The sequence below is a fragment of the Lactuca virosa genome, chromosome 1 (assembly GCF_052849685.1).
Source record: "Lactuca virosa cultivar CGN04683 chromosome 1, Lactuca_virosa_CGN04683_v6, whole genome shotgun sequence".
Lineage (NCBI taxonomy): Eukaryota > Viridiplantae > Streptophyta > Magnoliopsida > Asterales > Asteraceae > Lactuca > Lactuca virosa.
Genome location: NC_136426.1, coordinates 9,124,296 through 9,196,384, shown reverse-complemented (window position 1 = coordinate 9,196,384; position 72,089 = coordinate 9,124,296).

The window sequence follows — 72,089 nt, the reverse complement described above, 5'->3', positions numbered from 1 at the left end:
AAACCACAACGCTTCATCGGGCGTCGCAAATGTGTTTAGAAAGTTATGCATGCTTCGACTTGCCGTCAGGTTGTAGCTAGCAACCACAGGTGGGAGTTCCAATCCCGTATAGATCTATACATATATCTCCCACTCACTTAAGATTTAATGATTATAGGTCGGGAACTAGGTGAAAATCTATCAGCGTGTTGATGAATTGTGTCTCATCTAACTCTTGTTGTGGGGGCCTCCCCTAGTTAGTCGTGTTGTTATTTGCGTTGTATTTATACGGGTTTACTTATTATATATTATTTATCTGATATATATATATATATATATATATATATATATATATATAATTAGTGTGTTTTTGCGTAGATGAGTATTTGGGAAGAGTAACACTAACTACTACGTTTATCCAAATGGTAGCTATAATAATGAGTTTTAACGTTTCCTAGCAACTGACCAGCGTGACAACTAGGTATGATCTTATCTATCATTGGGGTTCAGTATAACAACTAGGCATAATATTAGCTAAAAAGTTTGGGCAGAGTATTTATCGGGTATAATATCATCCTAATGTTATGAGCATAATTATCTAACTACAGTTAGTAATAACTATGTAAAGTTGCATATTAAACATGTATTCCAGTCCCCCCCCCCCCCCCCCCCGAAAATATTTGGAAAATGGGGCCGTGTACTCACCTGTAGTTCATGAAACCATTGTTGTAGGGTAGAAAAACCACAAGTCCGGAACTAGAGAGGCGCTTGGGAGTAATTGGCATGAATTTTAAGAGGGAGAGAGAGATGTATGTTGAGGTGTGAGAAAAAAATCAGTTGAGACTTGATATTTATAGAGGGTTTGCGTTGCATGTCGCGCAATATGCACATGAGCCACCTTGATGCTAACACGCGTCCTCTACCTTATGGAGCCACGTCATCCGAATCCTGGAGGATCGGGGTGTCAGAAAGCACGCCGCGCATGGCACGCGAGTGCACATGAAGATGTTTTCCTATCTTTAAAAATCCATAACTCTCACGTACAAATTCTAATTTCCATGACTCTTGTATATCCATGTAGATCTCTTTGTTCTCTACAACTTTCCTTTTGGTCGTTTTTGCTGGTATTGACTTCCGTTTTTCGACTAGTTTTTGTTACTATTATGATTTTATAAAAATCATAACTTTCTCATATGACTTCCGTTTTGTTTGTTCTTTGATCCATAATTCTTACATTAAGTAGTACTACGATTGTCTAGTTGGCGACTTTTTCCAAAAGTTAACGATTCTCTTTTTAGTGGTCGTCGTTGTAACTTTTCAAGTACAGTAGAATTTTATTTATTGCGATAGTTGTATTTCTCTCATATTGAGTTTGGTTGTTGCGAAACTTATATTTCCAGGGTTGCGGTAGCGTGTAGAATCTAAGGATGTTAACCTGCTTGCAAAGTGACACGGCTTTTTGCGCACTTATTTTTTAGCCTATAGTTTAACGTCAATAATGGTGATAGTCAAATATATTAGGCGTTTACAGGATTGTATTATCATATTTTGCCGTTGGCTATTTGTGGTGACTAAGGACATATTTTTTTGGGTTGTCACATCCTCCCCCTGTTTAAAAAAATTTCGTCCCCGAAATTCGACTGGTAGTGCCTGGCATGTAGACACTTGGTTGATACCATCTTAATGGAACTATACCTAAAACATAGTTTTATAGAAGTATTTTCTCTTCTTAAGGTTTGTTTTTGCAATGAGATTTGGAACTATTTTGAGTTCTGTCGTGAGGCTGATGGTAACGTCCATAAGTGTTTTAATGAGTTTTACTTTTGTTGGGTATTTTGTTGACTAGTGATGGGTTGCTTCGTGAGGTAGTTGGATGTATATTCCTACTTCCAGTTTCTTTTCATTCCCCAAATGTTTATATGCTTAGGGTCTTATTTCTTTTACACTAAGAGGAAACCTAAAGATCCTATTGATTAGTCGTGCTAAGATTCTATTGAACCTCTACTTTTTCGTTCAGTGATCTCATCGTTTCTATTTTAGGAGTGCTCATGTGTTTACTTCGAGTTGTGGTTTCATGTCTCTTTTCTAAATCGTTTCGTGCTAGATGTGGTGATCCGTCTTATTAGGTCATCTTATGTTTGGATACTTTACCTATTTTAGTTGGCTTCTATGGAGTTTCCTTAGCGTTCTACTTCTAACTAAATGGTGGGAGGTATTTGAAATGTTGTGGATTTACTTAACCTAGCGGTTTATCGTGAATTTCATAGTTTGCTTTGTTTGAATGACTATCCTAATACACTTCCTGACTAAGTATATGGGTAGTTTCTTGCATTAGTATCAGTTATTATGAGGGCCAAATCTCTATGATTCCTAGTTGTTTGGCCCTTTTTGTCATAGACATTTGTGTTCTTTTCTCTTTTGTCGAGCACTCACGCAGTCTGGCATCTTGACTGAACTCGCGTCTTAATGGGAATTCCCAACCTGATTCCCTAACACCAGTTATCAAACACCAAGAAGACACGAACGCAATGTTTGGGAAGTTTCCCAAACTCCCAAATCACACACTCCTCGACCCAAACAACCACTTGGGCCGTCTTCCTCCCCAACAGAAATGCGAACTCATCCTAATTTCGCATCTACTTTTGTTCCTGGATACCTGAACGATTCTCCCCCACTTTGATTCAACTAATATCTTACAGCACACAAGACTGGAAGGATTCCCAATCCTTCTTACCATCCAATGATCAAACTGTTGGAAACCAACGCTTACCACTGTTAGTGTTCTAAAACTAACCAACACTAAAGCAGTACAACCCTTGAAGACTAACAGAACACTTCCCGAGTTCCAATCATACTTGCCACAGCTACCGCAACCTGAGAACCCTCTATATAAGGAGACGACCTTACACTACTATTCTAAGATTCATGGTATGCAGATGACATATAACCTGAACATAAGCAGAAAATGTAACTCCAAGATACACTTACTCATACCGATGCAAGACAATAGCAATAAAATCATAAATAAAAACTGATAAGAAGGTAAAAGGTACTCACCCGCAACATCGGAAACCGCTCGCGCCTCTTCTATAGTCAACTGGAAAGTCCTGCTCCTCGCCGTAGGCGCCTCTGCTCCGCCATGACGGCCGTCGGTGATCCTCAATGTCGCAGGGGCAGGTGTCATCACCTTTCCCACTGCAACCAAACTCGGACATTGGGCCTTCTTGTGGCCCCGCTGATTGCAATGAAAGCAGATCAACTCTGATCCCTGGGTGGTGGTAGCAGTACCATCCCGGCTATAATGACCGATCCGACCGCACTTGAAGCAACCAGAATCACCACCACTGCCACTCCTACACGCACCCTCGTGTCATCATGTGTCCTGCCGCACTTTCCACAGCGGCTACGGTCCCGATGACCCCTCAATCTAGAATCCGATACCTTGGGCCTCTTGCCTGATCCTGCGGATGTCTGAACCTCGTCTGGCTTCCTCTTCCTCTCTGCCTCTAAGTCGATCTCCCTCTCCCTGGCTCGAGCGATCATATCTTCGAACGTCTTGCAGCTGGACCAGCTCACAAACTGCCTAATGTCGCTCCTCAGCATCTTGTGATATCGGGCCTTCTTCATATCCTCGTCCGCTACATACTGTGGAACAAGAAGGGCCCTCTCCCTGAACTTGGCGGTGATCTCCGCCACCGTCTCCGTAGTGTGCCGGAGCTCCTGGAACTCCCGTGCTAGCTCCTGTACCTCAATCACTGGTGCAATCTCGTCCTTGAACCTGGCCGACAAGTCACTACATGTCATTGCATCAATAGCGGCATCGTCTCCAATAGCATGTCCAACCTCCTCCCACGAATCACGTGCTTTGTCCTTCAGAAGACAGGAGGCGAGTCGGACCTTGTCCCCCTCGGGACACCGGCTAGTACGAAAAGCATTGGCGACATCTGCCAACCACCGACTGCTAGCAATGGGATCCCTAGCCCCATGATAGTCTGGAGCTCCACAAGCTTGGAGCTCCCTGAACGTCAATGTGCGCCCCCCATCATGGCCGCCATCTCAGTGCGGAACGCACTCAACCTCTCATCAAGAATCTCCAATATACCCTCCTTGACCGTACCGAAGATCACAGGAGTCTGGTCAATGATACTGCGCGTAATCTCAGCTGAAATGAACTCTCTCATCTGGTCATCAAGCTGCCCGGCTCCAGAGTCCGAGCCTGATCCCTTTCCGGTGCCAGAACTGCCAACTGGTCTAGTACGTAGCGTCACCATTCTGCAACATATCATAACAACCATCAGAATACTCATCACTATCGAGGGATCACATACACACTACAAGTTTCCTGGTTTTATCTCAACCCTCATTGATTTGAGGACGAATCCTCTGCTTTCAGTAGTACGGGCCCATACTACCTTCCACGTCTATCCGTACTTTCCTCAAGAATTTCCTCGACTCCACCAAGTCCCTTTCACTACTACTTCTTTCCGCGCTAATCTCATCCTAGGCTTGCTCTAGGGTAATCTCCGACCCACTCTCCGCCATCAGTTGCATAAGAAGTCCCTGATACCTTTCCCTAACTAGCTCGTGAATATCATTACATATTATTAAGACCAGATAATTCTTCGAATGAGAGGTCCTACCCTACAACAGTTAGACTCAGACAAGAGCTGCGAAATAAGGCTAGACGTAAACTTCTGAAATTATTTATTCCTCGTAATATGTAACTTAACGTATTCATTTACTAGTTAATTAAAGATAACTAGGACTCCTAAAAGCACAAAGCAAGCAGCATTCGAGCATTGAGTAACCAAAACCAATCATATCCTAATCATGCTATCATATCACTGACTAATCCGTACTAGCATGCAGTTCAATAAGCACATACAATAGGCATACAAGGCATCCTTCCTAGATCCTTAGCCCTAATCTAGCATGCAGTTCTCATAATCATATCATATCATAACAAACATGTATGGATAAATGGGAGAACTTACTTGAGCTCGGCTGATTGCATGCACCACACCCTTTTTCTCCTTTTAAAATCCTTTTTATGAAAATGTTTTTCTTTTGAAAATTTTCATATCAAGTCCTCAGTTTGAGTTCAGACACACCCGAGAGTGTGCCCGAATCCCTCAAACCAAGACTCTGATACCAATTTGTAACATCCCAAAATTCATGACCGAAAATTTCATTTTAAACCATTAAATAAAACCATAGTTATCAAACCATTCCATCAAAACATGAGTCAAATTATTTCAAAACATTATTATCACAGTTTCCAATCAAAACATCAGAGTAAACATCCCAGGCTAAACATTATGGTGTGTGCAATGCAGTCATCCCGAGCCCTTCTCTTTGCAACTGGAAGTACCTAAAACCAAAACTGAAAACTGTAAGCACGAAGCTTAGTGAGTCTCCCCAAACTACCACATACCATACACATAATCACATATACTGGGCCCCCGCCCGACATCGGACAGTGTCTGGCATAAGGCCCCGCCTGGCATTGAGCCCTGCTCGGTATACAAATCTGTTTCTCCCAGGCCCCTCCTGTCACTGGGCCCCGCCCGCTATACACATACAAACAATATCATATAATCATGCTAGCACATAAAGAATCATACACAGTACTACATATTCCAGTCCTAAGCCCTCGCCTATCATGAGCCCCACCCCTACTCTGCAAATGATGAGATATGGAACCCCGTCCACACTCAGCTAGTGATGAGATACGGGACCCCGCCCACACTCACCTCCCTACCAGGCACATACAAGTATCACAAAGACAACTAGTATAACTAAACATGCACACATTCTTTAGGTACCACCCGGCATCGAACCGTAGTCCGGAACTATACATATAATCATTCCTCGGGTCCCGCCCGACAATGGACCGTAATTCGGAAAACATACAGACATTCCTCGGGCATCTCTCGACATCGGACCGTAATCTAGAAATATACAATACAGACACATGCAAGAATCACGAATACATCAAGCATACCAACATTCCTCGAGCACCGCCCGACATCAGATCATTATCCGGAAACACATAAACATAAATATGGGCCGACATTGGTGCCTTCGACCCGTTCAAACAGGAGGAAACTCATCTCGCAAAGCTGAATCTCACGGATAATCCTCTGGCTGCTAGCTGGCAGATCCCCGAACTGCTGATCTCTCGGCTCCCCGAGCTACCATTACCAAAATAACACTTAGTCTAGAAACCAATAATCCTCTTTAGGGTAGAATGACCATTTTACCCCTGATCTAATTTGGTCCATGCCTAAGGCCCACAACCATAATATGAAAGGCCCAATACTAGGTAGACTTCCCAAGCCCACTAGTGGCCCACTAATGGCCTAATTTTCTAAATTGGGCCCAACCCCTCTAATGGGCCTTACCCTAAAGCCCAAACACATTCTTAGCCCAAAATATCTGACTTCTGATGGCCCACAAAGGCCTAAAGCTAAGGAGTCCAATGAATGGCCCAAACAACACAAAGCCCAAACCTGTTAAGTACGCGGGGCGTACTCCTCTGTACGCTAAGCGTACAAGTTGTATGGCTTGTACGCTGTGCGTACATGCATGTACGCCCAACGTACTGCTCTGTTAAGCCACGTCTACCATTAAGCACTTAATACTTTATTCCAAAGGCTAAAATCACAAATCCAAGTCCTCTTCAATGTTTTAATCCATAAAGTCACTGACTTTGTGACTTTATATGACCCACATGAACCCAAACTCAAAGTATAGCAATCTACTTCCATGAAAATGGCCATAACTCTTGCATGAACCCATTAAGACCTTCAAGATGGCAACTTTCTGCCTTAGGGACTCATATAACACCAAGGATGGCAACCCTAAGCCTAGAAACGGATTTGAAACCATAAAGTTCCATTCTTGGGACCAAAAAGGTCCAAAAACTCATCATAAAAGATTTAATGCACTCAAGGATCAAGTTCAAGACTTTATACCTTGAAAAGGTCTGAAATGAAGCAACAATCCCAGATCTACAACTTCTCCTTTGAACCACCACCTTGCTTTGCTCTTTACTTCCTTGGAGAATGGATCCACAACACCAAAATGCTCTCAAAAGGCTTTCTAAGGTCCAAGATCACTCAAGTATGGATTAGGGTTTTGTAGTAGCTTCTTTAGGGTGAAAGGGAGGCTGACCATTGAGGCATAATGTTCCTTATATAGTGCCAAACCCTAAAATTAGGGTTTTGGTCTGAATAGAGTACGCCCCGCGTACCTCTTAGTACGCCCGACGTACTCACAAACCACCCGCGACCATAAAACTTTATATGCTGGGCGTAATCCAGCTTATGCTGGGCGTTACCAGCCGGACACGTGCATGCATCCCTTGCATGTATGGGACTTATCTGCCAAACATTTCCATTAGGAGCTAAATCTGCCAAAACCTTCAAAGTGCTATAACGTCTTCGTTCTAAGTCCGTTTCCGACGAAATTTATATCCATGGAAAGGTGACGAGAAGCCCTACGCTTCTAACAACTCCTCATTACCTAAAAACGTTCCGAACAAGAACCCAAAATCCCTAGAAGACCGAGATGTCAAATTACAATTATACCCTTGGCCTCCGAAGACACAATCAACACTTGGATCACGAATACCCTAATACCCACATCCGAAACGGGCCAATCCTTCCTTTCCCAAGGCCCTAACCCTTATGATAACTAATGATTGGGCCGCAACCCCTAGCAACAAAGCACTTTTAAACCAGGTGTTACAGTTGATCATTATGATTTCCGACGCCCACGATTGGTTCCTTGGTTCCTTGTTAATTATGGCTCTCTATTGAACCTCAACCTATATATATATATATATATATATATATATATATATATATATATATATATATATATATATAAGGTACGAACCAAATATGGTTCTATATGTGTTATAGTATATAGATAATATGATAATCAAGTAATCAAAGTATGATTATCAAGAAAGATAGAGGAAATGATAATATCTATTATATAGATAATATGATTACATGATAATAAATAATCTAAGTATGATTAGTAAGAAAGATAGAAGAAATAATAATACCTAGTACTCTATGTTAATATTAGAATATGATTACCTAAAATATGAGTCATAAGCTTGGTAGTCTTTCCTATTAGGGAAGTAGGACTTATAAAGGATGCTCAGTGTTTGATAATGGGTAGTCTCATTTAGAGAATGTGCCTAAGTTAGGAATGGAGAGTAGCGTCCTGTTCCGTGACACTTTCAGGTGTCGATGTACTGTAGCTCCGTACCGGAGTACATATTAGTATTCAATCTTAGGATGACCAAAAAAATGATGGGTCCCAATCATGCAGCTATTAATAGTATGTATGGTCATCCCCCAGAGTAGGATGACAACACTTGACCATTCTAGGCGGTCTGGTGAATTACTTTGCTAGTGTAGGCTCATAACCTACAGACTTTGATGAAAGGTAATATTGTATTCATCAAAATACTCTAATGACTCATGTTCCTTTATAATTTACACTGGCCAAGGAATCCTTTGGTTGTGTAGTCAAACCCTTTAAAGTATTCATCGGGTAAGATAAAACTTTCTGATACTCGTGGACTAGGATCTGTGAGGATCAATTAGGATGGATATATAGTTCTATCGATATTTAAACCTTATTTATAATGTTTGGTAACTATTGGATTTGCAGGTCTGATAATTAAGGAATATTATCATGAAAATATTATGGGATTGAAATCCCTATATATCTCACCATGTTTCGCAACCTGACTCACTCAGTTTATATGCATCACATGTATCAAGTCTTAAGCTACTGGAACTTGATTAGGATGCTAAGTGATTAAGAGATAGTCTACAATAGAGTTCAGGACCATTAGGTCTTTACGCTGAAACCTATGTTTCTGTATCGATTATGACATCCTTAGGATTTTACTGAGACAATCACTTCTACTCAAAATGTTTCTGATGTACCACGCATTTCCGCATCAATGACAATATAATTTTAAAAACGTAAAGAAAAGTTTTAATTGGTTTTGAAAATTAGAGGATGTCACACCAGAGCATGTTCCAATAACTCATAAACTTAAAGATTATCATACCATTAAATTTCTAACAAAAAACAGGGATATATACACTAAAGTCCTAATATTTTCAACGATTTGACAAGAAAGTCCCAAACATTATTTTTTTGACAATAAAATTCTAATTCACGATTTTACAAGAAAGTCGTAAACTTGTTTTTTTTTATTATTTTTTTATTTTTTATAGTAAAGTCTTAATTACCGGCTAACCGACAAAAAATGGTGAGTGTGTCAAAAACTGCCGGTAGTTAGGATTTACAGTCAAAAAAATAAAATTTGATATTTTTTTGTCAAATCGTTTAAAATATTAGAACTTTAGTGTATATATCTCAAGTTTAATATCGATAACAATGGAGTTAACACATTGCCTTTTGCTGTCAAATACCAGGTGATTCCTGCTTTTCCAAATAACACACAAGAATGCCTTCAAAATAATGTTAAGCGTAGTTTTGGCAATCTCATTCAACATACTGTTAGAAGTACCAGACAACGACTCCTACAAAGAGGCGATAGTTATAGATGTCAACAAAAAGTGCTTGGAGACGAAGGTTCAAAAATTGGAGGATTACTTAAGAAATAAAAAACATTCGAGTATAAACTTGAGGAAGCAATGAAAAACATTGTTTTTCAAAGTTTATCTAACAAGGTTAAATCTCTTACTAAATAAATGTTCGTTCAACATGTATATTCTGTATGATTTCTAGCTATATTTTATTGTAATTAAGTTGACAGTAAAGCTGTCAACATATATATTCCTACAAATTCTGTTGGATAGGATACCTATGGCGTAGCCATAAACCATATGTCATAAGGTTTGTTTCCGTAGCCAGGTGGGTGGCGAGGCGGGGTCGCATGGTCATCCACGCTCTCAATTTGGGTAGATAAGTTGCTACCCCTTTTAAAAACTCCTCCACTACATGCTTAATATATGCCAATTTATCAACAACTATTGTACCGATTCTTCGGTACTTAATCTTAATTTCCCGCTCCAGCCAATTGGCAAGGTCCCTGTAGTACATATTCTCTACCCACAATTCAAACATCACATCAGGATCTGGATTTAGCTGTTGGGGTTCCTGTTCTTGGCCAAAGTCAACGATTACAGGATTTGCGGGAGGTGGCTGCTCAATTATCTCTATTTCTTCATCAAAGTCTTCATTTGGTTTGTAGTCGGAGGATGACATACCTGTTAACACATTTATAGTCTGTATCAAATTCTAAATGTTATAAAATGAGCGAGATTTTAATTTGTAAGAGCATTAGGTGTGGGCAACAAGGTGCAACACAAAGTTATGCCACCTCACATGCCACATAGGCAAATGGTGTTATAACACAAAATGGGGAAATGAGCAACAAGATTCAACACCAACTTTTTGAAGGTAAAAAGATAAAAAACAATTTTTTGTTTGAATATTGACGGTTGCAAACGGTAATAAGCCAACAACAGTCATTTTTTTCCCGTTTCAAGTCGTTGCGATGGCTACGAGATTTGCTCGACGAGATGCAACGAGTTGAGGGGGGGGGGCGGTGTTCCCCCCGTTAAGACGGCGTTGCGCCTTGCCACCTCAGCCTCGTCTCTTCTCGTTAAGGCCCATACCGGGTACTCTAAAGAAACGTCTATTTTGTACGACCTTGTATATCTTGACCTTATTAAATAAAATAACCTGTGGTACATGGAGAAACACATGTAAACTTTTCGGTTTGATTACATGTTTATGAATTTTGCATGGTTTTTGTTATAAAAATATCAAAACCGAACAACCACAAAGATCAACAAAAGCAATAAGATTGGAAAGAGTATTGGGAGGCACTAAGCTCATGCCAACACCGCCCCTTCTCTCTCACCAAGGTACTCACCAACCGGCCCGCAAGAAGAGAGAGGAGAGAGAAAGGGGTAAAAGTGGACTTTATTGGTGCTCTCTAATTTTTTTTCCCCAAAATTAAAGTTATTTTAATATCATCACCACCACTCCCCAACTTCTAAAAGGTCTACATGTTTTAGCAAATGCTTAGGTGGTTTCAAAAAACTAATATGTGCCAAGCTCACCATCACTCCCTTTAGACTAAAGAACACCAACGATTTAGAGTGAAAAACCCCAAATTTGGAAAAATCACTATGAAAACGACACTCTTGTTAAGGTTGCACTGCTGCTAAATCTCTAAGGATAGAGGAGGAAAAAAAAGATGTTTGAATAATTAAAACAAGACATCTAGATGACTTTATATAATAGTTTTACATAGAGTACTATCAAACTCTAAAACCTTTTATAAATAGGAAATATTCTTGAATAAATATGAGGTGTACATTATAATCAAGTAATAACTCCTACATAAAACGATTAATAAAGGGGTTTCGGCTGTTCAAAAAAAAAATAATAAAAAAAAATAATAAAATAAAGGGGTTTCAAAACATATTCAATAGTTTTAACAAATATATTTATATTAAAAGTATATAAGTATCTAATGTATCATAATTATTACAATTAAAACATGTATAAATACCTTATGAATGTTTCACTATACATAACCGGAATGTGATTCTATTTACACCATTTGCTTTCTCTAGTTGTCCCGGTTGCATAGCTGATTTCCTTTTAAGGTTTCTTTAATGTTTGCTACCTTGTTAACTTGTAGTTGCTAATTTTCCCGACACTTGTTCTATGTTTGTGTGTTTCTTTGTGAATGAGAAAAAAAAGAGTGCAAACTCTATTTTTTGCGCAGGGTAGCTGAGAAAGAGAAAGACTACAAGCTTTAAAGCTAAGATTTATATAGCTTATATATTCATCTAATTCGTGATTTGTGGCCATGTGATCTTGGACCATAGGAAAACACCTCATGTTATTCTATATTATGGTGATTCGGCGTACTTTGTTGTCATTAGGGGGATTTTTTCTCATATTAGCTAGGGTGGCATTGTTGCACTAATTGGACGCTACTTATGTCGTCAAAATTCTACTCTGATTAGTTACCAATTTGTAGCTATTATATATAAATATTTTTATTCAGTAACTATTTGATAGTTGATTAATTATGGTGATATTACCCCCGCTTTGTAGGAGTCGGAATCTATAAATTTTATATTAGATAGGGTTTTTTTTTGGTTTTTTAAATATAGACCGTTTCTATAAAAATATCTATACATGGATCTTTTCTGTAAATTACATAGAAAGTTTTTGTAATTTATTTTCTTCACAAGGACAAAACCTGCTAACATTAAAAAGTCTTAAACATATGGATCGTTCCTATAAAAAAAATCTTCATATGGACATTTTCTGTAAATTACATGGACAATTTTTCTGATTTATATTTTACGTAAAGACCAAGTCTGCCAACATACAAAAGTTTAATGGCCAAAGTCTCAAACCCAAACAATATACTATTCATTGAATCATTTCCCAATTGTAATTAGATATATATAATAATTATAAATTAGCTTAAATCGTAGTTTGTACTAAATTTAATATAACAGTGCACCAACTACTTCCAAGCCATACAATCATGCCCTTGTTTTTTTTTTTTAAGAAATGGAACTTCCATAACAAGGGTTTCCGGGCCAATTTTTGCATATATGTCCTTGTTAACCAATCAAAACTAGTATAATACCCGTTCGGTAAATGAGTCGAATGATAAATAAATTATTGTTCGGTTTTTATATAATAATGTACCTTTCTTGAGACACTTCTTCTTGTCCTCTCCCCTTCTTATGACTTGCCTCCATGGAATTAACTTGCATATAGTTGACTGATAGCTTCATAGTAAATATTAAGATACAAAACCAACTAAAGATACAAAAATGGGTTAGCATAGTTAACCAATTCATGTCCTAAAACCAACTAAAGATACAAAATAAGGAATTTTTACCCGTCAAATTAGTTGACTCAAAACTTGACCAAAATAAAAACACTTAAATGGATCAGTCAATCATGACGACCCTTGTAACTTCATTTCCTCTTCGAAATGTGACTTGGTTGTCGCGATAAACCCATGTCCCATGTTTAAAGGCATTGTCATTATAAAGCATATCATCGCCTAGTGGACAGGCTGAGGAAAATGTTGCAGTCGAATATGCATTAAACATAGATAAGTATATTGTTATTATTGGTTAAAAGGATTAAATATGTTACTATTATTGGGTTTAGTCTCTAAATTTTTTTTTTCCTTATTGATCGTTCAAATTTTCATTGTTTTCGGTTTCATCATATCAGTTTTTAGAATTTTTAGTTTTTGATTTGTTTTTTTTTAGTTTTTGTATGTTTGAATAAAAAAATTTATGTGTAATGTACATAATAATTGTAAAATATTTGATTGGGTAAGCAAGTATTGTTTCTACTATAGCAGGTATTACAATTTCATTTGTAATGTATACTTATTTGAAAATCTTGCTCTTAGAAAAATTAAATGGAAACTATAAATTGCAAATGGCATCAGACTTTCATTAATCACTAAAATGACCAAAACTGCAACATGGCAACATACTTTTAAGACCTTATTGTAAGTGTTGCACACCCACCCGTGATTTTTGTTTTTTATTCATAAATGTAATGGATTTTACTATTACTCTCAATTTAAATATTAAAAAGACTATTAATAACTATCTGAATACAAAATATAATACAATACTTACACAAACGTTTTAAAAATACAATACAAAACCATATACTTATATGTAATGTTTTCATCTACTTTTGTACTGAAATGGTTTATATATTACTCTCAATTTAAATATTAAAAAGACTATTAATAACTATCTGAATACAAAATATAATACAATACTTACACAAACATTTTAAAAATGCAATACAAAACCGTATACTTATATGTAATGTTTTCAACGCCTTAAGGATTAGAAAAGATTAGAAGTACAATGCTACAATAGAAAGAAATGAAAGTACACTGCTATGATACACAAATAAATGACATTTTGAAGCACATTCATCAAAATTAAAGATATCTTTCATTACCGAAGTGAGAATGTTACAAGAACTTACTTGGAAACAGAGCAGTCCTCAATATGCTTCAAATTCTCTTGACTTTCCATTACTTAGATTCAATTTGAGGATAAGAGCTTATTGGTTATATCTTTCAATCTTTTTCATCAATTTCTTATAACGGTTTTCAATAAAAAAAAATCATGTTGGTGGTTATATGATAATTCTGAAGGTAAAAGTGCAGTGAAAGAAGAAGCAACAATAAATCAAACTATCAAAGTTCAGTTCATGATATTACATAATACAATACATATAGTCTGCTAACAACTTACATCCAACAAAAGTAAATGGAGTCAAATGAAACCAGATAGAGCTTATATAATTGATCAAGTAAAAAAAAACTTGGCATAGAATCTTTATGTTACTTTATACAACGACAATGATAGATGAGCAACCTAAATCAAGAAATGGAAAATCAACCACCAGAACAATTGATACTTTTGGGTATAATGAAAATGATGAATATTTTTATTATAAACAACATTGACCTTACATAATTGTTTTGAGGATTGATGGGGTAAAGAGTATTGAAAGTGCTAACTATAGCTATATCCTTTAGACTAAACATTAAGCCAAAAAAATAATAAACAGTAATGCAGACAAATATGATAACATAGCTATGTTAAATACATATAATGTTCTTACTTTCTTTACTGAGATTACAAAAGTCAACTGATACCTTATTCCAACCTTACATGGTTGCTTGGAATAATAAACAAAAGCAAATGTAACATCTCTTATTTAAATGCAATAAAAATGAACCTTTGTATTCTTAAAATATATGTACTTACCATGTGAGTGGATGGAAAATTTGAACATTTTGGATAGGTGGAAGGGCTTCTGCTGTAAAAATCTGACCATACCCTTGTTTTATATACATTTTTACCTGCAATGAAAAAATAACTGTTTGTATTTTCTAAGTATTCAAATGAAAAAAGAAGCCTTAGTAAAGATATGATGAAATTAGACTTAAAAACACCCTAAATTGCTAACATGGAATAAGGATTTCCAGAAGTCAAGATCAGTCTTGTGTGCCTCGGCTACTTTTGTAGCCAATAAATTAACATGATGAGAGATATCCAACAACAAGAGATGATGTTGATGTCAACCATGGAAAAAGAAAATCATTCATCAATTAATTACGTATTCGTACCTCATGGGTTTTCCTCTCAACTAAGTGTCATTTAATCGCGACAATGTCACAGCCGCTGTCAAAACTATTCAATCAAGAAATTATCATGGGTTGCTTCTGTTCTTGGTGATTGTTTTGCTTGGCTGATGTATACTTCATCATCCTAGGGTTTTACCTCAATGTTTTATTTTATCATGTGTTTGCCTCGGCTTTTTAATGACAATTTCAACGCTTACCAAGTATGTAACTTTCAAAAAACTACTACTTGTATTTTATGACAACGCTATTGCCCACAAAATGAAAATCTTCTATTGTTTTTCATCATATATACATGCGACACTATAATGCTACTTGAAAATTGATTTGTAGATATGGAAAATATGCTGCGAAAAAAATAATTATAAATTATTTATGTACCGTCACTATTTTTTCTACAATACATTTTAAATTATTTATGTACCGTCACCTTAAAGATGATCTATATGCATGCTTCACTGGAAGTAGAGATATTGCCTTGAAGATAGAGGCCTCATTTCCAACCTCATGGAAAGATTTTGAATAATAGGGCTTATATTGTAATAAAAATATAAGATATTTTTAAAAAAATCACGATTATTATTTTTATTCATGATTTAATCTATGATTATAAGAAACCAAATTCCAATCTATCAAAATATCATTAATTACACACTCTATAAAAGTAAAATGTGAAATAAAAAAAATTAAGGTTACCTATAAGGTATATTGTAACAAGCTTGTCAAGCTTCTTGATTAAAAAAACCTTCCGATTTATTTAAAAATATTATGGCAATTAAAGAGAAGGGGGTGACAATAGCTTTAAGTATTGTAACTCATATGGGCTTAGGGGTAATTGAGTTGCTTAGTTGGTCCATGTATATAGCATATCAAGATTGTTGGAGGGGCGCAACATCCAGATGCCCCTTACTAGTTTCGCCATTGGGGAGATGAACTATAACTCAAAGCTTGTCTAAAACTGTGACATCCCCATTTTCACGGCCAGAAAATACCGATTTTGTTTATGCTTTATAAAAATCAGAGTACCTCTTTTAATAAAAATGTTGCGGAATTTGTTCCCAAAAAAACATGATAAATACGTTATCAAATCATTTCCAAAGAAATGTATTTCATTCATTTTCAAATCATTGGGATGTCATCGTCAATACAGAAACATAAGCATAAACAGAACTTACATCATTTACACTAGTGATCTACATCTCTTTTAAATCTCTCAGGGTAAAGTAGCTTCATATCGACACCTGTGATACAAATAAGCTTGAGTGGGTCAAGTTGGGAAACCTGGTGAGTACATAGGGTTTTCAACCCACAATAATATAATTATTATGTTTAATCATCAAACAATCAACCCAATTACCCATCCCCATTATCTTCTTTTACTCTTAAGGATCTACCCTAAGAATCAAATATTTCTCGTTCATTCATTCCTAAGGATCATCCTAAGGAATCGGCACGAAGTCCATCATCACCGGAGTTTAGGCACTAAGTCTGCATAGTCGCCAGGATTTATACAACAGGCACTAAGTCCGCATAGTCGCCAGGGTTCTAGGCACTAAGTCTGCATAGTCGCCAGGGTTCATACAACAGGCACTAAGTCCGCATAGTCGCCAGGGTTTTGGCACCAAGTCTGCATGATCGCCAAGGTTTAGGCATCAAGTCTGCATGATCGCCAGGGTTTAGAGTACACCGGGTGAACACATCGTTCACAACACCTACATGTTGCGAGCCTGCTAACGTTCCACTGGACTGTCTAGAATAGTCTGTGGTTGTCATCCATACTCTGCTAGATGACGTGGCCACCATTTGGGAAAGGCTTCTCACATCGTCCACCTCTCACCCTTACCTCATGGTCTATATCACCTCTCAACTCATCATCCAAATCATATTTCATCTACCCATGTTCTACCCAACATATTATGTAGATATAATTACATATACAGTTTAAATCATATAAAACTGGTATAAAATCGTTCATCCATCATAGATAGCAAGTATACAGATAATATGCACACATAACACGTAATTTATATAAAATACTTCATATCTATGTGTAAGATGAAAGTAACTATGCACTCACTTGATTAGGTGGTGACTCGGTACTTGAACAGCACTTCGTTATCTCAAAACAATTTTTCCTTGACCAAAACCTAGTATTAATACCACTAGAGTTTAGTTTTAACGTTAACCGCGACTAATTAATAGTCTAGCTATTATTATTATTATTATATAAGCGTTAAATAACACTCAATTTAACTCATAATATTAGCCCAAATAATTATTTTAAGGACCTAATAACATTACTATAATTATTTAAAAGTTATATTAAAAATTGCGTAGGCGTAGCTCACTTACAACAGATTTTAAAGAAAACCGGGCCTTGCTCGGAGCAGCGTTTCCGAACCGAAAGACCCTTTTTCTCGGGACTCCGGGAGCCTCGGGGCTTCCTTTGGGTGCTAGGGATTTTTCCTAGGGTTTAGGGGGTTAAAATGGGTAGTGAGAGAAAGTAGAGAGAGAAAGGAATGAAGAAATGAGTGAAAAATCTGGAAAGGCTCGCATGGTATTTATAGTGCTGGAACTTCGGACCTACGCTGCGCGTTCAGCAAGTTACGCGGGGCGTAAGTTCACATAGGGTTGCCAGCTTCGCACAGCTGGCTCGCACTCGCATCGGACCCGGATAAGATCAAGGTACGCTGGGCGTACCCAACCTCGGACGCGGGGCGTAGAGCGAAGGCGACGTGGCGTGATCCGAAGAGTGCTCTGCGATCAGCGATGGACGGCTGCGATGAGGCCACGTCATCCATCTCTCATCAGACTTCGTGATTTCGATTCCAAACTTCAAAAATTCGTATCTTCCTCATACGAGATCCGTTTTTGACGTTCTTTATATCCACGCATAGGAGTGAACGTACTCTACAACTTTCGTTTAGACTCCGTCGGCTAATTTTGACTTTATTTTAAAAGTTATATTTTTAACAGGCCAGGACACGATTGGTCCGTTAAAAATTCATTACTTCTTCACCCGACGTCCGTTTTCGTCTGTCTTTTTATCGTTATGCTACTATTCACGAGATCTTCGATACTCGTTTAGGTTGTCTCGGCTAAAAACCGCTCGATCTTATATTCAAATTTCGGGTTGTACACTGCTAAACCGAAACTTCGAAAAATCATAACTTCCTCATACGAAGTCAGATTTGGGCGTTCTTTTTACGGACGCTCTCGGTTTAATGTATTCTACGACTTTCATTTAGATCGCTAAGGATAAAACTTGCTCTATCGTAAATTTACTATTTACGTCTCCTGGTGCCGTGCCGGTTTTGCCGCAAAACTTCGGCGGGTCATAACTCCTTCGTTATAACTCGGATTTCGGCGTTCTTTATATGTATGGAAACCTTGAGACATATTCTAAAACTTGGTTAAGATTATTTAATCTAAATATTCTTTTGTCGAAAAGTCATTTTCGACCCCTATTATCTCTAAATTGACTAGCCCGGATCTACGGGTGTTACAATTATCTCCCCCTTAGGATGATTACGTTCCGGAATCATCAACGAAACAGGGCTCACATGATGACTCCATACGTTATCTCTTCATCCTAAGTCATAACTTTGATGTTTCTTCGAACGAGTATTTAACTCTTAGACTCCTTGACTACAGGCGGTGCTCGATCTTGCATCCGCTCTCTATCTCATGTTAGACTTCCAATCATGATCTTCATGTCACGATCTCGATCTTTATTGGAGACTACTTATTTAATAAACTTGAGATAAGTTTCTTCCTTCGATAATCATAATAGACCGATGGGTCATGTTCTAATGACCTTTCATCGTATGATGCAACGTTTAGACTCAGGTCTCTTAGAGTCAAATTCCAGAACAGACTATACCTTCCTTCATGTTCTTATGTGATTTAATCACATCGTAGTACTTCTAACTACAAGTTTCTTACATTAACAACGATCACAATCGCTTTGAATATCTTCAATCTTCTGGCTAAAGTCGGATGCTACATCAAACTTGGTTCTCTGAACCACATAACATACTCAACGTAGTCGGACTCAATTTGATATGACCACTAGGGTCGGAATAACAATCATTTTCTTAGTCATTACCGAAACGATGGTAACGACATATTTTAATAAAACGAAATGAATTACTAGCTCCTTGGAAACCTTGTGACTTTCCCTGATCCAAGCGTGAGTCCTGTGCTTCCGGTAGTATATGCATCTAATACCTTTCACACCTACTCATACTTGTCCCAAGCATTGTCTCGCAGTTTTCCAAGTCACCATACAGAAATCACATAACAGTTTAACACATCAGATAACCAAACGAAGGTTTTATTATTTCTTGAAACTATTACATAGGTGTTCAAGTTCACCCTATACTATGCCTCTAATAGGCTACATTATATGATACTATGGCTACTGCATAACTTAATCTTCATATATCAAGTCCTCATTCTTGATTCCTCGCGTTGTTTTCTGCTTCGTCGAGGAGCATGTGGAATGCCCTTGGCCTTGGTTGCGTTTCTGGCCTTGCAGCCTCGTTTCTCTTCGGACAGTCTTTAGAAACATGCCCTTCTTTGTTACATCTGTAGCACACCCTTTTGTTGGATGTACACTTGCTGGCTTAATGCCCTGTCTTTCCACATTTGTAGCAAGTCACCTCCTCGTTACATTTCCCGAAGGGTTTCTTTTTACATTTCTCGCACCACTTAGCTTCACCTCCTCCTCCTCCTTCAGATTTTGAAAATTTTCTTTCTTTGTTGGATTTTGAAGATCCTTCAAACTTCCTCTTTTCTCCCGCCTTATCCTTTTCTAGACCCTTTTCTCTTATCCGGGTCTCTACATTCTTAGCTGCTCTAACGGCTGTCTTTAAAGTAGTTGCCATTTTAACCGTCGGGCTAAAGTCTATTGGCAGCCCGTTAGCAAACCTATCTATCTTGGAGAGTTCAGTAGGAACCAAGTAGGGAAATAGCTTCATCCTCTCGGTGAATGCGGTGGCATACTCATCGACACTCATATTCCCTTTCTTCAGGTTCTGAAACTCGTTGTTTAGGTTTATCAGATCTATCTCTGAGCAGTATTGTATTTTCAGCTGCTCCATGAAATCTTCCCAAGACATCTTGCTTGCTTCTCCTTTGGGCATCGTATCTGCCAATAACTTCCACCAGCTCAATACTCCGGTCTTCAGTTGTCTGACCACAAAGACGGTCTTTTGCTTGTCGCTACAGTCACAGCTCTCAAACACCATCTCCATTTCGGAGATCCAGTCCATAATCTCAACCGGCTTCGGGCTTCCAGAAATACTTGGTGGCTTGGCACCCAAGAAATTCTTATACATTGGTCCATCCTTGTCATTCCCCCTCCCGGGGCCATTCCTTCGTTCTCCTTGAGTCCCAACTTGACTCACAGGGCGGCTATAGTTCCCTTCCTCCGATTGCTCGGGACTCAGCTCGGGTTGCTCAACGGGCACGGTAGGTTCGTCCCTATTTAACATCTGTCTCATTTCTTCCCTTTGTTCCGCTAACATAGCCCGAATCATGGCTTGTACTCCAGCCATGGTGATTGGCTCGGGTGTAACTTCTACTACAACAGGTATTTGCTGAATCATGGGGGTTGATTCCTATTCCCATTCGCATTCCCAGCTCCACTGCTGGTTCTTGCCATCTCGATCTATACACCGAATACGGTGAATTTAGATCCTTATTTAGGATAGACGTTTAAACCGTCCTTATCACTCCGAAACGTTTACATGTTAGTTCTAATATCGTAGTCGTACGTTTAAAATCCTGAACACATAAGGTTTCCAGATCCGGTCGGCAACAGACCATAGATCCGAACAAGTAACATCATATAGGGCATAAATCATTTAGCACATAAATCATATTAGGCATTTTCCTAAATAAGCTAGTGCTTGTGTCTATTCAGGTGTATTACCTAAATTTATTAGACATACTCCTCACGATCATCACTTAGCATTCTAAGTTTAAGTCTAGAAATAAATCCATATTCCTAGTTCACTTACACTAATGCTCTGATACCAAATGTGACATCCCCATTTTCACGGCCAGAAAAGACCGATTTTGTTTATGCTTTATAAAAATCAGAGTACCTTTTTTAATAAAAATGTTGCGGAATTTGTTCCCAGAAAAACATGATAAATACGTTATCAAATCATTTCCAAAGAAATGTATTTCATTCATTTTCAAATCATTGGGATGTCATCGTCAATACAGAAACATAAGCATAAACAGAACTTACATCATTTACACTAGTGATCTACATCTCTTTTAAATCTCTCAGGGTAAAGTAGCTTCATATCGACACCTGTGATACAAATAAGCTTGAGTGGGTCAGGTTGGGAAACCTGGTGAGTACATAGGGTTTTCAACCCACAATAATATAATTATTATGTTTAATCATCAAACAATCAACCCAATTACCCATCCCCATTATCTTCTTTTACTCTTAAGGATCTACCCTAAGAATCAAATATTTCTCGTTCATTCATTCCTAAGGATCATCCTAAGGAATCGGCACGAAGTCCATCATCACCGGAGTTTAGGCACTAAGTCTGCATAGTCGCCAAGATTTATACAACAGGCACTAAGTCCGCATAGTCGCCAGGTTTCTAGGCACTAAGTGTGCATAGTCGCCAGGGTTCATACAACAGGCACTAAGTCCGCATAATCGCATGGGTTTTGGCACCAAGTCTGCATGATTTCCAAGGTTTAGGCATCAAGTCTGCATGATCGCCAGGGTTTAGAGTACACCGGGTAAACAGATCGTTCACAACACCTACAGGTTGCGAGCCTGCTAATGTTCCACTGGACTGTGTAGAATAGTCCGTGGTTGTCATCCATACTCTGCTAGATGACGAGGCCATCATTTGGGAAAGGCTTCTCACATCGTCCACCTCTCACCCTTACCTCATGGTCTATATCACGTCTCAACTCATCATCCAAATCATATTTCATCTACCCATGTTCTACCCAACATATTATGTAGATATAATTACATATACAGTTTAAATCATATAAAACTTGTATAAAATCGTTCATCCATCATAGATAGCAAGTATACAGATAATATGCACACATAGCACGTAATTTATATAAAATACTTCATATCTATGTGTAAGATGAAAGTAACTATGCACTCACTTGATTAGGTGGTGACTCGGTACTTGAACAGCACTTCGTTATCTCAAAACAATTTTTCCTTGACCAAAACCTAGTATTAATACCACTAGAGTTTAGTTTTAACGTTAACCGCGACTAATTAATAGTCTAGCTATTATTATTATTATTATATAAGCGTTAAATAACACTCAATATAACGCATAATAATAGCCCAAATAATTATTTTAAGGACCTAATAACATTACTATAATTATTTAAAAGTTATATTAAAAATTGCGTAGGCGTAGCTCACTTACAACGGATTTTAAAGAAAATCGGGCTTTGCTCGGAGCAGCGTTTCCGAACCGAAAGACCCTTTTTCTCGGGACTCCGGGAGCCTCGGGGCTTCCTTTGGGTGCTAGGGATTTTTCCTAGGGTTTAGGGGGTTAAAATGGGTAGTGAGAGAAAGTAGAGAGAGAAAGGAATAAAGAAATGAGTGAAAAATCCGGAAAGGCTCGCATGGTATTTATAGTGCTGGAACTTCAGACCTACGCTGCGCGTTCAGCAAGTTACGCGGGGCGTAAGTTCGGATAGGGTTGCCAGCTTCGTACAGCTGGCTCGCACTCGCATCGGACCCGGATAAGACCAAGGTACGCTGGGCGTAAAGCGAAGGTGACGTAGCGTGATCCGAAGGGTGCTCTGCGATCAGCGATTGACGGCTGCGATGAGGCCACGTCATCCATCTCTCATCAGACTTCGTGATTTCGATTCCAAACTTCAAAAATCCGTATCTTCCTCATACGAGATCCGTTTTTGACGTTCTTTATATCCACGCGTAGGCGGGAACGTACTCTACAACTTTCGTTTAGACTCCGTCGGCTAATAGTTTTTGAGAGCTACGATTGCTGATCGGTTCCTGAAGTCATACGCAATAATAGTTTTAGACTTATCCAAGTGGGAGACTGTTGGATTATTGTCTAAGTCCATAACTATAATTGGTAAGACTTGACCCGACCCGGCATGGTCCATTTGGGTTGCATGGCATCATGCATTTGGATAGACTATAATGAGAGAAATAACACTTAAGGTTGGTTAATATATTATAAGTTCTAATATATTAATAAGGTTATTTAATTAGTATTGATCAAGAATTAATTTGGAATTAATTAAGTGATCAAAAGGACACTAATTAAATATATGGGTTGATTGTGTAAATCATTCATTCTTATATATGTGGGCTTGTGATCCAAGATTCCTTACGTTGGACTAAGTCCATGGGGTGACCCATGGATACTCCATGGAGGTTAAAATCCATGGAGCATAAGGAATGGGTAAAGTTATGAGTTACATGGTGTAACCCTAATAGCCACCATATAAAAGAATCCCATGGCTCAAGAAATCGTGCACTAATGTGTGAATATGAGGGCTAGACGATTTCAAGGAGTGTTCCATTTCTCTCAAGTCATTCCATGTGCATTTGGTGTTGTGTGAACCATTTGAGGTGTCACACTTGGGGCACTAGGCACTCAAGCTTCATGGAGACAAGCTACATCAAACAAAGGTATGTATTCTATCCATTTGATTACCCAAGTATCAAGTATTGTATGCTAGATAGGGTAATACCTTGGAAAGTTCATAATTGCATGTATAATAGAGAAAACATAGATCCAAGGTATTTAGGGTTGCATGTACAGTTAGTAGTGTTAGAATGCGCAAAACCCATAAGTGGTATTAGAGACAAGGCTTGTTTTCTTGTTATACTTGCAAAATTAGCTGAAAAATCGAATTGTATTAGTTTAAAAGTTATGCTAATTACTTGAAATTTTTTTTGATGTGAATTATCTTTGTTCATATGAGTTTATTAGATTAATAGAAAAGTTAATTTATTATGTGTTTTCAATCCATTTTAATCTAAGAGTTGATTCTAAAATGTGTTTTTGTAACTTGCCCTCAAGTTATATGAAAAGTCACATTTAAGTTTCATAAAACTCATAAAAAGTTGGCAATGGTTACAAAAATGAAGAGTCTTGTCCTCATTAAATGGTTTTATGACTCCATAACTTGTCCTCAAGTTATGGAGGTTCAAGAGTCACTTCATTAAATGATAAAATATGTAACCTTAATTAGTTCCATAAGTTACAAAAATAAAGAAAAGTTACATTCTTTTATTAGTTTAAAGTCTTCCATAACTTGTCCTCAAGTTATGGAACTTGAAGAGTTTTTTTTAATTAAAACTACTTTAAACACATAAGTTATGGAATTAATTAGTTTTGAATATTTTCAAAACTTGCCCTCAAGTTTTGGAATTTGTAAAGTTTCCCCATGAATATTTTAATTCCAAGTTAGCCCTTAGAATTTTAAAAGTTAAAATTCAACCCTTATATTTTATAGTATTATAAGTTAATAATAAATATATGTATAAGAGCAAGTCAGTCTTACCGTTAGTAGACCTCATTCACGAAGCCGGTCTATAAGGGGGGTATAAGGTTACTGCCTATAAAATGGCAGTTTAATGGGTGTCCACTCTCACCCACCGCTTCCTTGACTGGTGGAGGGTCGTTAGCCGAACGGGTAGGACAAGGACTATAATTCTCCCTTCATTAAAAGTATTAATGATAAATACTAAGTAACTAAACACTTATAAATTCCCAATCTTAGTTACTTAGGAAAATGTGAATAAGGTGCTAATCCATGAAATTACACTTTGCACTTTGTTTAAACCGTTAGTGGAGCGTGTGTGGTTAACCGGCACACTAACCTGGATTTAACAAAGTAGGCAAAGGGTAACTTAATATTTATCATAGTATCGGTGGAGCTCGTGTGGTTAACCGACACATCGATTGAGGGGTAAATATTAAGGGTACCAAGTATATTTGCATGGTTACTTCACACCTTGTTTTGTGATCCTCGGCATCCCAGTCACAAAACCTGAAGGGCACACTCGAGATTGAAACATGTCATTGAAAAGTTCAATGAATCTCAAAAGATCTAGGAGTTTCAAATCCAATTAAAAACCTAATTACATTATTTCGTTTTTCATGGTGGAAATTGGTAAATCGTCATTTACCTACCTTCAACTATTTTATAACTCGGATTACGGCATCCCTCTTCCAGTTATAAATAGGTTGTTGGATCCTAGCCTTAATATTTCATATTGGGTGTTATATTAAGGACTTTAGATCAACTATCTGTTGGATTAATGTCTAAGTCCATAACTATAATTGGTAAGACTTGACCCGACCCGACATGGTCCATTTGGGTTGCATGGCATCATGCATTTGGATAGACTATAATGAGAGAAATAACACTTAAGGTTGGTTAATATATTATAAGTTCTAATATATTAATAAGGTTATTTAATTAGTATTGATCAAGAATTAATTTGGAATTAATTAAGTGATCAAAAGGACACTAATTAAATATATGGGTTGATTGTGTAAATCATTCATTCTTATATATGTGGGCTTGTGATCCAGGATTCCTTATGTTGGACTAGGCACTCAAGCTTCATGAAGACATTCTACATCAAAGAGGTATGTATTCTATCTTGTTATATTTATTATTTTGTATGCTAGATTAGGATAATACCTTGGATGTTCATAATTGTATGTATAATAGAGAAAACATAGATCCAAGGTATTTAGGGTTGCATGTACACTTAGGAGTGTTAGAATGCTCATAACCCAACAGTGGTATCAGAGCCTAGGCTTGTTTTCTTGTTATACTTGCAAAAGTAGCTGAAAAATCGAGTTTGATGCATATATTCGATTGTTTTGGCTGGAATTGGACTAGGAACATTACCCTAAGATGTTTTTGGACTTATAAACTTGTTTTTGATGTGATAATGTTCATGCTAATCCAATTTCTAAGATAATTGTCATAATTTCAAGATTTGTATTAGTTTGTATGTTCATGCTAATTTCTTGAAGATTGATGATTTGAATTATCTTGTTCTTATGAGGTTCTTAGATTAATAGAAAAGTTGTGTGAAATAGTTGTTTTTAATCCATTTTAATCTAAGAGTTGATTCCAAAGTGTGTTTTTGTAACTTGTCCTCAAGTTATATGAAAAGTCACATTTAAGAATCATAAAACTCATAAAAGTTGGCAAAGGTTACAAAATGAAGAGTCAAGTTCTAATTAAATGGTTTTATGACTCCATAACTTGTCCTCAAGTTATGGAGGTTCAAGAGTCTCTTCATTAAATTAAAAAAAAAGTGTAACCTTAATTATTTCCATAAGTTACAATAAAAAAAAGTTATTTTTTTTATTAATTAGTTTAAAGTCTTCCATAACTTGTCCTCAAGATACGGAACTTGCAGAGTTTTTTTTTTATTTTTTTTATTTTTTATTTTTTTTATTTTAATTAAAACTACTTTAAACTCATAAGTTATGGAATTAATTAGTTTTGAATAGTTTCAAAACTTGCCCTCAAGTTTTGGAATTTGAAAAGTTTCACTTATGAATACTTTAATTCCAAGTTAGCCCTTAGAATTTTAAAAGTTAAAATTCAACCCTTATACTTTATAATATTATAAGTTAATAATATATATATATATATGTATAAGAGTAAAGTCAGTCTTACCGTTAGTAGGCCTCATTCACGAAGCCGGTCTATAAGGGGGTATAAGGTTACTGCCTATAAAATGGCAGTTTAATGGGTGTCCACTCTCACCCACCGCTTCCTTGACTGGTGGAGGGTCGTTAGCCGAACGGGTAGAACAAGGACTATAATTCTACTTTCATTAAAAGTATTAATGATAAATACTAAGTAACTAAACTCTTATTAATACCCAATCTTAGTTACTTAGGAAAATGTGAATTTGGTGCTAACCCATGAAATTACACTTTGCACTTTGCTTAAGTCGTTAGTGGAGCGTGTGTGGTTAACCGGCACACTAACCTGGACTTAACAAGGTAGGCAAAGGGTAACTTAATATTTATCATAGTATCGGTGGAGCGTGTGTGGTTAACCGGCACACTGATTAAGGGGTAAATATTAAGGGTACCAAGTATATTTGCATGGTTATTCACACCTTGTTTTGTGATCCTCGGCATCCCAGTCACAAAACCTGAAGGGCACACTCGAGATTGAAACATGCCTTTGAACAGTTCAATGAATCTCAAAGATCTAGGACTTTCAAATCCAATTAAAACCTAATAAATTATTTCGTTTTTCATGGTGGAAATTGGTGAATCGTCATTCACCTACCTTCAAATATTTTATAGCTTGGATTACGACATCCTTCTTCTAAGTTATAAAATAGTTTGTTGGGTCCTAGCCTTAATATTTCATATTGGGTGTCATATTAAGGACTTTAAATCAACTATCTTGAATATCTCCCAAAAAGATGTCTGGTCTAGACATTTATGATCTTCCCAAATCTCTTGAAACAAGCTTTCCTAAATGAAGATGATGTCCCATGGATATCATACTTCTTTCACCTCCTCCAATTATTCTCCCTAACCCACAAGTTCCTAAAAAGTTTAAGGTCACTCAAGCCCTATTGGCAAGGCAAGGTCTAGGTGTGATCACATCTTGGAGATGTAGTCACATATTGACAAGCCGGGAGAGTTGGGTGTCAAAGTCTTGAGAAAGTTGGTGGCTCAACTACTTTCTAAGTCACATAGTGAGTTCTTTTGGGAATCCTATGAAACAGACTAAGACAAGACCCTTAATGATCTTATCTATTTGCTAAGATCAACTTCCTAAAACGCTATGGACATTGACAATGATGACATTGGATATCCAGTAAAGCTCTCTCTTCCCAATGGAAAGGGATCGGCCATAGTCAACTCGGTTGACCCAATGGTAAAGAGAGAGGCGAAGTCTAACATAGTCCCATTATCAAGGGTCCATAGGTAACTATTGCCAAAGGAAGGGGCATTGGTTACGAAGCTGCCAAATTTACCTAAGGATGTTAAAGTCAATAAGTTTGGCTCTACTTCAGGTAAAGTCCATTGTCTAACTCTATTAAGTACATGCTGATTCTGATCGCGAAGATGGATTTCAATCGCATGGTTCGGTGATCAGAATTTTGGGCTATTACTTAAGAGTTATGATATTTATATTGCTTAGGAATAGATAACAACAAGGTTTTCATATGGATTGTAAGGATAAATTTTTTCAGCAAAGTTTTAAAATAAAAGAAAAAGGTTTTGATTTTATTTATTTTAAGTATCCTTACAATGGCATTTGTGAAAAGTTGTTGCTTATAAGATTCCATTGATAGCAATATTGGAAAAATGGATTTGATTCTTTCGGTTGTGGTAGTGTCTAATATTACCAAATAAGGAAAGATTCTCATCACCCAAGGTTCAATTGGACCGAAACTTGGAATCATGCAAGTTGTATAGTATGATGAATGAGAACTTTCAGCTTGGAAAATTAAGACTAATTCCTTATGTGAATAAGGAAAGGACTAAGGGATCGAGTACACATTCTTGTGCACTGGTCAAGTCCACCACAAAAGATCAAGAAGACTATTCGTCATGATTTACTTAAGTTCAGTAAATATGGTTATACTTATAAGTTTAAGTATAAGTATGTAGCATTGGAGAAGTTTCAATGTGAGACAGAACGAATAAGAAGAATTAAAGTATGGCAGAAAGATAAAAGTTTCTCAAATCTGAGAAGATGGGAGAGTACTTTAGTATCATGTTTATGATCATCTTAATGATTAAGATACCATATCACAATTGGTCCTCTAAAGTCATCTTAGTGCATTCTTATGACTAAGAAGAGGAGTCATGAATTTTTGAAATGGTTAAATCAAAAAGATGAGTCATACTTCGTTCCAAAACAATTCTTAGAGTCATACTCCAAGATTGTAACTTGAGTGACATATCTTAAAGAGGGTTTGTTAACACTAGTCAAACGTAAGAGTAAAAGGTTATATACTCTTGTACATTTGAAATTGGTAAGTTGTGATGTTTTGGATAAAACAGAGACCAACTTCGGCCAATTGTGTAAAGTGTTAGTCTTGATAAAGAATCCGCACTATCTCTTGAATATTTGACAAGGGAGTCTTATATGTCAAGAGGACAATTGGAGTCTTAAAGCTCTTGAAAGTTTCAAGACTTAATCAAGAATAAAACCTAAAGTCCTTCACTAGCACACGACTTGAGGTTTATAACCTATCGTGTTGAAATTTTTGTGCCTATTCAAGTTGGCTTTGCATAGGAGTTCTGAGAGTTCTCAATTGGTTGCACAACTACTTGGAAGCAATGGCAGGCACCTGAGCTGCCAAATGGTAAGAATTTAAGATTGCACAAGTTTAATCAATATAAGTTTGGATTTGTCACTAACCTTGTCTTGTGATTATGGTTTTGACAAATTCACATGGATAAGAACACATACACTATTAAATCTAAGTGTCATAAGGTTTCTCTCCGATTCATGAAAATGATGGTGAGGAAACACTTTCACTAAGTAGATTTTAGCTAGATAGCAATTGTGATATTTGCATTCTTAAAGTCGTTAGTGGAGCGTGTGTGGTTTACCGGCACACTAACATGGACTTGTGAGAAGTGGCAAAGGTCTAAACAATCGAGACTATGATTACGGCATCCCTTTTCATAGTTCTAAAATTGTTTAGACACACATGTGAGCTATCTAAGAGAGGTGTATGATTTTGATAAAGTTTTATCAAAACAATCTAGTATCAGAAATCTGAACTTTGGTAAGAAAGTCAGCTGATTTCTGAGTACATGTCAAAGCTAGTGGGAGCATAAGTGTTATGCTAATAATCATCATGTTAGTGGGAGCATGATAATTATGACAAAGGTTGCAAGTTAGCAATGTTAATTATAGAAAACAAAAGTTTCAATTCGTGAGGTTGCAGGGGTTGAAAAAGTTGTTTTGCTATAATTAAGGGAGAGAAAATTATACTTCATTTCAATTCTAAAAGCTTAGATTGAGATTTTAATCGTATTTAATCAAGGATATATATATATATATATATATATATATATATATATATATATGTATATATATATATATATATATATATATATATGTATATATATATATATATATATGTATATATATATATATATATATATATATATGAATTTCATGTTGGAATGGCTCAACATAAGGAAATTCTATATATGGGTCCATTATTTGCGTTCTAAAATTCGATTATGATTAGGACATCCCTTTTCATAATCTGAATTTTGAGAACTTGGCAAATTGAAATGGAAATATTATAGCAAAAGACTGGTTTAGTCTTTATGTGAGACATCATGAATCGTGTCCCATATGCTTCGGATATAGGATCGATTACATGTGCTATATTCATCCTTTCTAAAATTTTCCAAATGCCTGGGGCCTTATGAAGGGAAAAGGTCTAGAATTGGATATGACTAAAATGATTAAGCAATTGTCGAGGGCAATCTAAGGTTTACCAAATATTGGTTGCTCAAGGACAGTTGGAAGTATAATGTTAATTCTGGAAGGACCATATTGACATAATCTGTAAGGAGGCAACTCTTGTTTAGAAGTGATAGTCAAAATGGAATATGGAAATGTTTCAAAGTTAGAAATTAGTCAATCTGTGTAAGATTAGGAAACTTAATGAAAGAAGGATGTTTCCAAGGAGCTGATCTCCTTTGGAATGCTCTGTAATGATTGTTGTCAAGTCTTTCTGACTTCGTGCATAATCATTAAGAGGATCAATGCATATAAGTTTAGAATCTAACAGATTTCAGTAAATGGCATGAATTTGGAATTCTTGCATTTGCAGTAAGGATTTGGGACTGTGAAAAGAGGATCATTGGAGTGATGTTCAATTGATCTATTTTACAAAGTAAAGATCATAGACAAACATAGTATGCATACTTGGTGTATGGCATGACTAGTGTTTAGAAAACATAGTGTACATGCTTGGAGCATGGGACAACTATTGTTTTAAATTCAAGTATAAAGTTGGTAAAACCGAAACAATGAATAATGAGTAATCAGTATGGTGATAAATAAAAGTGTTTATTTATATTCATAGGGTTTGATACCATATTTGATTCATTTATTCTTGTGTTTCACTTTGCATGTTTTGACTTCCAGAATAACTAAGTCGCTCTTCCTGAATGATTAAGTTATTCAAACCATCCACAGTCGGTCATATGTTGGAAGTAGATATGAATCAAGACTATCATGGGTTGGTTTGTAGAGGTCCAAGTTGGTGGACAAAGTGGTGCTACAACACTCATGAATGCTCATAAGTTCTGAGTATTGGATTCAACCCGCGCTCATTTGAATTACTTCATGGATTTTATCACGAGTGATCATGAGACGATAATATCTTATATTCTTCAAACCTAGAGATATTAGTTGTTACTGTGAGTTGGTTATACATTGATTGCACGAAAACGCATTGGTAACTCGATGTTATAAAACGTGCCTTTGTGTATGATTCAACAAGTAGTAGAACAAGCCATATGAGTCGAAGTTTATCCATTCCTTTTACCTTCGGGATAAAAGCGATATCTGTGGGCCCCTCGATGATTTAAAGATGATACATGTGTGTGCTTGGCCAAGCCAGGACTGATTTGATTTGTTCAATCAGTCGGTCATCATGAATCAGAAATCGGGAAACAACAAATGGACAGAGAGAATGATTGATAATCCATGTCTCAGTCCATATGATATCTAGAATGGAGGAATATATGATCCCTTATCTAATGGACAAGTCATTGACAAAGGTCAGAGTTCATCGACAAGATCAGAGTTCGACAGAAGCTTTTGAGAGCTACGATTGCTGATCGGTTCCTGAAGTCATACGCAATAATTGTTTTAGACTTATCCAAGTGGGAGACTGTTGGATTAATGTCTAAGTCCATAACTATAATTGGTAAGACTTGACCCGACCCGGCATGGTCCATTTGGGTTGCATGGCATCATGCATTTGGATAGACTATAATGAGAGAAATAACACTTAAGGTTGGTTAATATATTATAATTTCTAATATATTAATAAGGTTATTTAATTAGTATTGATCAAGAATTAATTTGGAATTAATTAAGTGATCAAAAGGAGACTAATTAAATATATGGGTTGATTGTGTAAATCATTCATTCTTATATATGTGGGCTTGTGATCCAAGATTCCTTATGTTGGACTAGGCACTCAAGCTTCATGAAGACATTCTACATCAAAGAGGTATGTACTCTATCTTGTTATATTTATTATTTTGTATGCTAGATTAGGATAATACCTTGGATGTTCATAATTGTATGTATAATAGAGAAAACATAGATCCAAGGTATTTAGGGTTGCATGTACACTTAGGAGTGTTAGAATGCTCATAACCCAACACTATCTTGAATATCTCCCAAAAGATGTCTAGTTCAGACATCTATGATCTTCCCAAATCTCTTGGAACTTTACTTCCTCCACCTCCTCCAATTATTCTCCCTAACCCACAAGTTCAAGGTCACTCAAGCCCTAATGGCAAGCAAGGTCTATGTGTGATCACATCTTAGAGATGAAGTCACATATTGACAAGCTGGAAGAGTTGGGTGTCAAAGTCTTGAGAAAGTTGGATGTTCAATCACTTTCTAAGTCACATAGTGAGTTCCTTTGGGACTACTATGAAACAGACTATGACATGAACCTTAATGATCATATCTATTTGCTTGGTGCTGCTGAATCAGCAATGATTTGGAACGATAGTAAAGCAAATTTGATTAGAAGATCAACTTCCCAAAACCTTTATGGACAGTGACAATGGTGACACTGGAAATCCAGAAAAAGCATTCTCTTCCCAATGGAAAGGGATTGGCCATAGTCAACCCGGTTGACCAAATGGTAAGGAGAAAGGCTAAGTCTGAGATAGTCCCATTACCAAAAGGTCCATATGTTTATTTTGCCAAAGGAAGGGGCGTTGATTGCAAAGCTGCCAAGTTTACCTAAGGATGTTAAAGTCAATAAGTCTGACTCTACTTCAGGTAGAGCCCATTATCTAACTCTGTTAAGTTTCTATTCTAAGATCCTCATTACATGATGTGACTGGATCACATGTTGATGTTTTAAGAATCAAAGAATAGAGAGAAAGCTTAAAGGAAGTATATGCTGATTCTGATCGCGTAGGTGAATTTCGATCGCATCAGAATTTTGAAGTTGTTATTTAGGAGTTATGATATATTGCTTAGGAATAGATAACAACAAGTTTTTCCGTATGCATTTGCACTATAAGGATAAATTTTTTCCGCAAAGTTTTGAAATAAAATAAATGTTTTTAATTTTATATTTATTTTAAATATCCTTACAAGTGGCATTTGTGAAAAATGGTTGTTTATATGATTCCATTGATAACAATATTTGAAAAAAAAATGGACTTGATTCTTTCGTTTGTGGTAGTGTCATAATTTACCAAATAAGGAAAGATTCTCATTCCCAAGGCTTCAGTTGGATAGAAACTTGGAATCATGCAAGTTGAATAGTATGATGAATGAGAACTTTCAAGCATTGGAAAATTAAGACTTGTTCACATGGATGTGTAAGTCAAGTTAAGGACTAAAGGGATCGAGTACACATTCTTGTGCACTGGTCAAGTCCACCACAAAGCTCGTTAAGACTATTCGTCATGATTTACTAAATTTTAGTAAATATGGTTATCCTTACAAGTTTAAGTATAATTCTGAAACATTGGAAAAGTCTCAATATATGGCAGAACGAATGGGAAGAATCAAATTAGGCAGACAGATAAAAGTTTCTCAAATCTGAAAAGATGGGAGAGTACTTTAGTATCATGTTTTGTGATCATCTTAATGATTAAAGAACCACATCACAATTGGTCTTCTAAGGACATCTTAGTGCATTCTTATGACTAATAAGAGGAGTCATGAATTGTTGAAATGGTTAAATCAAGAAGATAAGTCATACTTCGTTTCAAAACAAGTCTTAGAGTCATACTCCAAGACTATAAGTTGAGTGACATATCTTAAAGAAAGGTTTATAACACTTGTCAAATGTAAGAATAAAAGTGTCCTACTCTTGTACATTTGAAGTTGGTAAGTTGTGATGTTTTGGATTAAACAAAGACCAACTAAGGCCAATTGTGTGAAGTGTTTGTCTTGATAAAGAATCCGCACTATCTCTTGAATATTTGGCAAGATAGTCTTATATGTCAAGAGGACAGTGGGAGTCTTAAAGATCCTAAAAAGAATTTCAAGAACTAATCAAGAATAAAACCTGAGGTTCTTCACTAGCACACGACTTGAGGTTCATAACCTATCATGTTGACATATTCTATGCCCATTCCAGTTAAAGTTGGCTTTGCATAGGAGTTCTGAAAGTTCTCAATTGGTTGCATAACAACTTGGAAGCAATGGCAGGCCCTGTACTGCCAGGTGGCAAGAAGTTAAGATTGCATAAGTTCAGTCCATATGAGTTTGGATTTGTCATTATCCTTGTCTTGTGACTATGGTTTTGACGATTCACATGGATAAGAACACATACACCATAAAATCTAAGGGTCATAAGGTTTCTCTCCGATTCATGAAAATGATGGTGAGGAAACACTTCCACCAAGTAGATTTGAAGGAGATGGCAAAAGGTCTAAACAATTGAGACTATGATTACGGCATCCCTTTTCATAGTTCTGAAATTGTTTAGACACACATGCATGCTATCTAAGGAAAGGTGTATGATTTTGATAAAGTTTTATCAAAGCATCTCGTATCAGAAATCTGAACTTTGGTAAGGAAGTCAATAAAGTATTGATTTCTAGAAGTCCAGCTGATTTCTGAGTACATGTCAAAGCTAGTGGGAGCATAAGTGTTATGCTAATAATCATCATGTTAGTGGGAGCATGATAATTATTGTTAGTGTTGAAAGTTAGCAATGTTAATTATAGAAAACAAAAGTTTCAATTCGTGAGGCTGCAGGGATTGAAAAAGTTGTTTTGCTATAATTAAGGGAGAGGATATACTTCATTTCAGTTCTAAAGGCTTAGATTGAGACCTTAATCATCTTTAGTCAAGAATATATATATGAATTTCATGTTGGATTGGTTCAACTTAAGGAAATTCTATATATTGCGTTCTCAAAATTCGATTATGATTACGACATCCCTCTTCATAGTCAAATTTTGAAAACATGGCAAATAAACATATTGTAGCAAAAGACTGGTCTAGAATCATGTCTTTATGTGAGACATCATGAATCGTGTACCATTTGCTTTGGGTACACGATCGATTGCATGTGCTATAATATTTGTCATTTCTAAATTTTTCCAAATGCCCAGAGGCATTAAGAAGGGAAAAGGTCTAGAATTGGATATGACTAAAATGATTAAGCAATTGTCGAGGACAATCTGAGGTTTACCAAAGATTGGTTGCTCAGGGACAGTTGGAAGTATAGTGCTAATTTTGGAAGGACCATATTGACATATTCTGAAAAGAGGCATCTCTTATTCAGAAGTGATAGTCAAAATGAGAATATGGAGTTGTCTCCATAGGTGGAAGTTATCTGTGTAAGATTAGAAAACTTAATGCAAGAAGCATGTCCAAAGCAATGTACTTTGAATATGAGACTTAGTTTCCATGGAGTTGATCTCATCTCTTATTCAGAAGTGATAGTCAAAATGAGAATATGGAGTTGTCTCCATAGGTGGAAGTTATCTGTGTAAGATTAGAAAACTTAATGCAAGAAGCATGTCCAAAGCAATGTACTTTGAATATGAGACTTAGTTTCCATGGAGTTGATCTCCATTGGAATACCTTATAATGACTGTTGACAAGTCTTTGTGACTTTGTACATATTCATTACAGGAGGGTCAGTGCATATAAGTTTAAAATCTAAACAGATTTCGATAAATGATAGGAATTTGAAATTCTCACATTTTTCGATAAGGATTTGGGAGTGTGAAATTAGAATCATTGAAATTATGTTCAATTGGTTTATTTCACAAAGTAAGGATCATAGACAAACATAGAGTGCATACTTGGTGTATGGCAAAGCTATTGTTTAAGAAAAACATAGTGTATATGCTTGGAGCATGGGACAACTAGTGTTTTTAATTCAAGTATAAAGTTGATAAAACCGAAACAAGGAATAATGAGTAATCAGTATGGTGATAAATAAAAGTGTTTATTTATATTCATAGGGTTTGATACCATATTTGATTCATTTATTCTTGTGTTTCACTTTGCATGTTTTGACTTCCAGAATAACTAAGTCGCTCTTCCTGAATGATTAAGTTATTCAAACCATCCACAGTCGGTCATATGTTGGAAGTAGATATGAATCAAGACTGTCATGGGTTGGTTTGTAGAGGTCCAAGTTGGTGGACAAAGTGGTGCTACAACACTCATGAATGCTCATAAGTTCTGAGTATTGGATTCAACCCGCGCTCATTTGAATCACTTCATGGATTTTATCACGAGTGATCATGAGACGATAATATCTTATATTCTTCAAACCTAGAGATATGAGTTGTTACTATGAGTTGGTTATACATTGATTGCACGAAAACGCATTGGTAACTCGATGTTATAAAACGTGCCTTTGTGTATGATTCAACAAGTAGTAGAACAAGCCATATGAGTCGAAGTTTATCCATTCCTTTTACCTTCGGGATAAAAGCGATATCTGTGGGCCCCTCGATGATTTAAAGATGATACATGTGAGTGCTTGGCCAAGCCAGGACTGATTTGATTTGTTCAATCAGTCAGTCATCATGAATCGGAAATCGGGAAACAACAAATGGACAGAGAGAATGATTGATAATCCATGTCTCAGTCCATATGATATCTAGAATGGAGGAATATATGATCCCTTATCTAATGGACAAGTCATTGACAAAGGTCAGAGTTCATCGACAAGGTCAGAGTTCGACAGAAGCTTTTGAGAGCTACGATTGCTGATCGGTTCCTGAAGTCATACGCAATAATTGTTTTAGACTTATCCAAGTGGGAGACTGTTGGATTAATGTCTAAGTCCATAACTATAATTGGTAAGACTTGACCCGACCCGACATGGTGCATTTGGGTTGCATGGCATCATGCATTTGGATAGACTATAATGAGAGAAATAACACTTAAGGTTGGTTAATATATTATAAGTTCTAATATATTAATAAGGTTATTTAATTAGTATTGATCAAGAATTAATTTGGAATTAATTAAGTGATCAAAAGGAGACTAATTAAATATATGGGTTGATTGTGTAAATCATTCATTCTTATATATGTGGGCTTGTGATCCAAGATTCCTTATGTTGGACTAAGTCCATGGGGTGACCCATGGATACTCCATGGAGGTTAAAATCCATGGAGCATAAGGAATGGGTAAAGTTATGAGTTACATGGTGTAACCCTAATAGCCACCATATAAAAGAATCCCATGGCTCAAGAAATCATGCACTAATGTGTGAATATGAGGGCTAGACGATTTCAAGGAGTGTTCCATTTCTCTCAAGTCATTCCATGTGCATTTGGTGTTGTGTGAACCATTTGAGGTGTCACACATGGGGCACTAGGCACTCAAGCTTCATGGAGACAAGCTACATCAAACAAAGGTATGTATTATATCTATTTGATTACCCAAGTATCAAGTATTGTATGCTTGATAGGGTAATACCTTGGAAAGTTCATAATTGCATGTATAATAGAGAAAACATAGATCCAAGGTATTTAGGGTTGCATGTACACTTAGGAGTGTTAGAATGCGCAAAACCCATCAGAAACTTGGTTCTCTGAACCACATAACATACTCAGCGTAGTCGGACTCAATTTGATATGACCACTAGGGTCGGAATAACAATCATTTTCTTAGTCATTACCGAAACGATGGTAACGACATATTTTAATAAAACGAAATGAATTACTAGCTCCTTGGAAACCTTGTGACTTTCCCTGATCCAAGTGTGAGTCCTGTGCTTCCGGTAGTATATACATCTACAACCTTTCACACCTACTCATACTCGTCCCAAGCATTGTCTCGCAGTTTTCCAAGTCACCATACAGAAATCACATAACAGTTTAACACATCAGATAACCAAACGAAGGTTTTATTATTTCTTGAAACTATTACATAGGTGTTCAAGTTCACCCTATACTATGCCTCTAATAGGCTACATTATATGATACTATGGCTACTACATAACTTAATCTTCATATATCAAGTCCTCATTCTTGATTCCTCGCGTTGTTTTCTGCTTCGTCGAGGAGCATGTGGAATGCCCTTGGCCTTGGTTGCGTTTCTGGCCTTGCAGCCTCGTTTCTCTTCGGACAGTCTTTAGAAACATGCCCTTCTTTGTTACATCTGTAGCACACCCTTTTGTTGGATGTACACTTGCTGGCTTAATGCCCTGTGTTTCCACATTTGTAGCAAGTCACCTCCTCGTTACATTTCCCGAAGGGTTTCTTTTTACATTTCTCGCACCACTTAGCTTCACCTCCTCCTCCTCCTTCAGATTTTGAGAATTTTCTTTCTTTGTTGGATTTTGAAGATCCTTCAAACTTCCTCTTTTCTTCCTCTCAGTGAATGCGGTGGCATACTCATCGACACTCATATTCCCTTTCTTCAGGTTCTGAAACTCGTTGTTTAGGTTTATCAGATCTATCTCTGAGCAGTATTGCATTTTCAGCTGCTCCATGAAATCTTCCCAAGACATCTTGCTTGCTTCTCCTTTGGGCATCGTATCTGCCAACAACTTCCACCAGCTCAATACTTCGGTCTTCAGTTGTCTGACCACAAACACGGTCTTTTGCTTGTCGCTACAGTCACAGCTCTCAAACACCATCTCCATTTCGGAGATCCAGTCCATAATCTCAATCGGCTTCGGGCTTCCAGAAATACTTGGTGGCTTGGCACCCAAGAAATTCTTATACATTGGTCCATCCTTGTCATTCCCCCTCCCGAGGCCATTCCTTCGTTCTCCTTGAGTCCCAACTTGACTCACAGGGCGGCTATAGTTCCCTTCCTCCGATTGCTCGGGACTCAGCTCGGGTTGCTCATCGGGCACGGTAGGTTCGTCCCTATTTAACATCTGTCTCATTTCTTCCCTTTGTTCCGCTAACATAGCCCGAATCATGGCTTGTACTCCAGCCATGGAGATTGGCTCGGGTGTAACTTCTACTACAACAGGTATTTGCTGAATCACTGGGGGTTGATTCCTATTCCCATTCGCATTCCCAGCTCCACTGCGGGTTCTTGCCATCTCGATCTATACACCGAATATGGAGAATTTAGATCCTTATTTAGGATAGACGTTTAAACCGTCCTTATCACTCCGAAACGTTTACATGTTAGTTCTAATATAGTAGTCGTACGTTTAGAATCCTGAACACATAAGGTTTCCAGATCCGGTCGGCAACAGACCATAGATCCGAACAAGTAACATCATATAGGGCATAAATCATTTAGCACATAAATCATATTAGGCATTTTCCTAAATAAGCTAGTGCTTGTGTCTATTCAGGTGTATTACCTAAATTTATTAGACACACTCCTCACGATCATCACTTAGCATTCTAAGTTTAAGTCTAGAAATAAATCCATATTCCTAGTTCGCTTACACTAATGCTCTGATACCAACTGTGACATCCCCATTTTCACGGCCAGAAAAGACCGATTTTATTTATGCTTTATAAAAATCAGAGTACCTCTTTTAATAAAAATGTTACGGAATTTGTTCCCAAAAAAACATGATAAATACGTTATCAAATCATTTCCAAAGAAATGTATTTCATTCATTTTCAAAACATTGAGATGTCATCGTCAATACAGAAACATAAGCATAAACAGAACTTACATTCATTTACACTAGTGATCTACATCTCTTTTAAATCTCTCAGGGTAAAGTAGCTTCATATCGACACCTGTGATACAAATAAGCTTGAATGGGTCAGGTTGGGAAACCTGGTGAGTACATAGGGTTTTCAACCCACAATAATATAATTATTATGTTTAATCATCAAACAATCAACCCAATTACCCATCCCCATTATCTTCTTTTACTCTTAAGGATCTACCCTAAGAATCAAATATTTCTCCTTCATTCATTCCTAAGGATCATCCTAAGGAATCGGCACGAAGTCCATCATCACCGGAGTTTAGGCACTAAGTCTGCATAGTCGCCAGGATTTATACAACAGGCACTAAGTCCGCATAGTCGCCAGGGTTCTAGGCACTAAGTCTGCATAGTCGCCAGGGTTCATACAACAGGCACTAAGTCCGCATAGTCGCTAGGGTTTTGGCACCAAGTCTGCAAGATCGCCAAGGTTTAGGCATCAAGTCTGCATGATCGCCAGGGTTTAGAGTGCACCGGGTGAACACATCGTTCACAACACCTACATGTTGCGAGCCTGCTAACGTTCCACTGGACTGTCTAGAATAGTCCGTGGTTGTCATCCATACTCTGCTAGATGACGGGGCCATCATTTGGGAAAGGCTTCTCACATCGTCCACCTCTCACCCTTACCTCATGGTGTATATCACCTCTCAACTCATCATCCAAATCATATTTCATCTACCCATGTTCTACCCAACATATTATGTAGATATAATTACATATACTGTTTAAATCATATAAAACTGGTATAAAATCGTTCATCCATCATAGATAGCTAGTATACAGATAATATGCACACATAGCACGTAAGTTATATAAAATACTTCATATCTATGTGTAAGATGAAAGTAACTATGCACTCACTTGATTAGGTGGTGACTCGGTACTTGAACAGCACTTCGTTATCTCAAAACAATTTTTCCTTGACCAAAACCTAGTATTAATACCACTAGAGTTTAGTTTTAACGTTAACCGCGACTAATTAATAGTCTAGCTATTATTATTATTATATAAGCGTTAAATAACACTCAATATTACTCATAATAATAGCCCAAATAATTATTTTAAGGACCTAATAACATTACTATAATTATTTAAAAGTTATATTAAAATTTGCGTAGGCGTAGCTCACTTACAACAGATTTTAAAGAAAATCGGGCTTTGCTCGGAGCAGCGTTTCCGAACCGAAAGACCATTTTTCTCGGGACTCCGGGAGCCTCGGGGCTTCCTTTGGGTGCTAGGGATTTTTCCTAGGGTTTAGGGGGTTAAAATGGGTAGTGAGAGAAAGTAGAGAGAGAAAGGAATGAAGAAATGAGTGAAAAATCCGGAAAGGCTCGCACGGTATTTATAGTGCTGGAACTTCAGACCTACGCTGCGCGTTCAGCAAGTTACACGGGGCGTAACTTCGGATAGGGTTGCCAGCTTCGCATAGCTGGCTCGCACTCGCATCGGACCCGGATAAGACCAAGGTACGCTGGGCGTAAAGCGAAGGCGACGTAGCGTGATCCGAAGGGTGCTCTGCGATCAGCGATTGACGGCTGCGATGAGGCCACGTCATCCATCTCTCATCAGACTTCGTGATTTCGATTCCAAACTTCAAAAATCCGTATCTTCCTCATACGAGATCCGTTTTTGACGTTCTTTATATCCACGCGTAGGCGGAACGTACTCTACAACTTTCGTTTAGACTCCGTTGGCTAATCTTGACTTTATTTTAAAAGTTATATTTTTAACAGGCCGGGACATGATTGGTCCGTTAAAAATTCATTACTTCTTCATCCGACGTCCGTTTTCGTCTTTCTTTTTATTGTTATGCTACTAATAACGAGATCTTCGATTCTCGTTTAGGTTGTGTCGGCTAAAAACCGCTCGATCTTATATTCGAATTTCGGGCTGTTCACTGCTAAGCCGAAACTTCGAAAAATCATAACTTCTTCATACGAAGTCAGATTTGGGCGTTCTTTTTACAGACGCTCTCGGTTTAACTTATTCTACGACTTTTGTTTAGATTGCTAAGGCTAAAACTTGCTCTATCGTAAATTCACTATTTACGTCTCCCGGTGCCGCGCCGGTTTTGCCGTAAAACTTCGGCGAGTCATAACTCCTTCGTTATAACTCGGATTTCGGCGTTCTTTATATGTATGGAAACCTTGAGACATATTCTACAACTTGGTTAAGATTATTTATTCTAAATAATCTTTTGTCGAAAAGTCATTTTCGACCCCTATTATCTCTAAATTGACTAGCCCGGATCTACGGGTGTTACAATTATCTCCCCCTAGGATGATTACGTTCCGTAATCATCAACGAAACAGGGCTCACATGATGACTCCATATGTTATCTCTTCATCCTAAGTCATAACTTCGATGTTTCTTCGAACGAGTATTTAACTCTTAGACTCCTTGACTACAGGCGGTGCTCGATCTTGCATCCGCTCTCTATCTCATGTTAGACTTCCAATCATGATCTTCATGTCACGATCTCGATCTTTATTGGAGACTCCTTATTTAATAAACTTGAGATAAGTTTCTTCCTTCGATTATCATAATAGACTGATGGGTCATGTTCTAATGACCTCTCATCGTATGATGCAACGTTTAGACTCAGGTCTCTTAGAGTCAAATTCCAGAACAGACTATACCTTCCTTCATGTTCTTATGTGATTTAATCACGTCGTAGTACTTCTAACTACAAGTTTCTTACTTTAACAACGATCACAATCGCTTTGAATATCTTCAATCTTTTGGCTAAAGTCGGATGCTACATCAAACTTGGTTCTCTGAACCACATAACATACTCAGTGTAGTCGGACTCAATTTGATATGACCACTAGGGTCGGAATAACAATCATTTTCTTAGTCATTACCGAAACGATGGTAACGACATATTTTAATAAAATGAAATGAATTACTAGCTCCTTGGAAACCTTGTGACTTTCCCTGATCCAAGCGTGAATCCTGTGCTTCCGATAGTATATGCATCTAATACCTTTCACACCTACTCATACTCGTCCCAAGCATTGTCTCACAGTTTTCCAAGTCACCATACAGAAATCACATAACAGTTTAACACATCAGATAACCAAACGAAGGTTTTATTATTTCTTGAAACTATTACATAGGTGTTCAAGTTCACCCTATACTATGCCTCTAATAGGCTACATTATACGATACTATGGCTACTGCATAACTTAATCTTCATATATGAAGTCCTCATCCTTGATTCCTCGCGTTGTTTTCTGCTTCGTCGAGGAGCAGGTGGAATGCCCTTGGCCTTGGTGGCGTTTCTGGCCTTGCAGCCTCGTTTCTTTTCGGACAGTCTTTAGAAACATGCCCTTCTTTGTTACATCTGTAGCACACCCTTTTGTTGGATGTACACTTGCTGGCATAATGCCCTGTCTTTCCACATTTGTAGCAAGCCACTTCCTCGTTACATTTCCCGAAGTGTTTCTTTTTACACTTCTCGCACCACTTAGCTTCACCTCCTCCTCCTCCTTCAAAAGGTTTGCTTATTGTTATTAATATTGTGTTAATATTTACCTGTGATAACAATCACACAAAAGGTTTTCTTATGCTTTTAAATATTGTGTTAACAATAAAAGATTACCGAATACTTCCAAAATGACTTAAAATCATGTAAACTCTTTAAAGTCATGTAAACTCTTTTTAAACACTGTTAAACTCTTTTATAATGTTTTATAAACTCTTTGAACTTATAATTGTCAAAATCATGTTTATATATGTATAGGTATATAAATAAGACTTAAATGTCTTAGGACTAATGAATTGCCTTATTTCCTTTTCCTTGTTTGGATGTGGGCTTATGGTTGAATTATTTGTCCAAAGGTCGTTTCCTTCTTAATTATATATATTATACATATAGGAATATAAAAGGTTACTTCAACCAATATTGTTACCTTTGTATCACGCTGAGAAAGGGGGTACATTCATGAGTGATCATGCTAACCAGATAGAACATATAAATTATAGTAGGTATAATTTATGAAACAAACGAGAAATCTATTTTTACGAGATAAGTATACTAGGTTTAAACTACTTTGTTAAGAAAAGGATACAATTCTATCTTTACTTAAAACCAGATAAACCAAAAATGTGAGATACTACTTCACGACATAGCAATATACTTGTTATGTCACGTTTTGTAACCAGAGTCTCCTGGAGGGAGAGCGTGAGTTTGTGTATAGATCTATACGGGATTGACCATCCCACACCTTGCTGCTAGCTACAGTGGGACGTGCAGGTCTACGGGTGACAAATGTCATACTACCTTCGACGTCTGAAGAACGTCGTGTTTTATACTAGTCAATCAAGCATGGTTATAACCACATCACATTTTAACCCTAATTAACTAGTTTAATTATAGGGTAGTTATTATGCCAGTAGTGTATTTTTAAGAAATACTACTGCGTCAACCATCTTCCATAACCAAAACACAAAACATTCTTCTTATAATTTTATGGTGAGCTAAATTTATGTTATCCTTTGTTATGAGTACAATAACACTTACACGGAACGGTTTTATGGTATTAAAACTACTTTTCAGTTGTAATAGAAAATAAGGGGATTTTCTGGAACTCATTCTATCATTTTCTTAAAACTAAATCAACCATAGATGAAACTAATACTGATGAACTCACCAACTTAAATGTTGATCATCTCTTTCAAAATAACTTGTATTCTCAGGGAATCCAGTAGACAGGTACACTCCCGGAGCTTTTGAGAAGACAGCCTAGTGCCGAGCTGCGTCTTTTGTCTTTTACTTTATCTACTTTAGATGTCAAATGTTAACTGTTTGAACACCTATGTAAAAACTTATACATTATTAATGCAATGGTTGTTTGTATTTTGATTACTATAATGCATGTGTTGTGATACTTGACATGAAGTCACCCACCCCCGGACGTTTCCGCCGTTCTGGTTTGGGGGTGTGACAGATTGGTATCAGAGCATTTTTTATAGTGAACTCAGTATATCAGTCATAAAAGATATACAACTATAAACACATTGGGATAAAAACACTTTGACCAGGAGTTATACTTTAAAATATAACAATATTTTATAAAAGTATAAGTACATGCAGAATATATATATATATATATATATATATATATATATATATATATATATACACACACTAGAACAAGTATCACAAGAAGAACAAAACAAAAATATTTGGAGGTTGGACATTACAGTTAAACCTGGACAATTATGTAGTCATATCTGGGATAAATATAGCCTGATCAACTATATTTATTTGAGATACGACCGACATGTGTTTGGGAGTGATAGTGGTGTTGCAATGAGTCTAAAACTTACCAACCATATGCATAAAGGAATACTAGAACCAAACATAAAGTTTAAAAATACTATAGGAGTATTTTATGATGCTATAGCAACAAAACAGAAAACTTATCAACTTCTTTTATCAAGAGATTCTAGAATCAAACATATAATGAAAATACTATAGGAGTATTTTAGGTACCATAAATAACTTATGTGAAAGTTTAAAAGACCCTTTCTATTAGGTCTATAATTACTAAGTGTATACGTGAAAGTTATATATAGTTGAGATTTTATAGACTTAGAATAAGTGATTTTCACTCTACTTCCTGTTCCTTGTTTGGTTGTGATTTTAGAGTAGGATCACTTATTCGAGGGTCTATTTGATATGCATTATATATAATTTGTACACACTATGTGATTATAGAAAGACCAGAATGGATCATCCTCGTAAAAATGTATTTGTCACGAAAATGTTTTATTAATCTCATAGATTCTTTAGACATTCCCATTCTCGTATAAACCACTTAGATAGATGTAACCACTCCACCACAACAACCAACGGGGGAATCAACGAGGATCCAACAGTGATTCGTTAGGAGGATTCTGAGAAAGAAACAGTTGAGGAGTAAAGAAACTATAGAAACCACCAAGTGCCTTTACCTTATTAAGGGCACCATTGGGAAGTTCGCATGAACTTCCGGGATTTAAACTCTCCATTATGAAGTAATGTGGGATCAATGCCAAAACATGAAGTAGGACGGCACGGGAATTCAATATACCTACGGAGGAGAAGGACACAATATAGATACCAGGAGAGAACAAATCATTACCGCCCAGAGTAGAACGAAGAACAGAGGAAAACCACGCGTGATACATGCGAAGTGTTTGAGTGCCTTTTCGTCACATTAATAACTAATAAATTAATACAACCTAGTGAGTTAGTGATTATACTACTAACGTTAGGTATTAAGCTTATCGCCTTTTTCCGTCACAACTAATAACAGTAAATCGAATCACGAAATCTCAATTGAGAGTGATTATTTATAAAAATTCATAAGTTTGTTTTATATAGACTCTGTTATGAATTGTTTTCAAATCTTTTCGAAAGTCGGAACATCATATCCTCCAATCTAAGATAACTTAGTTCGGACGCCACTCGGTTTATAACCCTTTCTAAAAACTTACTTCTGTCCTTTACCAGGACTGCATCATAGGGATGTAGGTCGAAACATTGAGAACCATATAACTGTTGGATTAGTGTCTAAGTCCATAACTATAATTGGTATGTACTTGACCTGACTCGGCATCGTCCATTTGGGTTACATGGCATCGGAACATTTGGATAGACCGTTTATGAGGAAAAGACATTTTGTGACATATTAATATATTATAAGTTCTAATATATTAATATGAAATTATGTTATTTAATTGGTATTGATCAAGATTTAATTTGGACTTAATTTAGTGATCAAAAAGAGACTAATTAAATATATGGGGATTGATTGTGTAAATCATTCATTCTTATATATGTGGGCTTATGATCCAAGATTCCTTTATGTTGGGTTTAACCCATGTGGTGATCCATGGATACTCCATGGAGGTTAAAACCCATGGAGCATAAGGAATGGGTAAAGTCATGAGTTACATGGTGTAACCCTAATAGCCACACTATATAAGAACCCCTTTAGTTCAAGAAATTGGCACTAGTGATACATATTTTGAGGGCTAGCCGATTTGAACATGTATGTCTTCTTCTCATGGTTATTCCAAGAGTTCATGATGTTGTGTGAACCATTTGAGGTGTCACACTTGGGGCACTAGGCTCTCAAGCTTCATGGAGTCAAGCAACAACAACAAGGTATGTATTCTATCTATTTTAGTATCCTAGTATCAATGTTTTGGTATGCTAGTTAGGATAATACCTTGGATAATCATATTTGCATGTATAATAGAGAAAACATAGATCCAAGGTATTTAGGGTTGCGTGTACACTTAGGAGTGTTAGAATGCTCAAAACCCAACAGTGGTATCAGAGCCTAGGCTTGTTTTCAATTATACTTGATGCAAATTGCTGAAAAATGCTGAAAAAGTCGAATTTCGGGCATTCTGGGCATTGGACTCGCCGAGTCCACTGATGAACTCGCCGAGTCCATGAAGAAAATCATCCTACTCGGCGAGTAGGTTGATACACTCGACGAGTAGGAGCCCCAGACAGCATATTTTCGAGTTTTTTTTGGCTAGAAATGGACTAGAAACATTACCCTAAGATGTTTTTGAACTTATAAACTTGTTTTTGATGTGGTAATGTTCATACTAATCCAATTTCAAAGATAATTGTCAATAGATTCATGTTTTGTATTAGTTTAGTGATTTGGCTAATTACATGGAAAAGTTTGATTTGAATTATCTTGTTCTTATGAGTTGCTTAGATTAATAGAAAAGTTAATTGATTATGTGTTTTCAATCCATTTTAATCTAAGAGTTGATTCTAAAATGTGTTTTTGTAACTTGTCCTCAAGTTATATGAAAAGTCACATTTAAGTTTCATAAAACTCATAAAAGTTGGCAATGGTTACAAAAATGAAGAGTCTTGTCCTCAAGTTATGGAGGTTCAAGAGTCACTTCATTAAGTAATAAAATGTGTAACCTTAATTAATTCCATAAGTTACAAAAATAAAGAAAAGTTACATTCTTTTATTAGTTTAAAGTCTTCCATAACTTGTCCTCAAGTATGAAACTTGAAGAGTTTTTTTTTAATTAAAACTACTTTAAACACATAAGTTATGGAATTAATTAGTTTTGAATAGTTTCAAAACTTGCCCTCAAATTTTGGAATTTGAAAAGTTTTCTCTTATCAATACTTTAATTCCAAGTTAAGCCCTTAGAATTTTAAAAGTTAAAATTCAACCCTTATACTTTATAATATTATAAGTTAATAATATATATATATATATATATATATATATATATATATATATATATATATATATATATATATATATATATATATATATATATATATATGTATAAGAGAAAGTCAGTCTTACCGTTAGTAGGCCTCATTCACGAAGCCGGTCTATAAGGGGGGTATAAGGTTGCTGCCTATAAAATGGCAGTTTAATGGGTGTCCACTCTCACCCACCGCTTCCTTGACTGGTGGAGGGTCGTTAGCCGAACGGGTAGGACAAGGACTAGAAATCTCCCTTCATTAAAAGTATTAATGATAAATACTAAGTAACTAAACCTTTTATAAATTCCCAATCTTAGTTACTTAGGAAAATGTGAATTTGGTGCTAACCCATGAAATTACACTTTGCACTTTGTTTAAGTCGGTTAGTGGAGCGTGTGTGGTTAACCGGCACACTAACTCGTATTTAACAAGGTAGGCAAAGGGTAACTTAATGTTTATCATAGTATCGATGGAGCGTGTGTGGTTAACCGGCACATCGATTGAAGGGTAAACACTTAAGGGTACCAAGTATATTTGCATGGTTATTCACACCTTGTTTTGTGATCCTCGGCATCCCAGTCACAAAACCTGAAGGGCACACTCGAGATTGAAACATGCCATTGAACAGTTCAATGAATCTCAAAAGAATCTAGGAGTTTCAAAACCAATTAAAACCTAATAATACATTTCGTTTATCTTGGTGGAAATTGGTGAATCGTCATTCACCTACCTTCAAATATTTTATAGCTTGGATTACGACATCCCTCTTCCAAGTTATAAAAGTATTGTGTTGGGTCCTAGCCTTAATATTTCATATTGGGTGTTATATTAAGGACTTTAAATCAACTATCTTGAATATCTCCCAAAAGATGATCTTCCAAATCTCTTGAAACAAGTTTTCCTAAATGAAGATGATGTCCCATGGAAATCATACTTCTTTCACCTCCTCCAATTATTCTCCCTAACCCACAAGTTCCTGAAAAGTTTAAGGTCACTCAAGCAAAGGTCTATATGTGATCACATCTTGGAGATGTAGTCAGATATTGACAAGCCGGGAGAGTTGGGTGTCAAAGTCTTGAGAAAGTTGGTGACTCAACTATTTTCTAAGCCACATAGTGAGTTCCTTTGGGACTCCTATGAAACAGACTATGACAAGACCCTTAATGATCTTATCTATTTGCTAAGATCAACTTCCTAAAACTTTATGGACATTGACAATGATGACATTGGATATCCAGTAAAGCTCTCTCTTCCCAATGGAAAGGGATCGGCCATAGTCAACTCGGTTGACCAAATGGTAAAGAGAACGGCTAAGTCTGAGATAGTCCCATTATCAAGGGTCTATTGCCAAAGAAAGGGGCATTGGTTGCGAAGCTGCCAAATTTACCTAAGGATACTAAAGTCAATAAGTTTGACTCTACTTCGGGTAAAGTCCACTATCTAACTCTGCTAAGTTTCTATTCTGAGATTCTTGATACATGATGTGACTGGGTCACATGTTGATGTTTTAAGAATCAAAGAAAAAGTGAAGAAACTTAAAGAAAGAATATGCTGAATCTGATGGCATAGATGGATTTCTATTGCATAGTTTGAAGATCGGATTCTTGAGCTACTTCTTAAGAGTTATGATATATTGCTTAGGAATAAATAACAACAAAGTTTTCATGTGCTTTTGCATTGTAAGGATAGTTTTTCCGCAAAGTTTTAAAATAAAAGAATTTTTTTTTTTGATTTTATTTATTTTAAAATATCCTTACAATGGCATTTGTGAACACTTTTGTTGCTTATAAGATTCCATTAAGAGCAAGAGTGGAAATATGAATTTGATTCTTTCATTTGTGGTAGTGTCTAAATTTACCAAATAAGGAAAGATTCTCATCACCTAAGTTTCAGTTGGATAGAAACTTGGAATCATGCAAGTTGTATAGCATGATGAATAAGAACTTTCAAGCATTGGAAAAATTAAGACTAACTACTTGTTCACATGGATGTGTGAGTCAAGTAAAGGAGCGAGTACACATTCTTGTGCACTGATCAAGACCACCACAAATAATCGTTAAGACTATTCGTCATTATTTACTAAAATTCAGTAAATATGGTTATACTTACAAGCTTAAGTGTAATTCTGAGACATTGGAAAAGGTTTCAATGTATGGCAGAGCGAATAAGAAGAATCAACTTAGGCAGAAAGATAAAAGTTTCTCAAATCTGAAAAGATGGGAGAGTACTTTAGTATCATGTTATATAATCATCTTAATGATTAAGAGACCTTATCACAATTCATCCTCTAAGTGCATTCTGGTAGCTAAGAAGAGGAGCTATGAATTGTTGAAGTGGTTAAATCAAGAAGATGATTTATACTTCGTTCCAAAAACAATTCTTAGAGTTATACTCTAAGATTGTAACTTGAGTGACATGTCTTAAAGAAGGGTTAAAACACTTGTCAAATGTAAGAGTAAAAGTTTTCTACTCTTGTACATTTGAAATTGGTAAGTTGTGATGTTTTGGATAAAACAAAGACCAACTAAGGCCAATTGTGTGAAGTGTTTGTCTTGATTAGAATCCACACTATCTCTTGCATATCTGACAAGAAAATCTAATATGTCAAGAGGACAGTGGAAGTCTTAAAGGTCTTGAAAGTCTCAAGAACTAATCAAGAATAAAACCTGAAGTTCTTCACTAGCACACGACTTGAGGTTTATAACCTATCGTGTCGACATGTCCGTGCCTATTCAAGTTGGCTTTGCATAGGAGTTCTGAGAGTTCTCAATTGGTTGCACAGCTACTTGGAAGCAATGGCAGGACCTTGAGCTGCCAAATGGCAAGAATTTAAGATTGCACAAGTTTAATCCATATAAGTGTGGATTTGTCAGTAACCTTGTCTTGTGATTATGGTTTTGACAAAATTCATATGGATAGGAACTCATACACCATAAAATCTAAGTGTCATAAGGTTTCTCTCCGATTCATGAAAATGATGGTGAGGAAACACTTTCACTAAGTAGATTTTAGCTAGATAGCAATTGTGATATTTGCATTCTCAAAGTCGTTAGTGGAGCGTGTGTGGTTAACCAGCACACTAACATGGACTTGTGAGAAGTGGTAAAGGTCTAAACAATCGAGACTATGATTACGACATCCCTTTTCATAGTTCTTAAAATTGTTTAGACACACCTGTGAGCTATCTAAGATAAGGTGTGTGATATTGATAAAGTTTTATCAAAGCAATCTAGTATCAGAAATCTGAACTTTGGTAAGAAAGTCAATAAAGTATTGATTTCTAGAAGTCTAGCTGATTTCTGATTACATGTCAAAGCTAGTGGGAGCATGAGTGTTATGCTAATAATCATCATGTTAGTGGGAGCATGATAATTATGATAAAGATTGCAAGTTAGCAATGTTAATTATAGAAAACAAAAGTTTCAATTAGTGAGGCTGCAGGGGTTGAAAAAGTTGTTTTGCTATAACTAAGGGAGAGGAAATTATACTTCATTTCAATTCTAAAAGCTTAGATTGAGGTTTGAAGTCGTATTTAGTCAAGGATATATATATGAATTTCATGTTGGAATGACTCAACATAAGGAAATTCTATATATGTGTCCATTATTTGCGTTCTAAAATTCGATTATGATTACGGCATCCCTTTTCATAATCTGAATTATGAGAACTTGGCAAATAGAAATGGAAATGTTATAGCAAAATACTAGTTTAGTCTTTATGTGAGACATAATGACTCGTGTCCCATATGCTTCGGATATAGGATCGATTACATGTGCTATATTTATCCTTTCTAAAATTTTCCAAATGCCTGGGGCATTAAGAAGGGAAAAGGTCTAGAACTGGATATGACTAAAAGGATTAAGCAATTGTCGAGGACAATCTAAGGTTTACCAAAGATTGGTTGCTCAAGGACAGTTGGAAGTATAGTCATAATTCTGGAAGGACCATATTGACATAATCTGTAAGGAGGCAACTCTTGTTTAGAAGTGATAGTCAAAATGGAATATGGAAATGTTTCAAAGTTGGAAATTATTCAATCTGTGTAAGATTAGGAAACTTAATGCAAGAAGGATATTTCCAAGGAGCTGATCTCCTTTGGAATGCTCTGTAATGGTTGTTTTCAAGTCTTTCTGACTCTGTGCATAATCATTACAGGAGGATCAATGCATATAAGTTTAGAATCTAACAGATTTCAGTAAATGGCATGAATTTGGAATTATTGCATTTGCAGTAAGGATTTGGGACTGTGAAAGAGGATCATTGGAGTTATGTTCAATTGATCTAATTCACAAAGTGAAGATCATAGACAAACATAGTATGCATACTTGGTGTATGGCATGACTAGTGTTTAGAAAACATAGTGTACATGCTTGGAGCATGGGACAACTATTGTTTTAAATTCAAGAATAAAGTTGATAGCATAAACAGTATACAATGAATAATGTGTAATCATATGGTGATAAATAAAAGGTGTTTTATTTATGTTCATAGGTTTTGATACCATATTAGATTCTATTATTATTGTGTTTCATTTTGCATGTTTTGACTTCCAGAATAACTAGGTCGTCTTCCTGATTGACTAAGTTATTCAAACTATCCACAGTCGGTCATATGTTGGAAGTAGATATGAATCAAGACTGTCATGGGTTGGCTTGTAGAGGTCTAAGATGTTGGACAAGGGGCTACAACACTCATGAGTGCTCATAAGTTCTGAGTATTGGATTCAACCCGCGCTCATTGGAATCACTTCATGGATTTTATCACGAGTGATCATGAGACGATAATATCTTATATTCTTCAAACCTAGAGATATGAGTTGTTACTATGAGTTGGTTGTACATTGATTGCACGAAAACGCATTCGGTAACTCGGTGTTATAAAACGTGCCTTTGTGTATGATTCAACAAGTAGTAGAACAAGCTATATGAGTCGAAGTTTATCCATTCCTTTTACCTTCGGGATAAAAGCGACATCTGTGGGCCCCTTGATGATTTGATGATGACAAATGGAAGTGCTCGGCCGAGCCATGACTGATTTGATTTGTTCAATTAGTCAGTCGTCATAAATTGGAAATCGGGAAACAACAAATGGACAGAGAGAATGATTATAATCCATGTCTCAGTCCATATGATATCTAGAATGGAGGAATATATGATCCCTTATCTAATGGACAAGTCATTGACAAAGGTCAGAGTTCATCTACAAGGTCAGAGTTCGACAGCGGCTTTTGAGAGCTACGATTGTCAGTTGGTTCCGGAAGTCATACGCAATAATAGTTTTAGACTTATCCAAGTGGGAGACTGTTGGATTAGTGTCTAAGTCCATAACTATAATTGGTATGTACTTGACCCGACTCGGCATGGTCCATTTGGGTTGCATGGCATCGGAACATTTGGATAGACCATTTATGAGGAAAAAACATTTTGTGAAATATTAATATATTATAAGTTCTAATATATTAATATGAAATTATGTTATTTAATTAGTATTGATCAAGAATTAATTTGGACTTAATTTAGTGATCAAAAAGAGACTAATTAAATATATGGGGATTGATTGTGTAAATCATTCATTCTTATATATGTGGGCTTATGATCCAAGATTCCTTTATGTTGGGTTTAACCCATGTGGTGATCCATGGATACTCCATGGAGGTTAAAACCCATGGAGCATAAGGAATGGGTAAAGTCATGAGTTACATGGTGTAACCCTAATAGCCACACTATATAAGAACCTCTTTAGTTCAAGAAATTGGCACTAGTGATACATATTTTGAGGGCTAGCCGATTTGAACATGTATGTCTTCTTCTCATGGTTATTCCAAGAGTTCATGATGTTGTGTGAACCATTTGAGGTGTCACACTTGGGGCACTAGGCTCTCAAGCTTCATGGAGTCAAGCAACAACAACAAGGTATGTATTCTATCTATTTTAGTATCCTAGTATCAATGTTTTGGTATGCTAGTTAGGATAATACCTTGGATAATCATATTTGCATGTATAATAGAGAAAACATAGATCCAAGGTATTTAGGGTTGCATGTACACTTAGGAGTTTTAGAATGCTCAAAACCCAACAATAACAAAATGAAAAATTTATATGTATATATAAATAATTAGAATACATCTAGAGATAACCATCATTGCTCACGAGCTCGTTTTCTCATCGTGTAACAGAATCATGCCTCTGAAGAAATGTAACCAACCCACCGACAAAACACCAATCCTTCAGATAGATTCAGCTACGTTTCAAGCTGCAGTTACAGCAGCCGTAGCAGCTGTCATGGCTCACCTTAATGCTAACAACGCAAATGTTAGTGGAAATGTTATCGGCAATCCCAATCACGGTGATACTTAAGTACAACAACGAGTGCCTATTTGTAAAGACACTCCAAATGTAACACTAGTCAAAAGTAGGTCAATAACAATCACATGTGATTATACCAATCATGTAATGTGATTTTGTCAAAACAAGTAATGTAGTAAACTTACTATGTATTTCATGATAATTCTAATATAAATATGAACTTTCATACATACTTTATAGTATAAATCAAAGTATACGTCCATACGATTCCAAAAATATACAAAACGTCGAAATCTGGCTTCGCGTGAAGAAGTTATGATAAACCGAACACTATAAAATCTTTATAAAAAGAGGAATCTAAAATAGGCTTAGAATTAGCTATGGTAATCTATTAGAGAGTTGTAGTACTCGGAATTACCTACGCGTGGATATAAAGAACGTCAAAACCGGAGTTCGTATCCAAAAGTTATGGCCTTCCGAAGATTTCGCTGTCAGAAACCCTAATTTGACTGAACTCACGACGTGAGCATAGAAACTCACGACGTGAGGAGTCAAACCGCCATATTTCGGATCTAAAAGGTGTGACGAGGCTGTGAGGGGATAAGATCCAAACTCACGACGTGAACATTGATATTTCACGACGTGAAGAGTCATTTTGCCACCTTCGGAAGCTAGAAGACGGATGGCAAGTCTACGAAGAGATAAGATCCAAACTCACGACGTGAACAATGAGTTTTTCACGTCGTGAGGGCCAAAAATCTTACTATAAATAGCAAGATCGACCCCAGCCATTCTTACACCTGAACTTCTTTCTCCTCTCTCATTTGCTGAAGCCCTCTTGCATCCCGAACCCTGACGACCTCGTACGATGATTGTTTCTGCCTAGATTACATAAAATCACGCTACTAAGGTGAGTTTCACGGCCCCACTTTCTTATTTTCGGGGGAAAACGCATGCTAAATATTGTATATACGTTATTATTATGTCTATATGATAGTATATTAGTATCAACGTAGATAGTTATAATAACCGAGATATAGTTATTTCGTATCTAAAAATATACAACTATCGTAAAGTTGTTAGCATGTTATTGTTATAGTAGTATACTAATGTAGATCTTGAGTTATACTTAGGATTCTATATATATGATTTGTGCGATATAGTTCCAGAGTTATACTCGGAAGTTCTATATGTTAATTGATAAGTATGTTGTTATTATTGGTTTTATGTCAAGATAAAACCAGGTATGTTATATGTTGTTGTTATTGGTTTTATGTCAAGATAAAACCTGGTTTTAATTCTAATTATAGTTGTTGTACTACCGCAAGATGTACTCCTTGTACTACCGCAAGGTGTAATTCTTGTACTACCGCAAGGTGTAATCCTTGTACTACCGCAAGATGTATTCCTTGTACTACCGCAAGATGTGATCCTTGTACTACCGCAAGGTGTGATCCTTGTACTACCGCAATGTGTGATCCATGTAATAATAATAAGAGGTATAAAACTAAGTCATACAGTCGCAGCTATAGACTCATGGTAGCACAATTTTAGAAGCATTATACTTTGTTGATATACAAGTATGAATGTTACGTATAAGTTTCCCAAAGACTTATGTTATTTGTATATTAAGTAGACCACTATACCTATTCTACTTACTCGTATAGAATTGAAATAGATTTATACGTAGCGGTTTTACTCGTATAGAATTGAAATAGATTTATACCTAGCAACTTTCGTTTGTATGGAATTACAAACACTTATAATCATAGTATATGAGACTTATAGGTAAACTACTTATTTGGTAAGTAAACTTTTATATCTAGGATATATATACTAAACGTTGGAGAGTGAAAATGATAGTTTCAAAACTATACTTTTGAACTTGGAAAATGTATTATTTTTATATGGAGTCAAAACCTGTGGACTCACCAACTTTATGTTGACGTATTTTTAAATGCATGTGTTTTCAGGAAGTTGATAACTATGATACGAGAAATGACGTTACACTGCCCGGTGTTTCCGCCAACAGCCGGGGTGTGACACCAAACCTCAAACCTAATATCCTGAAATGAAAGTTCTAGAACGAGAAAGGGAGTTGTTCAACTCAAGGACCTACCGAAGGGCAACAATCTGGGGCAGTCAATACCCCCATCAACCCTGCTATCCGAACACCGACCACACCGTACCTAGGAAACCTCCCACACTGCAGCAAGTGCAACTACCATCATTATGGAGTCTGTCGAGTGCTGCATTGCAATAGATGCAACATGAAGGGGCACACCGCCCGCTTCTGTAGGATTCCGACTGAGTACCTTACTTCAACCACCAATGTTGGAATCAGTCCAATATGCCATCTATGTGGTGAAATAGGACATTTCAAGAGGGACTGTCAAACAGATAAGAATAATGGGAGAGTAGGAGGAGTTTGACCCCAGAACATGGGGATGCATCATAGAACCCTACTATATTTTTGGTACGCTTCCGAACCTCAATAACTAATCGTAATTATAATTACTCTCTCGTTCGTTCCAAACCACAACACTCGTATAAAACTAGGAACCCTAACAGGTAAGCTATGATGGCTTAGTGTATACATTAGGGCCATTTATAATTAAGATTTGTAGACTTAGAGTGAGTGATTCAGCCTCATTTCCTGTTCCTCGTTTGGTTGTGGGTTTAGGGCAGAGTTACTCAGTCAACTGTCTTTCCAATCTTAACTATACATGACTTGTATACACCAAGCGGTTATAGAGAGACCTAGTAGGGATCTTTTCATGAAAGTTCATTATTTCAAATTATCAGAACCCTCGTATTGTTAGTGCTTGTTAATTTCGAAACCAAGGGGTTCGCGGTAATAATACCAAGGACAAAACCGAAAGCACTGAAAACTTATGTGCATAAAATAGCACATCGTCCTGATAATCTTTTCTTCTAAATCTACTTAATATCTATTACGTCGAGAACTTCCGACATCATCATCCGACATGGTTTGGATTGGTCCTCACCATGCAAAATTCTTATGCTGTGTAAAAGAACTTTTCCCTTAATCAACCGTCAAATGAAATTCTTTCAATCTATAACGGCAAACCTAATACGAACCCTTATATCATCTCTCGCTTCAAAACTTTAGAAGTACCCATGCGAGGGGTACCAAGCCCTTCTGGTCTACTCGGTAGATAGGAAACTTGAAGCGAAAATCACCAAAGAAGTCTCAGAAGTCAGTAACCACCCGAAGCATACCCAATAGATCTCCTAGGAAGACCACTCGTACAACATGTCAAGTTCGAGGGTAGAGACTTTTGTTATCCCACTCGATTAGATCGAGGTAAACGACAGCCTCAACTTTGTGGAAGAATCCGTAGAAATCCTAGACAGTGAAGTCGATAGGACTAATCAAATCCCTATCCCGATAGTAAGGGTCTGCTTAAGTGACAACCTGAAAATTCCCTTAGACTTAATTTCAGGACGAAATTCCCTTTAATGGGGGGATGATGTGACAACCTGAAAATTTTATTCTTGTAAAAGTCAAACATATCGTGTAAAGGTCAAACTCAATTCTTTTATTATCTTATATGGCTAGATTAATGAATTTTAAGTGTATAAACCTTGTACCAAAGGTGTTGTTTGTCTAAGAAATGAAACACTAGGGACCGATAACACCTCACATCATTCTTCATCCGTGCCGAGAACGAGCCTTCGGGCCGTGAATACTTCGGACCGTAGACGTCTGCATGCGAGGGTTCACGATCGTGAACTCTTCGGACCGTGAACTTCTCCCGTATATATAAGTGTTTGATCGATTTTATCCTTCATTTCTTCACCTCTGGCCATGAACTTAAGCTTTCTCTCTCAAGTATCATCAGCCAAAAACCCTCCTCTCTCCTCAAGATCATAAGAAACACCTTCCTTCTTGTAGTTCATATAGAACTCTCTTGATTTCAACCATGATTCATCATTATATGTCAAGATCTTTGGGCCATGAACTCAAGATAATCAAGATCTTTGGGCCGTGAACACTTGCATCATCATTATTTCACCAAGAACACACACTAGAGTGTGGGCCGTGAACCCTTTCCAGCCTCCCCTTTTCGACTCTAGCACCTTCTTTTGTAAGTTAAGCTTGCAACTCAATCCGTTTCCTTTCTATATTTATGATTATGAACACTAAATGTATACATATATATGTCTTAATATGCTAAATAGGACTCGTTTGTGCTTCGGGACTTCACTCGTGAAACTTATAATCCTATACCAAATCTTCAATCGAATCCCCAACTTAAGGTGAGTTCATACCCCTATAATCTACCTTCTTAAATGGTTTTAAATGCTTTTTAGGGGGAATACAAGTTTAACACAATTTATTTGTGTTAATATCTATATGTGTAAGCAACCAAACAAAAGGTTTTCTTATTGTTATTAATATTGTGTTAATATTTACCTGTGATAAGAATCACACAAAAGGTTTTCTTATGCTTTTAAATATTGTGTTAACAATAAAAGATTAAAAAATACTTCCAAAATGACTTAAAGTCATGTAAACTCTTTAAAGTCATGTAAACTCTTTAAAGTCAAGTAACCTCTTTTTAAACACTGTTAACTCTTTTAAAATGTTTTATAAACTCTTTGAACTTATAATTGTCAAAATCATGTTTATATATGTATAGGTATATAAATAAGACTTAAAGGACTTAGGACTAATGAATTTCCTTATTTCCTTTTCGTTGTTTGGATGTGGGTTTAAGGTGGAATTATTTGTCCGAAGGTCGTTTCCTTCTTAATTATATATATTATACATATAGGAATATAAAAGGTTACTTCAACCAATATTGTTACCTTTGTATCACGCTGAGCAAGGGGGTACATTCATGAGTGATCATGCTAACCAGATAGAACATATAAATTATAGTACGTATAATTTATGAAACAAACGAGAAATCTATTTTTACTAGATAAGTATACTAGGTTTAAACTACTTTGTTAAGAAAAGGATATAATTTTATCTTTACTTAAAACCAGATCAACCAAAAATGTGAGATACTACTTCACGACATAGCAATATACTTGTTATGTCACGTTTTGTAACCAGAGTCTCCTGGAGGGAGAGCGTGAGTTTGTGTATAGATCTATACGGGATTGACCATCCCACACCTTGCTGCTAGCTACAGTGGGACGTGTTGGACTACGGGTGACAAATGTCATACCACCTTCGACGTCTGAAGAACGTCGTGTTTTATACTAGTCAATCAAGCATGTTTATAACCACATCACATTTTAACCCTAATTAACTAGTTTAATTATAGGGTAGTTATTACGCCAGTAATGTATTTTTAAGAAATACTACTACATCAACCATCTGTCATAATCAAAACACAAAACATTCTTCTTATAATTTTATGGTGAGCTAAAATTATGTTAACCTTTGTTATGAGTACAATAACACTTAAACGAAACGGTTTTATGGTATTAAAACTACTTTTCAGTTGTAATAGAAAATAAGGGGATTTTCTGGAACTCATTCTATCATTTTCTTAAAACTAAATCAACCATAGATGAAACTAATACTTATGAACCCACCAACTTAAATTTTGATCCTCTCTTTCAAAATAACTTGTATTCTCAGGGAATCCAGTAGACAGGTACACTCCCAGAGCTTTTGAGAAGACAGCCTAGTGCCGAGCTGCGTCTTTTGTCTTTTACTTTATCTACTTCAGATGTCAAATATTAAATGTTTGAACACCTATGTAAAAACTTATACATTATTAATGCAATGGTTGTTTGTACTTTGATTACTATAATGCATGTGTTGTGATACTTGACACGAAGTCACCCACCCCCGGACGTTTCCGCCGTTCTGGTTTAGGGGGGTGACAGCGATTGCCGACTCCTTTCCTTTGAAAACAAAGTACCTGAAACCAAAACTGAAAACCGTAAGCATGAAACTTAGTGAGTTCCCCCATCATACCACATACCACATAATGCCTATCCATCGGTATCTTCTAACCGGTATCTCTCTGGCATAACTGGGAGTTGGGCTCCCTGTCGGTATCTTTCAACCGGTAACCAGGGACTAACGTCCCCTTTGGTGTCTTTCAACCGATAATTGGGAGCTAACCTCCCCTTCGGTATCTTTCAATCGGTAGTCGGGAGCTAACCTCCCCTTCGGTATCTTTCAACCGGTAACCGGGAGCTAACCTCCTCTTTGGTATCTTTCAAACGGTAATCGGGTGCTGACCTCCCCTGTGATATCTTTCAACCGGTAACCGGGGACTATTTCACCCCCTACCACTATCACATAATAACATGCCATAAACATACTGATCCCATAATAACATAACATAAACATACTGATCACATTTTAACATATCATAAACATACTGCTAGGCATGCATGGGTTCTTTCTGTCACAACTAGTATTTTTTTGGCTAGGAAATTATGTTTTCATGTAAACATCGACTCTTGAAAAACTTGTAATATAAGTGGATATCATATTCTATGCTCAATCAAAAACATCCATTTGAATCAAAACTCCTGAGTGAAGTCCAACACCTAACTTAATACATCTCATATACTCAATTGTGGGTTTGAAACCCTAATAACCCGGTTCACCTCAAGATCGACCAGGATCCTCTTCTTGGGCCTAATGGGCCCGTGAACCTTTCATTTGTTGATTTTGGGCCAATGAACCCCGTTTGGACTCTAATTGGACCCACATTCGTCAAACCATAACATTTGGGCTATGTTGGGCCTAAAATAACTCACTTTGTTTTCATGGGCCATGATGGGCCGTGAACCACTCTATTGGACCATGATGGGCTGAAACCCATCTTTTTATTTTAATTGGGCCGTAAACCCCATCCCTTTACCACCTTTGGGCCGTGAACCCTCAAGAAGGGCCCAATGGGCCGAGAACCTTCAATATGGGCCTCATAATTTCGATCATAATCAAGAAAAAGGCCCAAACTCCTCTTCTCTTCCCTTTCCCTCTCATTCTCGGCCCACAAAAAAAATTAGGGTGAAATAAAGCTTGACACCACATAATTGTTTAGTGGATATCCACGCAAAATTGGATGTATCCAAGCAAACCTCTAATCACTCTCTTCATAAGTCAACTCTCCATCCTACCACATCTCTCTATCTCTCGGCCACTCTCTCCCTCTCCATACTCATTCACCATTTCAAATCCAACTCATTTCCTCTCAACCTTCAACAGTCTCCCACCCTCTATCTCTCTAAAATTTTGTGTGAGGGTGTGTGTGTGTTCTTCAAGAACTCTTCATCAAAGATCATCATTTTGGTAAGTTATTCTCTCATCAAAGCGTTTAACTTCATTTTATGATAATCTTCACTCCTTAACACTTTATTTCATGATCCATGCTCTTAGAACTTCATAGATCTCGAAAACCTCTTCAAGGAAACTTGTTAAAGCCGAAAACCTCTCCAATCTTCTTCCAAATCTGAAATCTCCAAAGCAAAGTGAGTTCATACCCCCTATTTTTGGTTTTTACTATGTTTTGGGGGAGAATACAAGTTGTTTTGTGTAGATCTATGTGTGTATGAATGATTTTGTGTGTTTTTCATGATATATGTGTGATCATGTGTTATAAACTCCATGAACTTGAAGATCTACTAAAATGTGATGATATTTGTAGAACATAACACTTATTTCAACTTATTATGCAAAGAAAAGGTTTTAAAATATATCAAAGTTACTTAAAACTAAGAAAATTGCATAAGAGGGCCAAAAGTGACAAAATAACCAAAAATGGGGAATTTTTATATAACTCACGGTTTTAAGGGACCAAAAGGAATGTATTTTGATAAATATGAATCTTTTGATATTTGTGATCTTAAAAAGGGCTAGAAGTGTAAAACTTAATAAATGGGCTTCTTTTGGGCTATTACGAGTTTTTGGGCCAAGTTTGTAAATTTTTGGACTTTTGTGGGCTTAAACGTTATTTTCAACAAAGTTGTGCCAAACATGTAAATTTTTTATAAGAAGGACTAGAAATGTGAATTTGTTAAAACTTGGGCTAAAAAGATGAATTTATTTATAAATGGGCCGAAAATGCACACAGGCGAATTTGTCATTATCTAGTATGGTTGTAACGACTCACTTAGAGGAATTAACGTTATAAAATTTACGGGAAACCATTCGCTTCTTTTTTTGGATAACATGGTAACATACTCGCGCTGATACTCAACCTTGGGGGTTGAGATGCCAGCATTCTCTTTCGCAGACAACATCGGGTTGTCTGGGGTCATTCTCTTTATACTCTCTTTATATTCTTTTTATTATTTTCTCCATACTCTCTTTACATTCTAGCAAACGTTAACACACATGCATTAATACAAGATCGGACACAAACATATCAAACTATTTTTCAGAAAATATCGGATTTTTTGGTGTTTACAAAGTAATAAAAATCATTTTCTCAAACATGCTTATGAACTCACCAACATTTTTATGTTGACCTTTTAAATTAACTTCTATTCTCAGGAAACCGTTGAGCAGGTTGGGCAGAAAGAATTCATGGATGTTTTGTTATGATTTGTTCATCATACTTTGAATATTTCGGCAGGTAATATCGAAATACAGTATTTGATGTAAACCAATGACAGTTGTAATATTACATGCATGATGATGATGATGTTATGTTTCAATTATATACTCTGTGATGATACTACCAGAATGAAGTCACCCAAGCCCCCGGACGTTTCCGCCGTCTGGTTCGGGGGTGTGACAAATTGGTATCAGAGCATTGTTTATAGTGTACTGGCATATCTAATCATACAAGACATGCAACTATAAATATAATTGGACTAAAACACTTTGAATAAAATACATACCTAGGTGTGCATTAATACTATAACACTAAAAGTCTCTGGAGGAAATTGAACACCATGATTAAACCCGGACAGTTATGTAGTCGTATTGGGGATAAATATAGTCTGATCAACTATATTGATTCAAAATACGCCCAACATGTGTTTGGGAGTGATCATGTTGGGAAATGAATCTAGAAACTTACCTCATATCCAAAAAGCCCTAAGGAACTCAAACCTAAAAAATTAAAATACTATAGGAGTATTTGGAGCCGGAGGAAGAGCCAGAGGAAGAGCCAGAGGAAGAACCGGAAAAAAACCCGAGGAAGAACCTATAGGAGGACCGGCAGAACCGGTAACAGACTCAGATGAGGAGGAGGCCGATGGCAGCTACGCGGATGACTCGGACGCGGAGTCCGAAGTCATCAATCCGCCATACATGGCTAGGGTGCCCCCATATAGGATGGGCCCCAATGGTCCTACGCCCCCATGGGCACACGATATTTGGAGGTGGAGCCGCCAGCAGGGGGTGTGACCCTCATTCGGTATGAACCAGGACTACTACGACTTAAGTCATGGTGGACCTATAGACCGAGCCCTGCCTGTGATGGTAAGGAGGACACGCGACATCGGCGAGCAGGCACAGGCAACCGCCGGTCAAATGGTTGCCATGAGAGCCGCGGTCGAGCGCGCGGAAAGGATGACACACGAGGTAGTCAGGGAATATCAGGCATGACAGACAGCATTGTAAGCCCGGCTTCGAGCCACCGAGCATCACCTAGCCAGACTCCAGGGTGCATCTACCTAGACATCAGCACCACCATACGCTTCTCGTCGCAACTAGTATCCGTTTATCTGCTACCTACTACCATGATGATTTTCTTTTATGTACTATCGACTACATGACTAAGTGATTACACTATTCATGGAGTCGTTACTCTGTCAGATTTCATTTCCTATCATGTATTATATGCCTTATGTAGGCAAATTTTCATGTACTCAAAAGATTATCTTTAACGAAAACGGCTATATATTTTTTCATGATGTTGTTATCTGTTATGTGTTCTATTACTTTTATTACATGTTGATTGTATGCACTCACTGTTCTAAAATTGAAGAATCACGAAACTAGAATGCACTAAATACTCAACATCTTTCCGTTCCATGACAGAGGATGCCTCAGAGACCGAATCGCGGAAACAACACCACACCAACACCACCGGAGATAAACTTAGCCGCGTTCCAAGCGGCAGTGTCAGCTGCGGTCACCGCAACACTGGTGCAGATCCACAACGGAAATAACAGTGGAGGTAACGGGAAAGGATCCGGAAGTTCAAATCAGGGGATGAACCAAGGACCCACAAGGACCTTTACCTACAAGGATTTCACGAATGCCAAGCCTCGAACCTTCAACAGAACAGGAGGCGTAATAACTCTAATGAGGTGGATAGAAAAAGTTGAATCAGTATTTGAGATCTGCGGATGCCCCGAGGAGTGCAAGGTGAAGTTTGCAGCTTGCACATTCGTCGATCAAGCTCTTTCTTGGTGGAATGGTCACGTAGAGGCCATGACACTCCCAGTGGTGAACGCTATGTCATGGGAGGAGCTAAAAGAAATGCTGATGGTAGAGTACTGTCCAAGAGGAGAAATCCAGAAGATGGAGCAGGAACTGTTGAATCTCACAGTCCAAAACTCCGACATTGATGCTTACATCTCGAGGTTTAGTGAGTTGTCACTCTTGTGTCCAGGGATGATCACGTCTGAAGGGAAGAAGATTGAAAGATTCATTTGGGGATTGACCTCTCCAATTCAAGGAAATGTAATCGCAGCAAACTCGGAAACGTATAACAGTGCTAAACGGCTAGCCAAGAATTTATACGACCACGGAAACAAGAATGGTGCCAAAGCAATGGAAACTGAAGTCAAAATGGAAGGTGATAACAAGAAAGGCAAAGACAACAAGCGAAAGGGGCGACAAAACCAAGAGTCATCGAAAAAGCAGCAAACCGTAGCAGTCCATGCTGCTACTGCTCAGGTTACCTCATCACCACATGCTCCAGTATCAACTACGCAAACTACTACCAGGCAATATACATGAACTCTGCCCAAGTGTAATAAATGCAGCCACCACCACTATGGAGAATGCAGAGAAATACAGTGCATAAATTGCAACCGTAAGGGACATACCGCACGATACTGCAGATCTCAGCCCCAACCAAACCAACAGACGAACCACAACAACAACAACAACAACAACAACAACAACAACAACCGCAACAACAATAAAAACAACAATGACGTTGGGGCTAGTCACACGTGTTATGGATGTGGAGGAACCGGTCATTTCAGATGCGATTGTCCTAGAGCCAACAACCAGGGGGCAGGAGGATCAGGAAGGGTCCTGACGTTGGGTCAAGGTGAAGCTGTTCAAGACCCGACGGTTGTAACTAGTACGTTCCCACTTAACAACACGTACGCATGCATTTTATTCGATAGAGGAGCCAAGCGGAGCTTCGTTAGTAAAAAATTCAAACACTTACTAAAAGAACAACCCCCGAAGCTCAACGAAGCCTTCACAGTGGAGATGGCTAATGGGAAAACCGAAACAACCAAAGATGTTTATGTAGGGTGCACATTAACACTAAACAACCATTCATTTCAAATAGATTTGATGCCAGTAAATATTAGGAGTTTTGATGTACTAATCGGCATGGATTGGTTAAGCCCCCACCATGCAGATATTATGTGTCACGAGAAGGCCGTTCGCCTTCACCTTCTCAACCACGAAACCCTAATAATCTATGGTGATAAACCTGGCGCCAATCTTCGTCTTATCTCGTGCATCAAGGCATAGAATTTCCTGCACAAGAAAAACTATGCTTTCCTAGCTTACGTTGTGAATAAACACAAGGAAGAAGTAAACATTAAAGACTTCCCAGTGGCATGCGATTTCTCGGATGTATTTCTTGAAGACCTTTTGGGAATACCCCCAGAAAGGCAGCTCGAATTCCGAATCGACCTAATACCAGGAGCCACATCAATTGCCAAATCACCTTACAGATTAGCTCCTGTCGAAATGCAGGAGTTATCCAGTCAATTAAGCGAATTGTTGAGCAAAGAATTCATCAGACCAAGCTTCTCACCCTGGGGAGCTCCGGTCTTATTTGTTAAGAAGAAGGACGGATCCTTTAGGATGTGCATCGATTATAGGGAATTGAATAAGCTCACTGTCAAAAACCGATACCCACTCCCTCAGATTAACGATCTATTTGACCAGCTTCAAGGAGCCAGTTACTTCTCCAAAATAGATGTAAGATCCAATTATCATCACCTTCGAGTCCGAGAAGAGGACATTCAAAAAACTGCCTTCCGAACGCGATACGGTCATTACGAATTTGTTGTGATGCCCTTCGGTCTAACAATTATCCCTGCTGCATTTATGGACCTCATGAATCGAGTCTGCCACCCATTCCTCGATAATTTCGTACTCGTCTTCATCGATGACATTCTCATATACTCCCGAAGCAAGGAGGATCATGGTCAACATCTCCGTCAAATCTTGGAAACTCTAAGGGCTGAGCGATTATATGAAAAACTCTCCAAATGCGAGTTCTGGATTCGCAGTGTAAACTTCTTGGGTTTCGCAGGCTACTACCGAAGGTTTATCCAGAACTTTTCCAAGATAGCCAAACCCCTCACCACCTTGACACAAAAAGGTGTATCTTTCAACTTGACGAAAAAGCAAGAAACTGCCGTCCAAACCTTGAAGCGAGCCCTCTGTAGTGCACCACCGCTATCCTTACCAGAGGGAACCGAAGACTTCGTAGTCTATTGCGATGCTTCGAACCAAGGGTTAGGCTGTGTCCTCATGCAGCGTGTAAAGGTGATAGCTTACGTGTCCAGACAATTGAAGACACATGAAGTAAATCACACCACCCATGATCTCGAGCTGGGAGTTGTGGTCTTCGCCCTAAAGATATTGAGGCACTACCTCTACGGTACAAAGTGCACCATCTTCACAGATCACAAAAGTCTCCAGCACATTCTAAACCAAAAGGAGCTTAACATGAGGCAGCGAAGGTGGGTCGAGCTGCTAGACGACTATGAATGCGAGATCAAGTATCATCCATGCAAGGCTAACGTGGTAGCCGATGCCCTGAGCAGGAAAGAATACTCTGGTCGTCAGGTGAAGACATTATCGATAACCATCCATTCCCACCTAACCCCGCATATTAAGGGAGCCCAATCCGATGCATTGAAACCGGAGAACGCCACAAATGAAACGCTGCGTGGGATGGATATAAACCTCGAAGTCAGAGAGGACGAAGCTTACAACTTCATGAATAGACTCTTGGTCCCTAAATTTGGGGGATTCAGAGAGGTAGTCATGAACGAGGCTTATAAAACGCGATATTCCGTCCATCCAGGTTCGGATAAAATGTACCTGGACATCAAACAACACTATTAGTGGCCAAATATAACAGCAGAGATCGCCACTTATGTGGGCAAGTGTCTCACTTGCACCAAAGTGAAAGTGGAGTATCAGAAGCCCTCGGGGTTATTACAACAGCCAGTGATACCCGAGTGGAAATGGGAAAGGATTACCATGGACTTTATAACCAAATTACCTAAGACAGGGGATGAATTGGATGCTATTTGGGTGATTGTCGATAGGTTAACCAAATCCGCCCATTTCCTGCCAATAAAAGAATCGTACAAGATGGAAAGATTAACACGAATCTATATAAAAGAGATCATGAGACTTCATGGGGTGCCAGTATCTATTATCTCGGATCGGGATAGTAGATTTACTTCACGATTTTGGCAGTCGCTCCAGAAGGCAATGGGAACACAATTAGACATGAGCACTGCCTACCACCCGCAAACCGATGGCCAAAGTGAGAGAACCATTCAAACACTTGAAGACATGCTCCGGGCCTGTGTGATCGATTTCGGCAAGTCATGGGATTACCACTTTCCTTTGATTGAATTCTCCTACAACAAAAACTAGCACACAAGCATAAAGGTTGCTCCTTTTGAGGCCTTGTATGGTCGCAAGTGCAGATCGCCTCTCTGATGGGCTGAGGTGGGTGAAACCCAGCTGGCAAAAGGGCAATCACCAAGCATCACTCTCACAGGAGCAGAAATCATTCGAGAAACAACAGAGAAGATAATCCAAATCAAAGCTCGACTCCGAGCATCGCGAGACTGACAAAAGAGCTATGTTGATAAACGACGGAAACCTCTGGAATTCCAAGTCGGAGATCGGGTGCTATTAAACATCTCTCCCTGGAAAGGGATGATCCATTTTAGGAAACGGGGAAAACTCAATCCGCGATACATCGGTCCATTCGAGATTCTAGCCCGAGTTGGTCCGGTGGCATATAAGTTGCAGCTACATACGGAGCTCAGCAACGTACACCCCGTATTCCACGTCTCAAATTTGAAAAAGTGCTTATCAGATGAAACTCTTATCGTTCCTCTGGAAGAGATCGAAATAAATGAGAATCTCATGTTCGTCGAAGAACCGGTTGAGATAATGGATAGGGAAGTGAAGCGTACGAAACAGAGCCGCATTCCGATTGTGAAGGTTCGATGGAACGCTAAGCGTGGACCGAAATTCACATGTGAACGCGAGGACCAGATGGAGCAAAAGTACCCTTACTTATTCTCTCGTTCATGATCCTACCTTTGAAAAGAATTTCGAGACGAAATTCCCTCTAAGGGGGGGGGGGGGGGGGGCGATGATGTCACAACTAGCATTTTTTAGCTAGGAAATTATGTTTTCATGTAAACATCGACTCTTGAAAAACTTGTAATCTAAGTGGATATCATTTTCTATGCTCAATCAAAAACATCCATTTGAATCAAAACTCTTGAGTGAAGTCCAACACCTAACGTAATACATCTCATATACTCAATTGTAGGTTTGAAACCCTAATAACACGGTTCACCTCAGGATGGGCCTGGATCCTCTTATTGGGCCTAATGGGCCCGTGAACCTTTCATTTGATGATTTTGGGCCAATGAACCCCTTTTGGACTCTAATTGGGCCCACATTCGTCAAACCATAACATTTGGGCTATGTTGGACCTAAAATAACTCACTTTGTTATCATGGGCCATGATGGGACGTGAACCACTCTATTGGACCATGATAGGCCGTAAACCTATCTTTTTATTTTAATTGGGCCGTAAACCCCATCCCTTTACCACCTTTGGGCCGTGAACCCTCAAGAAGGGCCCAATGGGCTGAGAACCTTCAATATGGGCCTCATAATTTCGATCATAATCAAGAAAAAGGCCCAAACTCCTCTTCTCTTCTCTGTCCCTCTCATTCTTGGCCCACAAAAAAAGAAACAAAATTAGGGTGAAATAGAGCTTGACACTTCATAATTGTCTAGTGGATATCCATCCAAAATTGCATGTATCCAAGCAAACCTCTAATCACTCTCTTCATAAGTCAGCTCTCCATCCTCCCACTTCTCTCTATCTCTCGGCCACTCTCTCCCTCTCCATCCTCATTCACCATTTCAAATCCAACTCATTTCCTCTCAACCTTCAACAGTCTCCCACCCTCTATCTCTCTAAAATTTTGTGTGAGGGTGTGTGTGTGTTCTTCAAGAACTCTTCATCAAAGATCATCCTTTTGGTAAGTTATTCTCTCATCAAAGTGTTTAACTTCATTTTATGATAATCTTCACTCCTTAACACTTCATTTCATCATCCATGCTCTTAGAACTTCATAGATCTCGAAAACCTCTTCAAGGAAGCTTGATAAAGCCGAAAACCTCTCCAATCTTCTTCCAAAACCGAAATTTTCAAAGCAAAGTGAGTTCATACCCCCTATTTTCGGTTTTTAATATGTTTTGGGGGAAAATACAAGTTGTTTTGTGTAGATCTATGTGTGTATGCATCATTTTGTGTGTTTTTCATGATATATGTGTGATTATGTGTTATAAACTCCATGAACTTGAAGATCTACTAAAATGTGATGATATTTGTAGAACATAACACTTATTTCAACTTATTATGCAAATAAAAGGTTTTAAAATACATCAAAGTGACTTAAAACTAAGAAAATTGCATAAGAGGGCCAAAAGTGACAATAACCAAAGATGGGGAATTTTTATATAACTCATGGTTTTAAGGGACCAAAAGGAATGTATTTTGATAAATATGAATCTTTTGATATTTGTGATCTTAAAAAGGGCTAGAAGTGTAAAAGTTCATAAATGGGCTTCTTTTGGGCTATTACGAGTTTTTGGGCCATGTTTGTAAGTTTTTGGACTTTTGTGGGCTTAAACGTCATTTTCAACAAAGTTGTGCCAAAATTGTAAATTTTTTATAAGAAGGACTAAAAATGTGAATTTGTTAAAACTTGGGCCAAAAAGATGAATTTATTTATAAATGGGCCGGAAATGCACATTTTCATAAAACCAAGCCAAAAATGATATTTTTGAAAAAAGTGAGTTAAAAATGTTATTTCTACTTAAAACTAGCCTTAAATGAAAATTTTGGCCTTAAAGGACCTAAAATTCCATTTTTACCAAAAATGTGCCATAATTGTAAATTTTTGGTTTTTAGGACAAAAAATGATCTTTTACAAAAAGATGAGCTTTTTATGTCACTTTGGTAAACAACATAGCTTAAACAACCAACGTAACAAACCATGGATCGATTTCGGTATTCACGTCCTTATTGGGCCTGGAAATAATATATACGTTAAATGGGCCTTAGTTGTCCTTTTTCATGTATATTGGGCCCGGGACATATATATTCTCATTCTTTTTGAATCTGGAAATAATTTACATGCTTAGTGGGCCTTAGTTGTTCACTTCATGTTTATTGGGCCTGGAATATGCCTTATATGTTTTTCTAATTCGCGTAAATTCGATTAAGGATCTAGTGGGACATTGCGTTTGACACCTATCGAGTGTACAACCGTAGCCTGTAGTTATAACCAGAGTCTCCTGGAGGGAGAGCGGGAGTTTGTGTATAGATCTATATCGGGGTGACACCCCACACCTGAGCTGTTCGCTACAGTTAGACTAGGCCAGTCTAGGGAGACAAAAACCTTATTCTATTCCGTCGGCGTCTAACAACGCCATGACGGGCGAATTTGTCATTATCTACTATAGTTATAACGGCTCACTTAGAGTAATTAACGTTATAAAATTTATGGGAAACCATTCTCTTCTTTTTTTGGATAACACGGTAACATACTCGCGCTGATACTCAACCTTGGGGGTTGAGAAGCCAGCATTCTCTTTCACAGACAACATCGGGTTGTCTGGGGTCATTCTCTTTATACTCTCTTTATATTCTCTTTGTTATTTTCTCCATACTCTCTTTACATTCTAGCAAACATTAACACACATGCATTAATACAAGATCGGAGACAAACATATCAAACTGTTTTTCATAAAAATATCAGATTTTATGTTGTTTACAAAGTAATACAAATCATTTTCTCAAACATGCTTATGCACTCACCAACATTTTTATGTTGACCTTTTAAATTAACTTGTATTCTCAGGAAACCGTTGAGCAGGTTGGGCAGAAA